This window comes from Meriones unguiculatus (genome assembly GCF_030254825.1).
Source record: "Meriones unguiculatus strain TT.TT164.6M chromosome 9 unlocalized genomic scaffold, Bangor_MerUng_6.1 Chr9_unordered_Scaffold_131, whole genome shotgun sequence".
In the NCBI taxonomy this organism is placed as follows: domain Eukaryota; kingdom Metazoa; phylum Chordata; class Mammalia; order Rodentia; family Muridae; genus Meriones; species Meriones unguiculatus.
In genome coordinates this window covers 21,681-85,798 of record NW_026843577.1, presented here as the reverse complement: position 1 = coordinate 85,798, position 64,118 = coordinate 21,681, and the positions used below count along the sequence as shown (strand labels likewise).

Sequence of the window (64,118 nt, the reverse complement as noted above, 5' to 3'; positions counted from 1 at the left end):
ATTTCTGGCTAGAGACATTTTTTTAAATCTCTCAGTTAGTTTTAGAGTTGTTCCCGTGTAAAGGGATCAGAGCAATTCAAATTACCATTATTATTGAACATAGAGTCATTATCCTGTTGAAATCAAAACAAGGTTGGCTAAGTTAAAATAGCTTTTTGGGCTCTTGCATGCCTGTTGTATTAGGCCAAGTTGCTACCTATTTCCCTGGAAAATCCTCCCATTACAGAGAGAAGCTGGTTGTCTTGATCAATAGAAAACCCATGTTTTAAGTAAACTTTATATAAACTCCTTTTTAATTGAGAATATAAGCATAAATTAAGTGGCTTGTATCTGTTTAGAAGTTTAGCCCCAGATTTTTTTAGATGGTGTAGCTATGTGTCCTTTCCCTTTTTTATACAGAATGGGTAGTTATGCCTTTACAGCCAAACTTTATATAAACTCCCTCTTACCTTAAGCATTTAAGCATACCCTAGGCATCTGGTACCTGGGCTTTACATTGATAATGGCTATTTTGTAGCTTGCCCCTTTTTTATACAGAGTGGACAGCCTTTATAGCCACACTTTATATAAACTCTCACCATTAAGCATATAAACTCTCTTACCCTTAGCATTTTAGTATATCCTAAGCATCTTGTACCTGGGTTTTTACATTGGTTTGGGCTATTCTTTGGCTTCCCATCTTTTTGATATGAGATGGACAGTTTTATTTTTTTAAACATATGAATATAATTTTTCATTTTTTTGACTAAAGTAGGTTGGCATGTACTTTGCCATCTTTAAGCCTCTTGTGTCTTTTTTACATAAGCATGGCCAGTATTTTTTCCCTGTGAAAATATCTCATGTTTAAAAGGATAAGGCAGTTTCCAGAGCAGTGTGACATTATCTCTCTTTACATAAACCTAAAATATATGTGAATCCAACCTTTAGATCAGTAAGTACATAACATCTATTATTAGGAAAAAAGAATTTACATGGTAACCTAGAGGAAAATCTTGTCATTTTGAACCTTAGAGTATCTCTGCAAGTGGCTAAACAGCAGGAGTTGCCATCTTGGCTTTTATTATGTAAATTAGTTTGATCATGAACTCAGAGACTTGCCTGTTTCTTTTTATTTCATGTTGGGAAGAAAGGCATGTGCCTTTACTACCTTATCCAAATCATTATCATTGTAACTCAAAGCCCTTAAATAAAAATCAAACAAAGAGACAAGGAAATTTAAGTTTAGGTTCAGTTGTGCCAATTTATGCTGTAACTAACAAAGCTCAGTTGGTTATTTTAGTTGAAGTTTTAGTGAATTGATGGACCCTTACCTAAAAGAGCTGACAAGTATCTTGCAGCCAGAGAGCTTTGAATTTTAGCTTTTATTAATCTAATTATTAGGAAGAGTGCCCTTTTTCTTGTCTGTAACTTAGTATTCCAATCCTTGTTTTTTTGTTTGTTTTTTTTTCCCATTTTTCTCCTTGAACTTTCTTGGAGAAGGCAGGAGAAGAACCATCACAATTAAACATATTGTAACTAGGTCCATGACTATGACAGCCAAAATGAAGCCAAAAGCAGGTAAAACACCCTCTGCCATGACATTTTTAAAAATTTAAGATGCAGTTCAGGCCAAACTCTGTCTAGAAGTTTTTCTGCCTCCAATGCCTCTACTTCCCACCATGGCTGCTGAGCTGAGCTGAGCTGAGCCAGCCACAACATAAGGAAGCCATGCATGTTTACCCCTCAGTTAAACTGCTGCAGCAGTCAGTTTTGTTATGGAAGTCTCAGGTCTGCCCACAGGAGGCTATTCTTTGCTCCTTGGCTGGTTTAAGAGTATCTCTTAAAGAGACAGTAATTGACCTGGGACTTTTTAGGTTTTAAGTTTGGGTTTTATCACTGGGAGCTTATTACAACCACCAAGTTATGAGAAAGTGTGATTTAAAGGGTGTGGATACTTAGATTAGTTGGGCATCATTTGTTGCAAGTTGCTGTTAAAATGTACTATTAATTATCTTTTAGTCAGGCTGGCTGTTAATCTTAAACTGCTGTGCAAGAAAATCACCACACAGACACGGGGATTTCTTTAGTTAACCTAGAACACAGTGCTGGGCAATATTTACTCCATCCTAAACCTCCATGCCTTCATAGTTTCTTAACATTTAGATTTACCACATTATACTTGCTTTTAGTGATAACTTAGGTCCATTACATCTCCACATAGTTTCAAAATCTCTCCCCTAGCTCTCTCCTCCCTTAGCTCTCCTCTCACACTTTCTCCTCCCACTCATTTACTGTCCTCTAGCTCCTCCCCACTTTCCTGCCCTCTGACTCCTCCCATTGCTCAACATTGTGTCTAGTTGCTTTATTTTGGCCTGTTTACACAAAGTTGAGACAGGATGCTTAGAATAAATATCACAATGCAATATCCAAATTGAAGCCAGAGAGTTGGGGGAGGGGAGAAGAGAAATCAGCATTGGAATGAACAAGGGTAAGGTGTATATATTTCAAAGGAACATTAAAAAAGAGAACACACTAGCAGTCCATGTGACTGGGTCTGTGTCCATCCCTAGGATGATGTATGTGTTAAGGGTATGGAAGTGACCCTAGTCTGTGTGTATATATCACTAAGATGAATGGGTAGGGTTGGTCTATGGGGCATGGGATTCAGCATCATCTTTTGGGAAGTCTGAATGTTCATTTCTTCAGGAAGTTGGTATCTAGATGGGTCAAGATCAGCAACAGTATGTGATCCCATCAGAAGACTGTAAGTGATGTGTTTGGTGGTGTCCTTGACCAGAAGTGGTGCCAGGGAGCAGGTTGAGCTGATGTCTGTGGATTCAGTTGGTAATTTTCACACTGACGAGGCAAGGCACTAGTTTCTGGAAAAGGAAAGAGTACAAGGCTCTGATCTTTGGTGTCCTTGGAGATGGTGATGGTGCAGGCCAGACACAGAAGACAGGAGGTTAATTGAGGGGGTTAGGTGGAAGAAAATGCAAGGGATTTTGTGTCATACTTTGTGTCCCTGTCACTCAGACTCATTTGGGCTTGGCCATCCTATGGGAAGCACCATGATCCAGGTGCTTCCACTGTTTGCCTGGTCTGGGTGACCAGTGAACTGTGGCTTCAATGTTGGGAACTCATCCCCAGGAACCCCAATACTGCTTTCAGGGGACCAGGAGGGATCCAATGTCTGGGTGCTGGAGAGGAAAGTGCCTGGACCTGGTGATCTCCATTCACTGGCATATCTGTCAAGTGCTGGGGGTCCAGGTTTCCTGACTGTCAGACCAGGGAAACAGCTGTAGGGGTACCAGATCTATTGATACCCAAATGTCCCAAGAATCCTGAAGATGCCTGAAGGGGAGCAGGAGGTATCATATATGTGGCTGCAAGAATGGAGGTTCCCTAAGCCTGGGGGTCCACAGTCACTGGCATAAGCCTAAAGTTTAGGGCCCCCATGGTTTATTACTCTCAGACCTGGGAGACAGTCATGGAGGGGCCTGGATGCAATTGACCATAACTGTCCCAGGAATACTAAAGCTCCCTTGAGGGGAGCATGGACCATCTGATGTCTGGTTGCTGGAGTGGAGGTTCCTTGACCTGGGGCTCCTCACTGGCTGGATATGCAGAAAGTGCAGGAGCTCCAATGTTTGTTCCTTTCAAACTAAGGAGATGGCCCTGGAGGCCTGCGTCCAATTTGCCTCAACCAAATGCTATGCCCCATCTAATACAGTGCAGATTGGTCACCACCATCTTGGAATCCCCCCTGCACAGATCACACTTAGAACAATTTCAGTAGAAATTGAAGACTGCAAGTCTAGCTCCAAAAGCAGGTGGAGATATACTGAGCAAAAGTACCTTTAAGTTCATCATGTATGATATAAACGGTACATTAACAAGATTCATCAAAGCCACAATTCTCTCACATACCAAGGGGAGAGATCACAAATACAGAAATCAGGGTAATGACACCTAACACCACTTCTTAGATGGACAGCTATGCAGAGGTAGTCTAACCTCGGAATAAGGCTGCCTTTGCCTTTAGGTAGATTGACTCAATAAAGGAAAAGGAGTTCATTGCAGCTACCCAAGTCTGCTTTCTTTCTCAGAACTGTGACATCAATATAGAAAATTCCCTTTCAAATTCCTTTTATTTCATGTGCATTGATGTATTGTGATAGTGATGGACCCTGGAGTTCTAGACAGCTGTAAGATGCCATGTGGTTGTTGGGATAAAACCCAGGTCATCTGGAAGACCAATCACTGCTTCAAACCACTGAGCACTCTGACCCTAAGAAAGCCACTTTGTTAAGCTTTAAATGTCTTTCAGATATACGGATGATTTGTGTTCATGTGTAGATGTACCCTACTTGAAATGGCCAAAGTGGGCACCAGATCCATGGAAACACATTTAGAGGATATTTGCTGGCTAGGAAGTGATATCTGAAATGGAACTTGTCTTCTGTAACAACACCCAGTTCTGATATCTTCCATGCTATCTCCAGCCACCATTTATTTAAAACTTTTCCTACAGATGTTAATTAAAATATATTACACCATTTCCCCTTCCTTCTCTTTTCTCCATGCCTTTCTGAATTCTCTCCTTCCAATGTCTTAAAAAAGAATGTGTGAATAAGTGTGGACCTGCAAATATATATATATTACTACATTAGTAGTAATATATATATTACTAATTATATATATATATAACTAATTCTATTCCTATTGGTTGTGAGGATAAGGTCTAAGGTTTCTGTGCTGAACCCTTTATGTAGGATATATAATTATGGAGTGTATCCCTGCTAATCCCACAACTTGGATGGAGTTCTAGTCTCCAATGTCCACAGGAGTCTAACCCTGAATTGAGGTAAGCTATCTTGGACAGGAAACATTAGAAAGCACAGGGTGACAAATTCCTTAGATAACACATGGTGCTGGAATGGCCCTGATGTTCTGGAGCTGTGGGGAAGACTATGGACATTGGTCTTAGCCAATCAGTCCCCTTTGTTCTGTGGACCTCCCATTATACCATTGACCTGGGATATTTCCATCGATTACTTTGTCATCTTGAACTTTCTGCATTCTCTTTCTAAACACCATGACTACAGGACTGTGTTACCATGCCTGGCTTGGATGGTTTTAACCTCAGTGATTTGCTAGAATGTTGGGGCAAGTGTAATGTGTTGTTACACTTAACTATATTGAGAATCTCCTTATGTCTGTGAGGCTACTTTTCACTATCTGTTGAATTAAGAACAGAACTCCAATCTACTTTGATGTGTCATAAAATCGCAATGTTAAAGAAAAAAACAATAATTTTCTTTATACTTAAAGGAGAGGATTTTAAGCCAAACAACTGCATCTGAACAATGCTTTTTTTCCATTACTGGACTTAGGAACAGAGTCTGTGTGCTGCCTACCATGACCATTTGAAGCCAACAATTTACTCTCAATAAGCCCACAGAAAAAACTGAATTATTGAGGTAGACCATGCCCAACTATCCTGCAGGTACTAGGGAGGCAAGGTAAGCAGATCTATTATGTACACTAAGTTCAAGGTCAGCCTAGAATTTATAGTGAGACTATTATTTCAAATAAAAAAGAGAGAAAACAATGTTTGAAAATGAAAATACATTTAATTAAGCTATTTGTTTATTACAGTTTATTTTCTTTGTATCAGGGCTGTATCCACTTACAATTCTGACCATTTCCAGCCAGCCTCCCAATCTCCCCCATGCACCTTCCCTAGTCCTCATATAGGGGGCTAGGGAAAAATAAAAAACAATGGTTAAAACACAAATTATTAATAAAAACTGGAAACATATTCACATATTTATTCAGTGTGACAAATTTTGACCAGTGATGATTATATAATGTTATGCTGTTTCTTTCTTCCCACAGGTAATATTTGCTAATTGAAGACATGGTAAATATTTACTTGCAAGCTTATGCAAACAGTTCTCAGAGGGTTCCCAGTTCCCAAGGAATAAGGCCATGGAAGTTACCATGGAGGAATCCTAAATGTGGGCAAAGAGAAGGGTGGAGAGAGAGAGAGAGAGAAAGAGAGAGAGAGAGAGAGAGAGAGAGAGAGAGAGAGAGAGAGAGAGAGAGAACAAACAGAAAACAGAGAAAGAGAAGAAAAGCATATAGAAGAAAATAAAATATCTGGGTACCTCTGGGAGAGGGCAGACCGATTCTACTGGACTGAAAATTTAAGGGTGGAGGTGGGGAACAACAATCTTACCCTTTAGAAGGTAGGGACTGAAGGATCCTGGGAGAACCTGGAAGCCAGAAAACCTTCTGTCAAAAAGGCACCTCAGCAGCTTGTCTTATGTGTGAAGTACAACATATGGTTAAACGTTCATCCTTTAGATTTAATAGATTTAGAGAGCAGAGATACACAACTAAGTAATCTCTCCAAGCCATACATTAAAATCTTCCTGCCTATAAGTTGATCCCTCATTCTCAGCTTATTTCTCTCCTGCAAGGTATTCAAAGAATGACATAATGCTATTGAGCAGAAAATATCTCATCTAGGGGAATAGGTCTTTTCATCAATGACAGTCCAGACCAGATTAGAAATTCAAAGAGTCCATTGATTTATTACATGTTCACCTAAGGGAGATATAGGAATGTTCATTCAGAATATCCCTATTCCTGCCACGCAGAGAGGTTGCAGTGATGACAGATGGGGGAAAGAGATTTAAAATCAATTTGAGACCACCAACTGGTAGCCTATATGGTATTCTGACTGACATACATATACATTATCTGAGAAGACAAGGAAAGAGTGAAAGAACTGGAAAGTTGACCCACCATAGCTGAGTAGATACAGAGACTACAGTAGGAGGCAGCTTGTGCTCAGGTACAGACCTAGAATTAATTGCTCTCTGGGAATTTTATCCTTTCTTTAACATCCAAATCTACTTCCCTTTCTTTAACACCCAAATCTCCTTCTCCATGTCTCTTAGGTCTCTGTAAATGCCTGATTTCTCTAGCCTTCTATGGACATCTGTTTGAATCTCAGGCTCCCCTGACAACAACCTTCACAGCACCTGCAGTCTTCAGCACTCAGGGCTCCTAAGAGAATGTTTGTGTGCATCAGGGAAGCAGAATACAATCCACTTCAGAAAAGTTGGTCTTCATGCCTTCAAATTCTTCTTCACTTTTTACACTAGGTATCATCTCAAGCAGGTGTCCTTGTGGGCTCTCATTGCTGCCTATTTACGACGTATGGGATAAACTCAGTCTGGTGGTTTTGGTCAAGTGGTCATGCACTTTTTAAACACTTGTAGTCTCAGTCTCTATCCTGATAATTTTGGATACTTCCATATTTTTGTGAAGATATTGGATTAGAAACTTCTTTCAGCACCAAGCCTAAGTTACTTTTTATGCTCTCAATTTTCTCTTTCTTCTGGGTCATCAGGGATGAGTTAAAGATGAAGTTAGGATTAACCTTTCACTCCTCAAAAGGCTATTCATGACACGTTTATGGGGCCAAATACATGGCTCAGCACCTAGGAGAACTGGCTGCACACTATCATTTTCAAACAAATTTTATCCTTCAAATTGCCCTGAATCCCTCAATTATTACATGACAGTATGTTTACAATGTAAAAAGAAGACAGTATTTTATTGATGTAATATCTCAACTAATCTAATTTGAGCATCAGGGAAACAGAGCTGTAGGAAAGGCTTTTGGTGTCCAAAGCTGGCAATCAGTCCTCAATCATCATATTAAGAAGGCCAAAGGAGTTCCAACAAACTTGTCTCCCACTCTGTACATATCAGTCATGGCCTAAAACCCATAATAACCTTACACACACACTAGAAATGTTTCTTTTTAAGTAAATATCCTTTCTGTTACTTTATCTATAACCTTTATATTACATATTTCCTATAGAATGCAGTACTTTAAGATGAAATGACATATGGATAATTCGGAAGAACATATGGATTCACAGAATCCAATCTTATGTATACATTCATATCACATCAAGCTATGTAGTGAGATGCAGTTGATGGATGATTAGACCACTTTATTACATCTCCAGGATAGTTCAAAACACAAAGCTTTGAGTTAACAAAATGGACACATTCTTACAGTTTCTCTTCAGTATGTTTCATTCATGAAAGTGAAGCCTATAGAAATTTACAAAGGCTTCATCACAGTAAATATATTCATAAGGATTTCTCTTGAGTATGATTTCTTTTATGGCTTTGAAAATTTGTGCCATGCAAAGGCTTTACTAGTTATAGTCATATGGTTTATTTCTAGTATGAAATCTTTCATGCCTTCAGATATCATATCAATGTGCAGAGGCTTTACCATACTGATTACATTCTTAGAGGTTCTCTCCAGTATGTGTTCTTTTATTTACTTGAAGACTACTGAATTGTGAAAAGGCTTTACCACCTTGATTACATTGAAAATGTTTCTCTCCAGTATGAATCCTTTCATGCCTCTGGAGGTAGCAGCAAAATGGAAAGGCTTTCCCTCATTGATTACATTCATACGTTTTCTCCTCAGTAGGTGTTCTTTTATGCTTTTTGAGATTTCCGTGTTGTGAAAAGGCTTTCTCACACTGATTACATTCGTAGGGTTTGGCTCCAGTATGAATTCTTTCATGTCTGTAAAGGTTGCACCAATGTTCCAAGGCTTTACCACATAGATTACATTCATGGGGTTTCTCTCAAGGATGTATTCTTTTATGCCTTTGGAGTTGTCCGTGTTGTGAAGTCTTTCCCACACTGATTACTTTTGTAGGGTTTCACTCTAGTATGTATTATTTTATGCACTTGGAGATTTCCTTTTTTTGAAAAGGCTTTACCACACTGATTACATTCGTAGGGTTTCTCTCCACTATGTGTTCTTTTATGTAGTTTGAGAGTACTGTTATCTGAAAAGGCTTTCCAACACTGATTACATTCGTAGGGTTTCTCTCCAGTATGTGTTCTTTTATGTCTTTGGAGACTTCTACAATATGCAAAGGCTTTACCACATTGATTACATTTGTAGGGTTTCTCTCCAGTATGTGTTCTTTTATGTACTTGGAGATGTCCGTGTCGTGAAAAGGCTTTACCACACTGACTACATTTGTAGGGTTTCTCTCCAGTATGTGTTCTTTTATGTAGTTTGAGATTACCGATTTCTGAAAAGGCTTTACCACACTGATTACATTCGTAGGATTTCTCTCCAGTATGTGTTCTTTTATGTCTTTGGAGACTTCTACAATATGCAAATGCTTTACCACATTGATTACATTTGTAGGGTTTCTCTCCAGTATGTGTTCTTTTATGTACTTGGAGATGTCCATGTCGTGAAAAGGCTTTACCACACTGATTACATTCGTAGGGTTTCTCTCCAGTATGTGTTCTTTTATGCACATGGAGAGTACTGGGGTGTGAAAAGGCTTTCCCACACTGATTACATTTGTAAGGTTTCTCTCCAGTATGTGTTCTTTTATGTACTTGGAGATGTCCGTTTCGTGAAAAGGCTTTTCCACACTGATTACATTTGTAGGGTTTCTCTCCACTATGTGTTCTTTTATGCAGTTGGAGACTACTAGGTTGGGAAAAGGCTTTCCCACACTGTTTACATTCATAGGGTTTGTCATAAATATGTATTATTTTCTTTCTGCAAAGATAATTCAGATATGTGTAAGCTTTACCATATTCTTTACCCTCATGAATCTTTTTTTAAAGATTTATTTACTTAATATTTATACTGTGTTCTGACTGCATGCTAGATGAGGACACCAGATCGTAGTATAGAGGGTTACAAACCACTATGTGGTTGGCTGGAAAATGAATTCAGGACTTTTGGATTAACAGCCAGTGCTCTTAACCTCTGAGCCATCTCTCCAGCCACTGATGAATCTTTATGTCCGTATAAACTATGTTTGCAATTTGGTTTAATAATAAACTGAAATTACATCTTAACCTCTTATCACTTTCTTTACATTCATAGTTTCCCCCTTGATTGTGGGTTTCTGTACCTTACAAGATACCTTTGATGGTAAGAAACTTCATTACATGGCTCACTGACAGCATCACATTTCTATGAGTGATTTTTCATATTTAAAAAGAACTAGAAGGAGCCAGCTTTAACACAGGGACTGCATTCATAAATTTTCCTATAGTTGTAATCACACTGCATTCATAAAGGGAACCAAAATAAACACAACAATTTCCACAGGGCTAGTAATCATATGGATTTTTGTAATGTGATTTCTTTGGCTATATTTTCATTGAGCTTGGAAATCTAATTAAGTCTATTAGTTTAATTTTTAACAGTCCTCTCTTTTGAGCAGACTTTCCGAAGGTGATAGGAGTTCATAATTCATTCGTTATTAATCATGAATGGATGAATGAACACATGAACAAATATAAATTTATAGTGTTGTCACTATCATGCTTTCTACTGTACACATGTACAGGATAGTTTAGAATGCAATAGTCTATGATAATGTGCATCTGGAAAAACTCAACCAGGAAAAGTGGGCATTGCTGGATCCTTCCCAAAGGCATCTCTACACAGAGGTAATGATGGAGATCTACACGATCATCACTTCTATTGAGGAGACAATAAATACTCTTTAACAATTCTCTGCAGAGTGGAGGGAATTTTATGAATGAAGGGGAAGATAGCAAGGGGAGGACAGGAGCTCCACAGGGAGAACAACTGAATCAATATATTTAGGCACAGGGGTCTTTTCTAAGACTAATACTCCAACCAAGAATAATTCACAAATATAACCTAGAACCCCTGTTCAGATATAGCCCATGACACCTCAGTGTCCAAGTGAAATTCCCTAGTAATAGGAACAGGAACTGTCTCTGATATGAACTCAGTCACTAGCTCTTTGACTAACCGTTGCTGCAGGCACAACAACCTTGGCAGGCCACAAAGGAGGACTATGTAGCCTGTCCTGATGAAACCTGGCAAGCTAAGGTCAAACTGAAGAGGAGGAGGGACTCAAATATCAGTGAACTTGAGGAGGGGATTGAGAGGATATGAAGAAGGGAGGGAGAATTTGGAGGTAATGGGGTACAGCTGGGATACAATGTGAATAAACAGTAATTAATATTAAAATATAAATAAAAACGGAAGAACAACAAATGAAACATTTCCACATACACACAATTTTGCTTTTTGTTCTTCAAAGACATGGTTATTATGGTTCCTCCACAACAGTATTCTTGACCCTCATAATTTCCATCTGATTAAACTTCACAACTTTGCTTCAGGTATTTGAGTAACATAACCTTTGTTATGGAATATTTGCTCATCAGTAGGTTTTGTACAGAAAATTATCACCTATTTTATGAGTATGCTGTTTACAATATGAGTGGCGAGAGAGGATCAACAGATAGGGATTTCTACAGAGTATCTCAACATGGATATGATTAATGATTTATCATTTACAGAGGAATTTTAATTTAGAACATGGCTGCTCTGTCAAAAGACCCCATTCAAATACCTTCTATGTCAATGTGATCTGGCTAGAATACAAACACGCCTTTAATCCAGGAGACAGAGGAAAGCAGATCTGACTTCAATGCCAGCCTGGTATAGAGCAATGTCCAGTAAAGAAAAGCTTGGATTCAGGCATGGTGGTACATGCTTTTAATCCCAAACTATGGGTGTAAAAACAGCTGGTAGAAGGAAGCACCCATATTTGAAAATGCTGTCTCATTCAGTTTCAGGAAAGGTGACAAATTCAGAAAAATAATTGACTGCATAAGATACATGTATCTCTCATGAGAAGAGAGAGGAAATGAATCACCCAAAAGTGGCTGGCGCTACCAGGAAAGAGAAGGGAGTTTTACTGTGCAGTAATAGGCAGGTTGGAGAGAGAAAACTAAGGTGAAGATCAAATGAAGCAGAGAATAAAAAAGAGCTAAAGATTAGAAAAGACTGATGGAGTTAGTTTGAGACTAAACAAAGCAATTTAGAGGTCAGGACAAAAGCCAGATTGAGCAGGAATTCTCAAGGACAGAAAATCTTCTAGGCCAAAGAAAGAGTGTATGGAACCTAGAAGCTGCCCTGCCCAGGCCTAGGGTGGCAGACAGAGGGGCAGTCATTTTCAGAGATCATAATTTCTAGATTGAGTAAATGTCATTTGTACAGCAGTATCTATTCAGCAAGGGTTTCACTGTCTTCTTTTGCATTGAAATGCCTGGCAAACATAAATAATATAATATACCTTACGGTGAGGAACATGAGTTTGGGAGAATTTAATGTTCCTTACTACTCTTAAAATGGTGTTTGATTTTCCACAGTTGCTTTTCTTTAAAATTTCTGGGACATATTAAATTTTTTTTCTCAGCGCTGGGGAGCTGGCTCAGAGGTTAAGAGCACTGGCTGTTCCTACAGAGGTCCTGAGTTCAATTCCCTGAAACCACATGGTGGCTCACAAGCATCTACAATGAAATCCCATGCCCTCTTCTGGTGGGCAGGCACATGTGCAGGCAGAATAATATATAAATAATGAATAAATAAATCATCTTTAAAAATTTTTCATAGGCATATTTATATAAGCTTCCATGAGTAATTACCTTCCATATCTAGTAGATAGTCGATAATGTTCTTCAGTATTATGCTCTTCCCAATTGTAGCCTGAAATATGGACCAAAAAGTCAATGAGAGAGGATTAAAAATTAGGCAAAATTTAAGTTTCTATATTCAGTGAACCTTAGAAACATGCCTGATTTTTTCTTCCTCATTCCAAGTGAACTTATATAAGAACATCAATAAGAAAAGTCAACAGTAACAACAGTTGTCCCATTTACCTGAATAGAGAAAGAAAACTCACTGTCTTACCTATAGCTGTAAGGTGCTTGAAGGTCTCTATCATCACATCTTTGTAGAGACACTTCTGGGAAGGATTCAGCAAGGCCCATTCTTCCCGAGTGAAGTTCACATTCACATCAGCATAGGTAATTGAATTCTAAATGATCCCATACATGAGTAGAACAGAAAGCACAATGGTGACAACAGTGTAAATGTATACTTCATTGACAATATATTCATATAATTCTGGTGCTTCCCTGACATCTACTGACACAGAAGTTTCGATGTACTCACCAAGTCATTTTAAAAGGAAATTAAATGAGGAGGTTCACCTCATTTGGGCAACCTTTGAATAGAATTCAGCCTTTCAAGAGAAATGAAAATTAACAGACATAAAGAAAGCAAGACATGCAAATAGATGAAAACTACGGAACACAGATCACAGACATTGCATGCAAAATTACTACCTAAAAACAGGGGCAAACAGGAAGTACTGGTTCATAACTTTAATTCCAGCATTCAAGAGGCAGAGGTATGTGTATCTCATTGAGTCAAAGGCCAGCCTAGTCTCTGAAACAAGTTTCATGACATGCAGAGGTACATTTAAGACCTGAATCCACCACAAAAAATCATTCAAATAAAAAAAAATACTGCAAACTCTGTGATATATCTGAAGTTCCCACAAAGAATTATTTATTCAATATATTTCTGTATCTATCTTCCATAAACCTGAAGTGTCCGAGGTTAAACTGTAATATTAATGAGAGCTTACTAAAAGGGAATGCTTGTTCAAACAGGTACAAATGGATGGATGAAAACATTAGTCCTGGAATAGTTGGTCATAAATGAGTAACATAAGGCAGTTGAGGTGGATCAGCAATGAAAAGCTCTTGTTTGTCTTACCAACAACTGGGCTCAATTGCCAGTGCTTATATGGAGGCTCACAACTACCCATTATTCCAAATTTTGAAATTCTGAGGCCAGCTGCTGACTATTCTTAGGATCATGTACATATGAGGTGCCTAGTAACACATACAGACAAAATACTACTCATATTCACTCAGTTAAAACAAAACAAATACATGAGACAGGAAGAACGAGACACACCTGCAATCCAATGACTCACAAATCTCAGTCAGTATTAATGTTATGAATACAAGACATCCTGAGAAACAGAATATACTCTATGCCAAATATAAGAATTCAGTGGACTCAGAAGGGGGAAGGGAGAAGTTGAGGGAGGGAGGGGAGGATTGGGAGGGAAAGAGGGAGTGGGATGCAGCTGGGATACAAGTGAATGTATAAAATTATTAAAAAATAAAAAAATATTAATAAAAACTAAATAAATAAAATAAAAATAAAAATAAAGAATTCAAGAGTGGATATGGATGAAGATCAATCAGGATGGTATCATATGCTTGACATGTACAAAAAGCTGCATACCACATCAGCCAACATAGCAAAAGAAAAACTGCCAGGCATATTGGGCCACATTGAATCATAGCCCTCTGGAGCCAATATGAGGTGGACTTCTAAGTTTGAGGCTGGGATAGATTGCATTCCTACATCTAGGACAGCCAAATCAACACAAAAAAAACTTGGTCTTCAAAAACAATAAAATTAAAAATGTAAAAACCTCACGATACCAAAATAGGTTAGCAATGAATAGCAATTTCTTTGACTCTTTCTTGTGATTTAGAGTAAGACTGGATAACAATGAAGACCATGTGAGCACTGAAGGAAACAGAATGATCAGTTTCAATCATAAGACAGTAGACAGAAACAAAAGGAATTGGTTTGAGATCATAGACACTCAAATCTAATCTCCAGTAAGGAATCTAGACAATTTCCTCCTAGAAAACCTTTTATACCTTCCTCCAAAGAAGCACACAAAGAAGAAATAAATGTTCAATGATATTCTCCTACTTGATTCTGTGGACCTTTTCCACTCTCTGTTACTGAAGACTCAATTCTCAATGCCCCTAGCACTCCAAAAGAACAGCAGTGGCAGCTCCCCTTTCCTGTGTCCTAGTCTCCCGTGGATTACACACTCTCACTCTCTGTTCTGCTTCCGGGATCCCACTCCCAAGTCTTCAGGTAAACCATAGGCCATGCTTGCATAGAGACCAAGGCAGTGTACCAGGGATCTTCTCCACTACCTTTGTTACATCACTCTCAATTCTCAGGATCTTCCCGAGTGTTCCAACAGAACACATATGGCACCATCCACTCCATACCATCCCAGCAAGCCTAACACCATGAATACACTAGTCAAGCACGTCATTAAAAAAGTAACACTCTGCCAACACACTTTCTGAAATTTGAGATAACTAACAGAAAACTAAGAACAAAATCCCCACAAAAGAAAATAGCACTTGCACCTATAATCAATAAAGTAGAAGGAGAAGATGAAGAAACAATGAAACAAAGGGTTGGTTCTTTGCGAAAAACAAACAAGATAAACCCTTACCTAAACTAAATAAAAGACAGAGAGGAAATATCCAAATTAATAGCATCAGCAATTGTATTAAATATTTTTGTTTCTTTAAAATCCCACTCATGTTATGTGAATTTTTTTTTCTATTATCCCCAGGTGTGGAGCAAGAAGCTGCTTCAGTTTGCCCACAGCTGTTACTTATGATTGTCTCGTGCTCTAGCAGGGCTGTGGTTTTGCCACCTGCACATAGTTTAGTTTTGAGTCTTCTGGAGAGGGTACACATGCAGAGCCATGAGAGGACACTGGGTCTTGGAAGAATAAAGAAGCTGCTGCTCTTCCTGATGCTGTTCACCCACACTGCTACTCTGTTTGTCATTGCTGGTTTATAGGCTGCTGGATATCCTGGTGACTAAGAGGTATTGCCCCAAAGATCCTGACCACCCTAATCCACAGGAAGTAGTTAAAGAGACCTCTGTTTCTTTCCCCTCTAGCATTCTCTCCCCTTTACCAATTGGGGGTTTTGGAAGGAATAAGGGTTGTAAGGGGGGTATAGGTTTAAGAATCCAAATAAAGGGCTGAAGAGATGTCTTAGGTTAGGAGCACTGGCTGCTCTTCCAAAAAAACCCAAATCAATGAGATTTAAACAAACAGTGCCATTTGTTGTTTGCTGTTTCAGTGGGGTTCTGGAATCCACACAAGTAAGACAGTTATTGCACTAAAGAACCCAATGAACCCTAATCAGCATTAAGTAGATGGAAATCTGCATTCCTTGTCTGTACTAACTGTTTTCTCTCCTAACAAGGGGTGGTGAGTGAAAGGGAGGTAGAGGTATTTAAGAACCAAGTATAAAGTAGGTATTTGAAAAAGGAAAGCTTACAGTTTTGCTCTCAGTAATATCAAATATAATTCCTAGTTGAAAAAAAACTGTCACATTTCGTGTTCTTTCCATTGCTTAAATTGTGGCATTCCTGCACATTTCATTCCAAAGCAATACTTTTGCTACCAAAAAAAATCCCATGCCTCAACCTTCAGGTCACCTGTGCCTGTGCCCTTACATTGAAATACCCACTACTGTGAGGCTACATCTGAAAGCCAAAACCCATTTGGGTTCTCCTGGACATATTTCATCAGATGTAAGACTGTTCCAAAGTCTGGAGATGAACTACTGGAGGTATCTCCATACCTGACTTCAAGATATACTAAGAGTAATAGTAATACAAACTGCATGGTACTGGCATAGAAATAGGCTGGGTGATCAATGGAAACAAATCAAAGACCCAGAAATAAACCCACACACCTATGCATAATTGCTTTTGGACAAAGCAGCCAAAACCATACAATGGAAAAACACAGCGTCTTCGACAAATAGTGCTGCTCCAAATACATGTCCACATGTAGAAAAATGCAAAGAGATCCATACTCCTCACCCTGCACAAAAGTCAGGACCAAGTGGATCAACAACTTAAACATAAAGCTAGATTCCCAAAATCTGCCAGAGGAGAAAGTGGGTAACACCCTTGAACTTACTGGTCCAAGAAACAACTTCCTAACAGAACACCTGCAGTGCAGACTCTAAGATCTACAAGTAATAAATGGAACATCTTGAATCTCAAAAGCTTTTGTAAAGCAATGGGCACTATTATTACCAGGAGATGGCCATCTACAGATTGAGAAAAGGTCTTGACCAATCCTCCGTCTGACAAAGGGCTAATTTCCAGAATCATATTAAAGATTTCAAGAAATTAAACACCAACAAACCAAATAATCCTATTAATAATGGGACACAGGGATAGAAAACTCTCAGCAGAGAATTTGTGAATGGTGCATAAGCACTTAAAGAAATGCTCAACATCCTTACTCATCAGGGAAATGCAAATCAAAATTAGCTTTGAGACTCCATCTTACACCTGTCAGAATAACTAAGATCAAAACCTGAAGTGACAAAACATGCTGGCAAGGATGTGCAGAAAGGGGAACAGTCCTCCATTGCTGGCAGGGGAGCAAACTTTTACAACGACTTTGGAAATCCATCTGGCACTTTCTCAGAAAACTGGGAAAAGACATACCTAAAGATCCAGCTATACCACTCCAGGGGATACATATGAAAGATGTTCCAACATACAACAAGGACATTTCCTCAACGATGTTAATAGCAGCTTCATTTCTAGTAACCAGAAACTGGAAATAACCTATATGCCTCTCAACCGAAGAATGGGAAAGAAACTGATATATTTACACAGAAGAATATTACCCAGCCATTGAAAATCATGAAATCTGCAGGCAAATGGGTGCAACAAGATCTTCCTGAGTGAAATAACACAGACCCAGAAAGACACACAGAAGACAGTACTAAGCCTCAAGGACAACAAAAACAGGACAATGAAAGTCCCTTTTAGAGGCCAGAGCTGCAGAGTCTCCTCCTCTCCAGGGAATCCACACTCAGAAAGACTGACAGGGCAAGGACCTCTGCCCAGGTCACAACATCCAGTCTGGCTCAAAGTCCATCCCACCTCTAACACATGGGACTCTCCTAGCTCAGCAGACCAGCTTTTCCGGGACTGGCAACAACGAACCCCATGATATCCATGGCATAGCTGCTGGTCCTGCATATTCATCACTACAGAAGAACCAGAGATGAATCTTGGAAAGACTCTGCAAGGTAATTTATACTGTTCCTCCTTCCAGGTTGTGAAGTTTTCCCAGAGTCCATCATTAGCTTAGACCAGGCATTTGGGCCTCAGGACTCTGGCAGATCCTCTACTGGAGGATGAGAGATCAGGTGTCTCACACAGCACAAACAATCTCAGCTCTGCCCTTCCATCCTAGGGGCAGACAGAGCCTTAGCCTGGTAAAGTAGTAGTTTAATAAATGTTTCCACTCTCCCAGGGTACATGTTTATTTTACACGTCACAGGGTCCTGCATGTACACATTTAATTACCCTCTCACTGTCCAATGCAGTCATCTCTACCTCACAGCTGAGAATTCCTGCAGCACCCCTCAATCCAACACAAACAGTAACAACAACTGAAGCCTAAAGGACCTATGGATTTGAAAGAAAGGAGTGGAATATGGAAGGTGAATAAAAAAATTTAAATTAAGTGACATGACTCTTCCTAGATATGGTGGGGAGAAAGTTTATTATAGAGAGAAAGGCACCTGTGAGCCATGTGAGGAGAGAGAGGAGAGGAGCACGCCAAACCATGAGACTATGACAGTAAATAATAGATGAAATAGAGCAGGTAACCAAATTGGATAGATAACAGAAAGAAGGGCAGGTGGGTTAAGGGTCCGAGCCTTTGGCTACAGCACAAGGTATGCCTGCCATGTCCTGTAACCAGGTAGGGACTCGGGGATTCTGGGCAAAATGGTAGCTAATTCTGCTCTGAACTGTTAAATAGGCCCCTCAGCCATTTGTCCCCGGATTTGAGTCTTAACAGTGCCCAGGTCGCCACATGCAGTCTGGTCACAGTCCATCCCACTTGTAACATGTGGGACTAAGACAGCTCAGCATTCCTAAGGCCAGGACAAAGGACCTCACAAGCAGCTGATGGCTGCAGAATTCCATCCAGCCCAGGAAGGAAAAACCACACCAGCTTCTGCTGCTCAGCCTCCTACTCCACCACCATGTTGGGGGCAGCGGTCACACACTCACCATGTCGCCTCTTTGGAAGTCGCCTGAAATCCCCTCACAGGACCCAGCAGCTGAGCTCAGACTACAGCACGCCCAACATTCCAGCCAGCTCAGCTTCCTAAAAAAACCTGAAACCTGGCACCCGGAAGAACCTTCCTCTTCCTCTGATTACAGGCCTGGTCTGGAAGTTCTGATTGGCCAGTGAGTCTAGAGTGACCTGGGCACCTCCCCTAGGCTCACAGTGTACTGAAGAGACAAAGCATAGTGCTTCCTGGCCCAGGAGGAATGAATGCATGTTTGCTAATTACAAAGAGCAACTAGGGCCTGGCTTAGGGAGGAAGCTATGCTCACGGCAGGGACCTTGGTTCCATGACTTGAACTTTGGGTACATATGTGGAGAATAAGGGCCACACCATTTCCAGATCTGCGGAGATTTCTTTGTCAGTAGAATTGTGCCTGTTGTCTAATAGCCTACCCTTCTGTCTTCCAGCACTGAGCAGGGACTTCTCCTCCTCCTGAAATCAAGTGGGATAGCTTGAACAGCCCAGTATTCAACTTGCAGTGCAGTTAACCATCTGTCCACAGGAGGAAGCCTGCCAAAAATGCTGACAATTAAAGAGAAATTTTAGGAAAACAAATGAAATTGTTATTGTGTGACTTCACAGTGGGGTCAGTGAAACTGCAGCTACTTTTCACCTGGTAGTTATCAAACAACTCTGGGAGAAAAGCAAAAACAAACAAACAAACAACCAAAACAACAACAACAAAAAACCCAGGTGATACACAATTTAGAGCAGTCATGTCTTCCTCTTCAGAAGGTTATTTTTTTATTCTGATTCTTGAATGCCTGTGCTCTAGAACACACAAATGTCTAATCAGGACATTTACTGATCATCTATGATTGACTACCTCACTTCATATTGTTAATGTCAACTACTGTCAAAGCATGAAAGCTTCCTCCCTCTTCTTGCCCATCCTTTTCAGTGCTGTGAATACAAAAACTCCAATACTGATAAGTTATCTCACTTCTTACACAGTTTCTTCTTCATTTGTAAGTCTCCAATAAAGGCCAGAATGTTTGGAAGTCTCATTCACTGGCCTAATTTATCTTCGCATTGACCAGTAAGGCCCAGCCTGGAAGGAGTTTCAGGACTGTCTTCTCAGCACTAGGAGGCAGACACCGGTCTTGGTATTCAAGACTATTTGTAATTACATTGCAGGAGAAAAGCCTGGGCTATAGGAGACAATGTTCTCTATGGAAGTAAATAATACAGAGCACTTGAGAAAATAAAAAATACCTTTGTAATTACTAAGAAACACTAGGGACTAAATAATAATAAGAGAGTAGATCTATGATGCATTTAAAGAAAATGCAATTTAAAGAGAGAAACCAAGAGTTGCCTTTTTGAAAAGATGAATAAGGCTGAAAAATGCATAGCTATAGTGACCTTGAGAAAGTTCAGGCCATTCCCTGGCAGAAAGAATTTCATTAATAAGACATCTCTAAGACATGTGTATGTGTCTATATAAACATACACATAGTTTGTAAAAAAGTTATGACACATGGGCCGCCAATGCTCCCCACAGAGGACATAGACTACTATGTAATAAAAGCACCAGTGCTATGCATGGAAAAAATTCTCTTTCAGATGAACAGTGTCCAAAGCATGTGAAAAACCATTAGGTTGCTGCTGTGACCTTTGATTCTATTCCAGAGTTTGAAGGCAAGCCCCCACTTTTTGAAGCCAACATGAACTTCAGAAACAGGCCTCAGAGAATCCATCTTGGATTTGACCTGAAAGCCTCCTGCATGCAGACTAGATTTCACAGGACTGGATGTTTTTATGTGGGCTTATGATGTCAGCAAGCAACCAACAGTGTTACACAGCTGTACCTATAAACTACAGCAGTGATTACCATGGCAAGATATCCCTATGGTTTCCATAGCGGCACTCATAGTTTGGTGGTAACTAACATCTGTTCAATGGAACTTAAAACTCAACCAAGAAAATGGAAAACATGTCTGGTATTAGAAACCCAGCCAAGTACTCCAGGAGAGTGAAGTCATGGACTTTAGAAAAAGAACCTAACTTGTTCAACTTAATAAGCCACCATAATTATTGACTGCATTCTGATTTCTACATTTCTACAAACTTTGTATCTGTTGCCTTCCTCATAGAAGACCGATGAAACATGACAATTATTAAAATGCAGTAACAACTTATTACACAATAACCAGGCACTCTCTCTCTCTCTGTCTCTCTTGCTTTCTCTCTCTCTCTCTCTCTCTCTATATATATATATATATATATATATACATGTATATATATATAATACATATATGTCTTATATAATTTTGAAAGGTAAAATTCTATACCATGGAAGAAATAAAATTTAACTCTAATGTTAGGATCAAGGACCTTGAATATCATGATGAGTTTCAAAGAGATTGTCATTAAAGCAGAATTCAAAACAATTTAATTGGTATAATCTTGAAAATTAAGTGTATGTTTAGAAAGCATTCTATAATACTATCCAGAACTATTTTAAAAGTATTAAAACCTTGGTGAACAAACTAGCTGTTTAACAGTGTATGAACTGAGTAAAGTAATTATTATCTGCAGTATACATGAAAATATAAAAAGAGTTATATGAAGCTCACAGGTTTCTTATCTATGTTTTTCCTAGGCATAAGGTTATTGTGTAATTCAAGTGCTGATTTCTGTATTACATATATATGGTTGCAAACCTAGTTCTGATCATCTTTCTGAATGTTTTATAATCTTGAGGTTTAGATCCAGGATACAGAGGACTCCCAGAATAAAGATCTGTGCTAGGGCTAGGTGAACCACAGTGTAATCATAGGTTTACAATTAACAGAAAGTTCTCAGATTAAAGGTGTGTATTATGGCTCAAACAATAGTAAACAGGGTTTTACAATTCTCAATTTTGGGATTCTCAAGGGGATTAAATACCCTGAAAAAAAAAAAAACAGACTCATAGACTTTGGTGAAATAGAATCAATAAAAGATCTTCTGGAGCTATCTCCATCCCTGTTTTTGAGCTGTACTATGGAGCAACAGCAATAAAAAAGGCTTGGTACTGGCATAGAAACATACTGCTGGATCTGTGGACTCGAGAAGAACACCCAGAAATAAACACATATGCCTACAGGTTCTTGATTTTTGACAAAGAAAACACCACCATACAATGGAAAAATGATAGCATCTTCAAGAATTGGTGCTGGTCTAGCTGGATGTCTACATGTAGAAGAATGCAAATACATCTGTACTTTTCACCCTACAGAAAACTATAGTCCACCTGGATAAAAGAACTCAACATAAAACTAGACACACAGGATGTGAGGCTAAGCACTGCACTCAGGGTCAGCCGCTTTGGACCCAGAGAAGAGCATGTCTGATTGCATGCGGGTTGATGCCCCAGGTCCCGCCTCTGAGAAAAAGGTATCGGACGGGTCTGATGCTCTTTGGGTGGATGACACCTAAATGAACATCTGTACAAAGTCCCAATTTATTTCTAATATCAGAGATCAGACCTCTACTCTTGCCTGATGTGTCTAAAACAAAAAGGGGGAACTGTAGAGAGCTGCGGAATGCTATGCCTTAAAGATGGAGCTGGTTTCCGCCTTCCACCTTCCCGATGGTGAGTGCTCTCTGTCACGAACAACTCCACATTTGGCTAAGGCCGAGGATCTGGCTTGCTTCCATGTATGTGGACCTATCTGCATTGCCCCCGTGGCACGCCTGGGTTGGCTACCCAGAGGCTATTTAAGCTGTGGGCTGGCTTTCCCCGGGGCCGAGGATTGTTCAATGTTCCTGAATAAACTGCATTGAAAAAAAAATGCTGCTGGAGATGAAATAAGCTTTGATGAGAATACGAATATTATGGAAATGTATGATATACAAAACTTTATTGCATATAGTTTTCGAAATGTATTACTACTTAAAGTGGGAGAGTTTGTCTTCAAGAGTGCACAAGATCAAGGCTTTTTCATCAATGAAGTTCTGATTCAATGGCCAAGCAACTTCAAACAGGTCTGAAAATTTTTCAATATTTAATATGAAGAGAATTATTTAGAAAGAATTATAAAAATTGTTTGTGGTATGATTCTTTGAACTTTTAAAATAATTGTGAATTTTTAATTCCTTAGCTCTATTGTGACTGTGAGCTTGTGTGTGGGTGTTCATGCACATAAGCACATGTGCTTCTTAAGTCCCAGTCAACTGTGGTTCTCTTCTTCAGTTGTCAACTTTATTTTTATCTCTATGAAACCTTTACTTTCTGATTTTGCTGAAATCAGTGGACAGGATTACATACCTTCTCTCTGTCTTCATGATCATAAAGTTTGGATTACAGGCCTATTTTTCTGCACCCAACATTTCTTCCATCATTTTATCATGATCAAATTCACATTTCCCTGCTTATGTGGCAAGCATGTTAAATACTAAAACATGTCTTTAGTTATGTTTGATGATTTTAAATCAGAAATGAAACAATACTTTAGAATTACATATATGTATATGTACATATACATATAAATGTACATACAAATGTACACATAATGTCAGATAATTCTTTAGCTAGAATTAGATGAATTGAATTTGGATGTTTGTGTTCATTCATAATGCAGTGATTGAATGACTGAGTGCTCATCGTTAGAGGCATGTATGTGTGTTTTTATATGTAAACACACACATGCATGCAAACTTATGTAAATTTCCACATGTTAATTATAAAGGGTAGCTGATTGATGCTCAAGCATCCTTCCATTTACAAAACTCATACTCAAGCGTATCAATAATTTTACAAGGTTGTGAGCTAGCATAAATAATTAATAAATTACGGATTTGGACACAAGACATTTCTGTAAACAATGTATATGAGCTTCCCAATATGTGTGTCAGGAAATGAACTCATATTTCAGTGCAAGAGCTGTATGCACTCTTAACAGCTGATCCAGTTATCCAGAAACATATTCCTGTTAATATGTACATATTCGGGCTCGCTTCAGCAGGACATATACTAAAATTGGAACGATACAGAGAAGATTAGCATGGCCCCTGCACAAGGATGACACACAAATTCGTGAAGCGTTCCATATTTTTAAAAACCATCTTCCTGCCAAAGGGATTCTCTCCACTACAACAGTCCAGGAACAACCAGAAACTAAATTCAAACAACTAAGATAGCCCATAGAGGACAGCGTAAAAGTTCAACCAACAAAAGCCAGAGCATTATGGCATCCCCAGAACCCAGTTATCCAGGGGCAAATAGACACCCCAGCATAAATGAAGTTCAAGGAGACGACCTAACTTCTATGCTCAAGAAGATGATAACAGAGGAAACAAATAAAATATGAAAAGAAATAGAGGAAGCTGCAGCCAAACAGTATGTGGCCTTTAGAGAGGAAATGCTTAAATTACTGAACGAAATAAAAGAAACAGTGGATTGTTCAAACAAACAGCTGAAGGAATTGACGGAAAAACATGAAAATACAGTCAGACAGGGGAAGGAAACCAACAAAATAGCTCAAGACCTGAAGATAGAATTGGAAAAATTAAAAAAAAAAAAATGGAAGAAAGTGTGGTGAGAAAGAACTTAGGGAAGAAAGCAGGAACTACAGAGGTTAGCATAACCAATACGCTACAAGAAATGGAAGAAAGAATCTCAGGTGTAGAAGATACAATGGAAGAAATAGATGTATCTGTCAAAGAAAATGTGAAATCTAAAAAATTCCTGACACAGACCGTCCAAGAAATTCAAGACAACATAAAAAGACAAAACCTAAGAATAATAAGAATAGAGGAAAAAGAAGATTCCCTGCACCAAGACCCAGAAAATATTTTTAACAAAATCACTGAAGAAAATTTCCCCAACTTAAAGGAGAGGCCAATAAGAATACAAGAGGCCTATAGAACACCCAATAAATTAGACCAGAAAAGAAAATCCTTCCGCCACATAATAATCAAAACCGTAAGTATACAGAACAAAGAAAAAATACTAAAAGCTGCAAGAGAAAAAGGCCAAGTAACATATAATGGCAAACCCATTAGAATCACACCTGACTTTTCAACAGAGACTATGAAAGCCAGAAGGGCCTGGACAGATATCATGCAGACCCTAAGAGAACACAGATGTCAGCCCAGGCTACTATACCCTGCAAAACTCTCAATCCTCATAGACGGAGAAAACAAGATATTCAATGACAAAAACAAATTTCAACAATACCTACAAACAAATCCAGCATTACAGAAGACACTGGAAGGGAAAATACAACCCAAGAAAGCTAGCTACATTCAAGAAAACACAGGAAATAAATAACTCCACTACAGTAAAACAAAAAGCAACCAAGGACACAACCGTATGACCACAGCCAACATCAAATTCAAAGGATCTAACAGCCACTGGTCATTACTCTCTCTCAATATCAATGGACTTAATTCTCCAATAAAAAGATACAGACTAACAGAATGGATGCGTAAACAAAACCCAGCAATCTGTTGTATACAAGAAACATACCTAAGTCACAAATATAGACATTACCTGAGGGTAAAGGGATGGAAGACGGCTTTTCAAGCAAATGGACGCAAGAAGCAAGCAGGAATAGCCATTCTAATATCTGATAAAATAGTCTTTCAACCAAAATTAATCAAAAAAGATGGGGAAGGACACTTCATACTCATCAAGTGAAAATTCCACCAAGAAGACATCACAATCCTGAGCATCTATGCCCCAAATACAAGGGCACCCACATTTGTGAAAGAAACATTGATAAAATTTAAAGCACATATAGATCCCCACACATTAATAGTGGGAGACTTCAACACCCCACTCTCAACAAAGGACAGGTCAACAAAACAGAAATTAAACAAAGAAACAATGTCTCTGACAGAGGTCATGAATCAAATGGACCTAACAGACATTTACAGAACTTTACACCCAAACACAAAAGAATTTACCTTCTTCTCAGCACCTCATGGAACCTTCTCCAAAATAGACCATATAGTGAGTCACAAAGCAAGCCTCAACAGATACAAGAAGATTGAAATAATCCCATGTATCTTGTTTGATCACCATGGAATAAAGCTGGACCTCAACAATAACAGAAATAACAAAAAGCCTACACACACATGGAAACTGAACAACTTGTTACTAAATGACAGCTGGGTCAGGGAAGAAATAAAGAAAGAAATTAAAGTCTTTCTAGAAATCAATGAAAATGAAAACACAATATACCCGAACCTGTGGGACACAATGAAAGCAGTGCTAAGAGGAAAGTTCATAGCACTAAGTGCCTTCAAGAAGAAATTCGAGACAGCTCATTCAAGCACCCTAATGGCTCACTTAAAAACCCTAGAAAAAGAAGAAGCAGACACACCAAGAAGGAGTAGACGGCTGGAAATAATCAAACTCAGGGCTGAAATCAATCAATTTGAAACAAGTAAAACAATTCAAAGAATCAATGAAACCAAGAGCGGGTTCTTTGAGAAAATCAACGAGATAGACAAACCCTTAGCCAAGCTAACTAAAAGGCAGCGAGACACCATCCAAATCAACAAAATCAGAAATGAAAAGGGGGACATAACTACAGACACTGTGGAAATCCAAACAATCATTAGGACTTACTTCAAAAGTCTATATGCCACAAAATTTGAAAATCTAAATGAAATGGACAATTTTCTTGATCGATTTGACTTACCAAAGCTGAATCAGGACCAGGTAAATCAACTAAATAGTCCTATAGCCCCCAAAGATATAGAAGCGGTCATCAAAAGTCTCCCATCCAAAAAAAAAAGCCCAGGACCAGATGGCTTCAGTGCAGAATTCTACCAGACCTTCAAAGAAGAGCTAACACCAATTCTCTTCAAACTATTCCACAAAATAGAAACAGAAGGAATATTACCAAATTCATTCTATGAAGCCACAGTCACCTTGGTACCTAAACCTCACAAAGACTCAACAAAGAAAGAGAATTTCTGACAATCTCCCTTATGAACATTGATGCAAAAATACTTAATAAAATACTTGCAAACCGAATCCAAGAACACATCAAAGATATTATCCACTATGACCAAGTAGGCTTCATCCCAGGTATGCAGGGGTGGTTCAATATATGGAAATCCATCAATGTGATCCACCATATTAACAAACTGAAAGAAAAAAACCACATGATAATCTCCCTAGATGCTGAAAAAGCCTTTGACAAAATCCATTCATGTTCAAAGTATTGGAGAGATCAGGGATACAAGGCACATATCTAAACATAGTAAAGGCGATATACAGCAAGCCTATAGCCAACATCAAACTGAACGGAGAGAAACTTAAAGCAATCCCACTGAAATCAGGGACAAGACAAGGCTGCCCACTCTCTCCATATCTCTTCAACATAGTGCTGGAAGTCCTTGCTAGAGCAATAAGACAGTTGAAGGAGATCAAGGGGATACAAATTGGAAAGGAAGAAGTCAAATTATCACTATTTGCAGATGATATGATAGTATACATGAGTGACCCCAAAAACTCTACCAGGGAACTCCTACAGCTGATAAACACCTTCAGCAAAGTGGCAGGATACAAAATTAACTCAAAAAAATCAGTAGCCCTCCTGTATACAAAAGACAAAAGGGCTGAGAAAGAAATTAAGGAAACAACACCCTTCACAATAGTCACAAATGACATAAGGTTCCTCGGAGTAACCCTAACCAAGGAAGTCAAAGACTTGTATGAAAAAAATTTCAAATCTCTGAAGAAAGAATTAGAAGAAGATATGAGAAGATGGAAAGATCTCCCATGCTCATGGCTTGGTAGGATTAACATAGTAAAAATGGCCATCTTACCAAAAGCAATCTACAGATTCAATGCAATGCCCATCAAATTACCAACACAATTCTTTACAGACCTGGAAAGGAAAATTCTCAACTTCATATGGAAGAACAAGAAACCCAGAATTGCTAAAACAATCCTCTACAATAAAAGATCTTCTGGAGGTATCTCCATCCCTGATCTTAAGTTGTACTATAGAGCAACAGTTTTAAAAACTGCATGATACTGGCATAGAAACAGAATGGTGGATCAATGGAACCAAACAGAGGATCCAGAAATAAACCCACACACTTATGGACACCTGATCTTTGACAAAGACGCCAAAACCATACAATGGAAAAAAGATAGCATCTTCAACAAATGGTGCTGGTCTAACTGGATGTCTACATGTAGAAAAATGAAAATAGATCCATACTTGTCACCCTGCACAAAACTGAAGTCCAAGTGGACCAAAGACCTCAACATAAAACCAGACACATTAAATCGGCTTGAAAAAAAGTGAGGAATACCCTAGAACTCATTGGTACAGGGGGAAACTTCCTGAACAGAACACCAACAGCACAGGCTCTAAGAGCAACAACCAATAAATGGGACCTCATGAAACTGAAAAGCTTCTGTAAAGCAAAGGACACCGTCATCAAAACAAAGCGACCACCTACAGATTGGGAAAGAATCTTCACCAACCCTTTATCTGACAGAGGACTCATATCCAGTATATATAAAGAACTAAAGAAGCTGAAAAGCAGCAAACCAAGTAATCCACTTAAAAAATGGGGAACAGAGCTAAACAGAGAATTCTCTGTAGAGGAATACTGAATGGCAGAGAAGCACTTAAAGAAATGCTCAACCTCATTATCCATTAGGGAAATGCAAATCAAAACAACCCTGAGATTTCACCTTACACCCATGAGAATGGCCAAGATCAAAAACTCAAGTGACAACACATGCTGGAGAGGTTGTGGAGAAAGGGGAACCCTTCTCCACTGCTGGTGGGAATGTAAACTTGTACAACCACTCTGGAAATCAATCTGGCACTTTCTCAGACAACTAGGAATAGCGCTTCCTCAAGATCCAGCCATACCACTCCTGGGCATATATCCAAAAGAGGCTCAAGTACACAAAATGGAGATTTGCTCAACCATGTTTGTAGCAGCTTTATTTGTAATAGCCAGAAGCTGGAAACGACCCAGATGCCCCTCAACTGAAGAATGGATGCAGAAATTGTGGTACATCTACACAATGGAATATTACTCAGCAATGAAAAATAAGGAAATCATGAGATTTTCAGGTAAATGGTGGGATCTGGAAAGGATCATCCTGAGTGAGTTGTCCCAGAAGCAAAAAGACACACATGGTATATACTCACTCATATAGATATACAACATAGGACAAACCCACTAAAACCTGTGCATCTAAAGAAACTAAGCAAGAGAGAGGACCCTAACTAAAATGTCCAATCCACATCCGGAAAGGCAAAGAGGATGGACATCAGAAGAAGAAGAAAACAGGAAACAACACAGGAACCTACCACAGAGGGCCTCTGAAAGCCTCTACCCTTCAGACTATCAAAGCAGATGCTGAGCCTAATGGTCAACTGTTGGGCAGGTGAACGGAATTTTAGGTAAGAACTGGGAAATAGTAAGAGCTGGAGAGGACAGGGTCTCCACAAGGAGAGCAACAGAACAAGAAAATTTGAACACAGGGAACTTCCAAGAGACTCATACTCTAACCAAGGACTATTCATGGAGATAACCCAGAACCCCTGCACAGATGTAGCCCAGGGCAGTTCAGAGTCCAATTGGGTTACATAGTAATGTGAAGAGGGACTGCCTCTGACATAATCTGATTGGCCTGCTCTTTGATCACCTCCCTCTGGGGGGGAGCAGCTTTACCAGGCCATAGTAGAGGAAAATGCAGCCACTTTTGATGTGAACTGATGGAATAAGATCAGAAAGGAGAGGAGAACCTCCCCTATCAGTGGACTTGGGGAGTGGCATGCAAGCAGAGGGAGGAGGGAGGGTGGAATTGGGAGGGGAGGAGGGAGGGGCTTATGGGGGGATGCAGAATGAATAAAGTGTAATTGATGAAAAATTTAAGAAAAAAGGGAAAAAATAATTTAAGAACCTTAAATGACTTTCAAAATTGGAGGAAAACATGGAGTTATTCAATTGGCATGGAGCAAGTCTTGCCCCTGGGGGCAATGGTCTCCTGAACCTACTCAGACCTCGGACACCACCACTGCTAGTTCTAGAACTGATGCAGGATGTTCCAACGAGGGGTTAAGGCTTCTCATAATATTTCCTATAAGCCCACACCTATATGTCTATATTCATTATTAGCCAGATAGAGCCAAGTAATTGTGGTAATGATACTTGCTTTTTTGCCCAATGCTGGAATGCTAGTAAATTTAGGTATGCCCTGGTTACTCGCATGCCTCACTGGGTGCCTGTGCCCATTGATGCCCCTCACACTATGACTCTCTTCAGACAGAAAAGGGATCTTGGAACTACAGCCACCATTGTTACTACCATCTCATTGGCGGCTGTTGGAGCTACCACCAGGGCATTAGCCATGAGTCATACTGGGCAGACTGCTCAGACCCTGAATAATCTTTTAGCCAATGTAGCTCATGCCTTAGTTGTACATAAAGGAATTAATGCTCAACTAAAAGGAAGCTTGATGGCGTTCAATCAGAGGATTGACCTCTTGCAGGAGCAAATTGATACCCTATGGCAAATCGCTCAACCTGGCTGTCAATGAAAGTATGCTGGACTTTGTGTCACTAGCATACAACATGAGAATTTTTCCTGTGCTGCAAATCTGTCTAAACAATTGTCGAGCTATATTTTAGGTAATTGGACTGGAGAATTCGATACTACGATGGAGCAGCTGAGAGTGGCCATTGTCACAGTAAATTCTACCGGAGTGGACGCAGGACTAGCCACAGGATTATCAACATGGATTGCTGCAGCCATGAATCATCTGAAGGAATGGGCGGGCATGGGAGCGTTAGCAGGCCTTCTGGTGTTGGTCTCCTTGGTTTGCCTGTGGTATATATGCAAAATTAGAGTCTCACAACAGTGTGATGCAGCCATGATCATTCAGGCCTTTACAGCCACTGAAGCAGGACATTCTCCCCAAGCATGGTTGGATACCATAAAAAGCTAAAATGATACGCTCAGGATGCGAGGATAAGCACTGCACTCAGGGTCAGCCGCTTTTGACCCAGAGAAGAGCATGTCTGATTGCATGCGGGTTGATGCCCCAGGTCCCGCCTCTGAGAAAAAGGTATCGGACGGGTCTGATGCTCTTTGGGTGGATGACACCTAAATGAACATCGGTACAAAGTCCCAATTTATTTTTAATATCAGAGATCAGACCTCTACTCTTGCCTGATGCGTCTAAAACAAAAAGGGGGAACTGTAGAGAGCTGCGGAATGCTATGCCTTAAAGATGGAGCTGGTTTCCACCTTCCACCTTCCCGATGGTGAGTGCTCTCTGTCACGAACAACTCCACATTTGGCTAAGGCCGAGGATCTGGCTTGCTTCCATGTATGTGGACCTATCTGCATTGCCCACGTGGCACGCCTGGGTTGGCTACCCAGAGGCTATTTAAGCTGTGGGCTGGCTTTCCCCAGGGTCCGAGGATTGTTCAAGGTTCCTGAATAAACTGCATTGAAAAAAAAAAAGTTACACCAGGAATCAAGAACAATGCCATATGGACCCATCCCCGGGCAGCCCAGAAAAGTTTGTGTGTGTGTGTTAAATTTCTGAAATCTTACTATTAATTTTAAAGGACAAAAGGATCTTTGAGCCAAGTGTACATCAATTCATTTCTCTCCTGTTTTCTTTTCTTTTTTTAAATTTTTTTTCTTATCAATTACATTTTATTAACCCTGTATCCCAGCTGTATCCTGCTCCCTCATTCCCTCCTACTCCCACCCTCCCTCCCTCATCTACACCCTGCCCCTTTCCAAGTCCACTGAGGCGGGGGAACCTCCTCCCCATTCATCTTCTCCTGTTTTATCAGGTATCTTCAGGACTGGTTGCAAAGTCCTCCACTGTGGCCTAACAGGACTGCTCCTCCCTTGGGTGGTGGGGAAGTCAAAGAGTTCGCCATTGAGTTCCTGTTAGAAACAGTCCTTGTTCCCCTTACTATGGGAAAACAATTGGTTACTGATCTATCACGGGCTACATCCGAGCAGAGGTTCCTGGTTATATCCACACATGGTCCTTGGTTGAATGTCAGTCTCAGAAAAGACCCTGTGCCCATATATATTTGGTCCTTGTGGAGCTCCTATCCTTTCCCCATCATACTAACTCCCCTTCTTTCATATGATTCCCTGTACTCTGCCAAAGGTTTGGTTATGAGTCTAGTCTTTGTATCTGCTTTGAAAACACTGCTAGTTAGAGTCTTTCAGATGCCTTTTCTCTCCCCCTTGTTTGAAAACAAGGGGTTTTCAAACCCCTTGTCTTAGTTACTTTTCAATCACCATGATTGAAAAGTATCATGACCAAGGCTGCTTATAGAAGAAACAGTTGGTTGGGTACCTAGAGTTTCAGAGGGTAAGTCCATGACCATCACAGCAGGGACCATAGTAGCAGACAGGAATGGCAGGCAGAACACCTGAGAAAACAGTGGCTGTGAACCTGCATCCTGATCAACAAGTATGAGGCAAAGAGCTAACTGAGAATGGTGTCGGATTTTAAAACCTCAAAGCCCACCCACAGTGACACACCTCTTCAACAAAATCACACTTCCTAATTTTTCCAAAATAGTTCCTCCAACAGGGGACCAGATTTTCAAAGATATCATTCAGACAGCACACTCCTCAATAGCTTCCTATGTAGCCAGGAATTAAGATAAAAAATTTCAATGTCCCAAAGCATCCCAGACACTCAGCTTCTTGTGCAGTTTTGTTGTTACTGCTGCTGTTTTGCTTCTGAGACAAAGTTTCATATAGTCCAGGTTGACCATGATTCCTGACCTTCCTGATGCTCCATTTACAGGCATGTGTCACCACACTTGCTTTATGATCTTTTTTGTTTGTTTATTTTTGTTTTGTTGTTGTTTTGTTTTGCTTTTCAAGAAAGGGTTTCCCTGTATAGCTTTGCCTGGACTGGACTAGCTCTGTAGACCAGGATGACCTCGAACTCACTGAGATCTGCTGTGAGCTGTCACACCCACTGACCATTTTTTTGAGGGGGGTATTTTTATCTTTTCATAGATGAGTGATAAGAGTATTTTCTTGTATGTATATAAGTGTACCACATGGGTGCTTTATACCCCAGAAGGTTATATGGCATCAATTTCCCTGAAACAGGAACTACAGAAGATTGCCAACCACCATGGACATTCTAAGAACTCTGCAAAAAAAAAAAGAAAAAAGCAGAGAATGATATTTTTTGTTTTAAGATTTATTATGTATACAATACTCTGCCTGCATATATACTTGAACACCAGAAGAGGGCACCAGATTTCGTTATAAATGGTTGTGAGCCACCATATGGTTGTTGGGAATTTAACTCATGACCTCTGGAAGAGCAGCTGAGCCATATCTCCAGCCCCAAAGGAGGTATTTTTCATCACTGAGTCATCTCTTCACCCCTCTGGCTTCCTCTTTAATCTTTTATTGTTATTATTATTATTATTATTATTATTATTATTATTATTCCTTCTTCCCTAGTATATTCCAAACAAATTCAGCTTCTTTCATTTTCCCTACTGAAATAAAATGTTCTCACCTCTCAGCCTTTGAATATGTATGTTCTTTATCCCTCCTGGGGTTTTAGGTCCCTCTTCCTTTCTTTTAGATTTCATAGTGGAATGTATAGTGATGTATACATTTCTATGCATGGTCTATGGTTTTGTTTATGGTGGATTACTCCATAAGACTGTAAGCTTATAGAAAAAGAGTGGTGTTTGCATCAATCATTTTTGTGTGTTCAGGACTTAGCACAGTATTGGGTACCTAATTCACAAATAGGAACTATCTGGGGAAGGACAAATAACATTGTAAACAGTAAATTCCTTTAACAAAGTCTTCAGAATCTGATAGTAATGCAGAATTTCCACCTAGAGGATGGGAGCACATAGGATTTTATTTGTTAATGCCACCCATTGTGCCATCTGTAATAAACTTCTCTTTGAAGTATTTTTATCTTGATCCATTACTGCTGTTAATAGGACAGCCTCCTGTATGCCTGTTGCCTTCTCTGTATTCTCTTTCATTTATCCCATAACAAGTTACTTTCTTTAAGCTTTAGTGATGTTTCACATCTGCTTTATCATATGCAAAGACTTTGTATCTGCCTGTTTTGTACAGAAGCTAAGAACACAGCTCAGAGGTAGAACATTTGCTATATGTGATGTGATGTAAAGAAGAAGAAGGATGAGTTGGAGAAATAAAAAGATCAGGAGAAGCAAAGTATTGCTTTTCTTTATGCAGATGCTCTGCCTTAAATACAGGGGTTAACAGTCTTCCTTTCTGTCTTCCAAATGAGATAGAAATTACAGATACAGCAACAGTTCTACTTATTTGGTATTAGTTTTTAACCTGGTCCCTCTCCTGACATTCACTTTATACCTGCTTTATACATAGTTGGTTTCATGTAAATGTTAATTTTCTAGAAAGAATCTATGTTTTCATTAAGTTTTATGAGAGGTCAGATGCGCTGAAAATGTCCTGGGCTTTGCATCCTGCCATACTTATGCTGACCATATCAGCAAAGCTGATTATGTCCTCTCTGTACATCATTTGATTTTATGACTTCAGGATTCATCTTGAACCTTGTTTTCAAGAGAATGTTGTAAACAATCCCTAAGCTTAACAGGCATTTTTTGCCTCATGAAAAAAACTTTCACAATAAAATGTCCTGTCTGAAAAGAGCATCTGAAATCATTGTACAATGCACTCAGTTACTTTCATTTTATACATTAACATTATTAGTATTATTTATTGTTATTACTTTTTTAGAGATCCAAGCATGATGACCTTGGTGTAAGGGACTGAGTACACACTGTTAATGAAGAAAATAAAACCACACATTCAAAACAAGAGAAACCTCCAAATATTGATAAGGTTTAGATTTGGGCCCAAACATAATTCAGTTGAAATATGAAGAAGACATTGAAACACCACTATTCAGCAAGCTTTTAGTATATTTAGTATATTCTAAATATGGTGAAAGGATGTACAAATAAACACAACTTAAGAATTCTTGAGCATACACACAAAAGGTGGAACTTCATTAAGCAGGATTTTTTCTTTCTGTTTTTTTGTCAGAAAGATTTTGAAAATGTTCCTTCCCTGCCCTCCCTTCCTCTCTCCTCCCCTCCTTTTCCCTTCCCTCCCATTTTCTTCCTTCCTTGCTCAGTGTGAATTTACAATCATTGCACTTGAATGGATGAAATTCTGTGGAAGCATTGCTAAAAGGACCCCTGCTGCCTCACTTCTAGACTTTGAACCCAAAATGCATTCGAGCTATTTTTTTTCTTGCACCAGTGGTTAAGTAAAGCAACTCATTTTCTGGGTGAGGAGGGGTAGATACCCAGACATGGTGAATGCCTCATCTATCCCACCCCCGAATTTAGCACTTTGGGGAGCATATTGACAGAGTTTCTCCACCCATACAAACCACAATCATGCATGTGCTTCCTAAGATTTTCTAACAAAATTCTTCTAGTTGCCAGACTGAGACCTCACCTAAAAAAGATTTGGCTTGGTTCTCAAGCAACAATCTCATAAGTGCAGCCAGGCTAATAAGTCACATGTCAAGGTGCTCAGGTGGGTATTCTTGGCAAAGTGCCAGTATACTGGCACAGACCCAGGAGCTCAGTGGAGCCAAGCCTTCTCTTTTTCAATTCTGTCCACTTCCTTGTTGAAGCCACCTATGGTTCAAAGCAAGAAGTTTGGGGGATTGGGGCGTAGCTCAGTTAATAAGAGTTGGAGCAGAAGGATCAGAATTTCAAGGTCATCTTAGAGCTGTTTAATTTCAGGCCAGGCTGGGCTACAGAGGACTCTAACCAAATAATAATAACTCTAATAACCACAATACGTTTCGGTTAAGAGCATATTTGGTAATCATTGTTCCAAGTCAGAGCTAACCTCGGTTAGGTCAGCTCTCAGTAAAGTTACTGACTTTCCTCAGAGAGGAAGCAAGGAGGTAACGAGGGCCAGGCCAGCAGGATTTTCTGCACACAGACACCTCTCCAACTGAGTCTTCCCAGTCAACCATGTGGAAATGTGTGCTCCCACTGGCAACTAGAGGTTCCCCAGCTTGTAGTGCTGAGAGCATGAGGCAGGCAAAGTCACCATGGAGCATAGCTGTTTGGTCACTGGCCCACTAAGACCATCAAAAGCAAACAAAACCATGAAAGGACAACACAAGAAAAAAATGTACTGGGTACAATGTGCGGAAAGAGAATGGAAGAAGAAAATAACAAAACTCACAACAGTGGCCTGTCTCTCTATGGGCCCTCTATCTTGTTCCATTAGTGGTGGCCTACCCCCAAATTAGGATCCACCCAACTACACCAGAGTTTGGAATGGTGACCTGCATTCAGCCAGACCAGAGAATGGAGCAGCAACATATCTGTTGATCTCTACCAGACCAGAGGCCAAAGCACCAGTCAAACTGCCAGACCAGAGACCACAGCAGCAGCAAACCTCTGCCAGATCAAAGTCCAGAGCAGTTGCCAAGATCTTCCAGACCCAAGGCCAGAGTAGTGAATAAACTCTGCCAGAGGAGAGACAAGAGCACATTGGCAGAGGTGCCAAACCTGGGGCTCCACATACTGTATCAATCCCTTGGCACCTCCTCGCCACTCTCACTGGAGCCTGTGGAGAACAGCTCAAGCCTCCCTGAAATGCAAAAGAATCAAGTCTAAAGGGAATAGAAGGATTCTGTCCCATGGCCTCAGTCAGTCCCAGAGACAAAAAAAAAAAGGCAGTGAGAGTAAAAACAGTTAAACAAGACACAGACAGCTAGATCCCATTGCTTGTGCAGCAGAAAAAATACACAGATCCAGACAGCATATCCCACCACTCCTGCAGTGGAAAAAATGAAAGTAGGATATCAGCGAATCTCTGATGCAACAGCTACCTGCATTGTCATTGTCCAAAGATCCAGAGATCACAGAAAACTGGGTACTCTACCACCCTTTACAGATAGGGGCACATTCATCCTCTCTGAGGTCCAGAGATCACAGAAAACTTGGTGTTTAACTCCCTTTACAGATGTGCCCCTTCTTTCCAGGCTTCCTCTGGCCCACAGCTGTCCAGAGCATCGGCTCTAACCTTTCTGACCACATAAATTACACATTTTGCCTCAAGGTCCAAAAAAAACCTAGAGAAACACAGATACAGACAGAGTGCTCACTTATTGGCTGTTGTTCAGTTCCCTGTACCAGGGGTGTTTGGGAGCCTTGAGGATCCAATATGAGACCCCACATGTTATGGCCAGGAGCTAGAACACATATGCAAGATCAAAGAGTTTTATTTGGGCTTAAGCTGGGTCTCTCCAACATCACCAACACAGTGGATCAGAGAGGAGAGCCCTGAGCAGCTGCATGGCAGGGTTTTGACTGGGGTTTTAGGAAGGACCAGAAAGTTCTGATTTAACAGTTACAGGATTGGGTGACGTTCAGCAAGGGCAAGCTTTTTACAAAGTGATTGGCTAGCTAACATAACTAACATTGAGAGAGCTATCTCTTGGCCTCAGGAATGTTAGGTATTTTCTGTGTCATTGAATGTCCTACTACAAGGTTGGTGGGTTGCTCAGGACAAATGCCCCGCTTTGAGATAAGATACCTTCCCATCCTTGTGGTTATCCTCAGGCTGTTCCTTGGGTAGGGAATCTTATGACCTTGTTTTGGGAAATGGTGACCCATGGCTTTGTTCCTGCTGGCCTTATGGTAGAGTCACTATTCTGTGACTCTTTTTTAGTCCTAGTTCTTGGTGATCTTTGGGGGTGTCAGGTAGGTTCTCTAAGTTCTAAATGATCCATTTGGATTTTGTGGGGGTTGTAAATGATAAGTCCCGTGTCAGAGAGCACCCCAATATCAAGCTGTCATATAGAAGAGTAGAACTGATGATGTAAAGGATTTCCTATTCCTGAGAAACTAGTGGACCAGTTAGAATTTGGCTGAGGGAGGACTGCCTGTAAAACAATCCACTGATAAGTAGTCTGCTAACCAGGCCTGCTAGATAATAGGATCCTGAGATACACATGTTTGCTCACCAGGATTGTCTAGAAATGTGCCAGGGTGATGTCCTTTTAATTTGTAAATTCCCAACATGTATTTATTAATTCATGAATGCAAATGAAAGCAGACCAAATTTGTGGGTGTACAATTTGGGTCAGGTACCTTGATCCAGTAAATATTGAATTTCAAATTAAGGAACTGTCCTATGCTTATATGTACAATCCTCATTGACACAGTACTGTCAGTTCTAATTTGAGACACAGGTTATGGGATAAAGCTGTGTCTGTCAGGTTACAGGTTTCAGCAGCTAATATTCAACACAGGGACAACATCAAACAGTATCTTATTAATGGCTTTCCCTCTGCAAGAAAATGGCCTGTGTTTTTCAAAGTCAGTATGCCTATATATTTTTCAAGAGTTTAAGAGTTTAAGAGCACTGGCTGCTCTTCCAGAGGTCACAAGTTCAATTCCCAGCAACCACATGGGGCACAACCATCTATAATCAGATCTGGTGCCCTCTTCTGGCATGCAGGTGTAGATGCACACAGAACATTATATACATAATAAATAAATAAATAAATAATTTTTTTAAAAAGTCAGTTGTTGGTATTATTAAATTTTATTTTGTTGATGCATCACTGCTCTAGTCCCTTATTAATATTCTCTGATAATCCCCAGTCATTAAGAATTTCATTTCTCTTTCTCTAGTGGTTTGATATTCATTTTTGTTGAAAGCAATGTCTCCTGTAGATCAAACTTTCACATGTTAAGTAACTGAGAATTTCTTGAGCACTGAATGCTGCCCCTACTGCCCAGTGCCTAGAACATTGTCCTGCAGCTTGTTTTAGGTGGACCCTGACTGGTTAGTGTGAAGTAAAACACACCAGTAAATGAATATCCATTGAGCACTCTGATATTTTTTGGAGGTTAGCAATTACAAATAAAGAGGTACCTGTGTAAGAATTGAGTTCACTGACCTACTTTGAAGCTGGTTTTGTCACAACACAGAAAGGGAGGGGGAGGAGGGAAGATAGTAATGAGTCAGGTAATAAATTTTAGACCTTCAATAAAAGTAAAAACTGTACATTTGTGGGGAGTCAGACAAAAAGGGAATCAAGAATATGGATTAGTTGCTGAACTTGTTTCTGGGAAGGAAATTTCTATAGTTACACGAATTCAAACAACACAGAAATTCTGGATAAACTGCTGTGGTAGGGACTAACAGGCATGTTTTCCCTCCCCCCATTTGAAAGTGCACAACCTGAGAAAAAAAGTTGTGAGTAATACTTATTTGAAGTCTTTGAAGAATATTGGACCATAAGGCCATTTTCAACTTTTAAAAATAATTTTAAGGTTATAATTAAATCATTTTAACCTTTTCATTCCTCTCTACTCTTAATGCTGGGATGAATGGTTAAGGTGCCTACATAACAATCAAAGCAGACGTGGCTGTCAGGTTCTCCCAGCATCCCTCAGTCCTTACCGGTAACAAGTTATGGGTGTCATATCCAGGTCTCTAGCCCAGGAGCTGAGCTGCACTCCTCCCAGCTGTCCTTCCTTATGTATTCCAACCATTTTGGTTATCTGGTCTTTTTCATTTATCATTTACCCTCCTGACCTTTTGTTCTGGATCTCCACTTCCCTCTATCCTCTCTTCTCACATGGCCCAAGGTCATGTCAACTCTAGACTGTTCCAGATATTCCTGTGTCTGACTATGTTCTCTCCTCCATCTGTATTAAAATTTCTACTCCAACATACTTAGGACCTGCTACATGCTTTTTGTTTTATTTGTCATTTTCATTTAGCTCCCATTAACTACTTCTTGTTTTCAAATTCATGGTCATTTGTTTCTTTAATGGTTGTTACTGTTTGGCTTTGACTGAAGGTTGGCTGAAGGACTTCACAACTATGAGGTAGAGATGACTGCACTGGACACTGATCATGTAATGGGATGTGCAACATAAATGACCTGTATCTTGGAAGATGAGCAGGTGCCCTGGGAAAGTGGAAGATTGTATTTTAAAACATTTCCAAGATGAGGACATTGCAGGATACTTGATCTCATTGTGATCCCTTAGATTGTGAACTGTAAAACATGTGCTTTGTTTGGTGTGGGTGAGCCCTAACACAATCCTTAATTCCATGAACTTACAATTTATTGTAAACAGGTGATTACAGTTTGGTTCCGTCAACCCTAGAACATACCTTTAATTCAAAAGATCTCTGTGCACAGGATTAAATAATGTTAACCCAGGTCAAGAGGCAAAGCAAGAAACCAGCTGACAGGAATTAAAGGGTAAGTGGAACTTTCAGCTGAAATGTATTTAAGATAGAGTGTAAAAGTGGAAGGAGTTTTAGCGTGGTAGATTTTGGACTTTTTGAGCTTTGAGCTAGAAAGCCTTTGTCCTTGGGTTCCTTTGGACTATTCCCTCTGAGCTGTCATCTGAACTGGTGAGCTTTTGGGGCTTTTTCCTCTTGGAGGTGAGGTGAGTATCAGGGTCAGATGGGTGCTTTCTCTGCCTCTCTGTGCTAGCAGGTTTTAAAATCGAATAATTGGGATTTCCATTCTTTTGTAACAAACAACACTAGGGTTCTGTGTGCCCCTAGGGGTTGGGGCAAAACTAGAATACCTCTGCTATCTTCATCATTTTATCTTCGATCCACTGGTAGAGGAGCTACCACTGATCTGAGACTCAGCTCTATTGTTCAAGCTAATGATGTACTCTGGGCAGGCCTAGCAGTCAGGAGCAACAGTGGGAGGTAGTTTACGGGTTTGTTCTGGGATTTTCCTCTGATGTAGCTCTAAAGCGCTGTGAGAGAGTCCAGAGGCCATGTCATGCTGAGTGTGGGGCCATTTTCTCCAGGCCAGGAAGAGCAGGCTGCTGAGCTAACAGAGCCTCATTTGCTTTGAATGAGATGGACTGTAGTTCAGACTTTGGTTCAGGCTGTTGTTCTGTTGGTCTCCATGTGGTGATCTCAGCAGAGACCCTTGGCCTCCAACCCTTCCTGAGTGTTGATTGTCCAGAGAAGTGAGGATTTTGCAGTCTGGGCAGTAGAAAGTTGTGGTGCTTATAATATCAGTATCTAGTGTGCACACACAGGCATTGGTTTTGCAGTGGACAGATTGGAAAACTGAAGGTCTCATTTCTAGAAATGATGAGTGTTGTATTTCATATACACTCTGTGTACCAAATTTTACAAATTGTTTTGAAACTGGAAGAAAAGAGGTGGTGTTGGTCACCTTTCAGCAATACTTGCTTATGTATTTTTAAGCTTTCAACTACCACCAGTCACAATGTCATGATTTAGAGAAATTCAATTCCAGGGTACAAGAGGAATTTCTGAGATGCAGAATTTTGTCAGGTGTGCCTGGTTTTAAATAAGTGGATAGGGCAGATTCCACATCCTGTGACATAATTCATGCAACAGAAAACAGATACTAAATTATTCTCCAACATTTTTTGTGTGTGAGTGTCGGAAAGGGCTGGGCTGTGCCTGAAACCACAGGGGGACATGAGCAACTGCAAGCTGTAGCTCATCTTTATGATCACCTCCATTTTCCAAGAGACTTCCAGAGCAAAAGAACTCTCTGTAAAGGAGGTTAGTAGTAGCTGGAGGGCCAGAAATATAACAGTTTAGGTGTCACTTAGTGTTTGTCTTGTAGCAGTTGTGACCTCTGTGTTTATTTAATTTGTATCAATTAGAAAATCAAAGGTATCTCTGATCCAGTGCACATTTTTCATGCTAGACTTTCCTTAGGTCTTTTCATTTAAACTTGGTTATATTTTAGACTTATGTTTTTTGGCTTTTTTTTCTCACCCTCTCATTCTTTTATAAACACTGTACACATTCTTGATTATTGAAGTTTGTGGTAAGTACAGAAGTCACATCATGCCAGAAGATTATGAGATTTGTGACAATAGAATCATCCCTTATTTTTCTGTTTTCCTCTGTTTCTTACCAGTTGGCTTTTCTTATATGAGATAGGGATTTTGGATTGTTCTTTAGCAATCACATGAAGACAATTTTCACTTATGTCTGTAGAAGGCAGAAGATGCAACATGAAGGTGAGTAATACCAGTTGGCCAGTTTACTCCTTCTCTTGTGACATTTTCTTTTGGTGGTCTGTCATTTTCTTCAGAACTTTCACCTGTCCAGTGGTCTCCATATTCTCTAGTTGGATGATTTTATTCTCCTGAACAGATTAAATCAAAACCCTGCCCCACATAGAAACAGAATGGTGGATCAATGGAACTGAACAGAGGACCCAGAAATAAACCCACACACTTATGGACACCTGATCTTTGACAGAGACCCCAAAACCATACAATGGAAAAAAGATAGCATCTTCAACAAATGGTGCTGGTCTAACTGGATGTCTACATGTAGAAAAATGAAAATAGATCCATACATGTCACCCTGCACAAAACTGAAGTCCAAGTGGATCAAAGACCTCAACATAAAACCAGACATATTAAATCGGCTTGAAAAAAAGTGGGGAATACCCTAGAACTCATTGGTACAGGGGAAAACTTCCTGAACAGAACACCAACAGCACAGGCTCTAAGAGCAACAATCAATAAATGGGACCTCATGAAACTGAAAAGTTTCTGTAAAGCAAAGGACACCGTCATCAAAACAAAGCGACTGCCTACAGATTGGGAAAGAATCTTCACTAACCCTTTATCTGACAGAGGACTCATATCCAGTATATATAAAGAACTAAAGAAGCTGAAAAGCAGCAAACCAAGTAATCCACTTAAAAAATGGGGAACAGAGCTAAACAGAGAATTCTCTGTAGAGTAATACCGAATGGCAGAGAAGCACTTAAAGAAATGCTCAACTTCACTAGCCATTAGGGAAATGTAAATCAAAACAACCCTGAGATTTCACCTTACACCCATCAGAATGGCCAAGATTAAAAACTCAAGTGACAACACATGCTGCCCTTCTCCACTGCTGGTGGGTATGTAAACTTGTACAACCACTCTGGAAATCAATCTGGTGCTTTCTCAGAAAACTAGGAATAGCGCTTCCTCAAGATCCAGCCATACCACTCCTGGGCATATATCCAAAAGAGGCTCAAGTACACAAAAAGGACATTTGCTCAACCATGTTTGTAGCAGCTTTATTTGTAATAGCCAGAAGCTGGAAACAACCCAGATGCCCCTCAACTGAAGAATGGATGCAGAAATTGTGGTACATCTACACAATGGAATATTACTCAGCAATGAAAAATAAGGAAATCATGAAATTTGCAGGTAAATGGTGGGATCTGGAAAGGATCATCCTGAGTGAGTTGTCCCAGAAGCAAAAAGACACACATGGTATATACTCACTCATATAGACATACAACATAAGACGAACCCACTAAAACCTGTGCATCTAAAGAAACTAAGCAAGAGAGAGGACCCTAACAAAAATGTCCAATCCCCATCCGGAAAGGAAGGCAAAGAGGATGGACATCAGAAGAAGAAGAAAACAGGAAACAACACAGGAACCTACCACAGAGGGCCTCTGAAAGCCTCTGCCCTACAGACTATCAAAGCAGATGCTGAGCCTGATGGGCAACTGTTGGGCAGAGTGAATGGAATTTTAGGTAAGAACTGGGAAATAGTAAGAACTGGGGAGGACAGGGTCTCCACAAGGAGAGCAACAGAACAAGAAAATTTGAACACAGGGAACTTCCCAGAGACTCATACTTTAACCAAGGACTATTCGTGGAGATAACTCAGAACCCCTGCACAGATGTAGCCCAGGGCAGTTCAGAGTCCAATTGGGTTACATAGTAATGTGAAGAGGGACTGCCTCTGACATAATCTGATTGGCCTGCTCTTTGATCACCTCCCCCTGTGGGGGAGCAGCCTTATCAGGCCATAGTAGAGGACAATGCGGTCACTTTTGATGTGAACTGATAGACTAAGATCAGAAAGGAGAAGAGAACCTCCCCTATCAGTGGACTTGGGGAGTGGCATGCAAGCATAGGGAGGAGGGAGGGTGGGATTGGGAGGGGAGGAGGGAGGGGTTTATGGGGGGATGCAGAATGAATAAAGTGTAATTGATGAAAAATTAAAAAAAATTAAAAAAAGGGGGAAAAATAATTTAAGAACCTGAAATGACTTTCAAAAGTGGAGGAAAACATGGAGTTAGTCAATTTACATGGAGCACATCTCACCCCTGGGGGCAATGGTCTCCTGAACCTACTCAGACCTCGGACACCACCACTGCTAGTTCTAGAACTGATGCAGAATGTTCCAACGAGGGGGTTAAGGCTTCTCATAATATTTCCTATAAGCACACACCTGTTTGTTTTTATTCCCCATTTTTATTCATTATTAGCCAGATAGAGCCAAGTAATTGTGGTAATGATACTTGCTTTTTTGCCCAATGCTGGAATACTAGTGAATTTAGGTATGCCCTGGTTACTCGCATACCTCGCTGGGTGCCTGTGCCCATTGATGCTCCTCACACTATGACTCTCCTCAGACAGAAAAGGAATCTTGGAACTACAGTCTCCATTTTTACTGCCATCTCATTGGTGGCTGTTGGAGCTACCACCGCGGCATTAGCCATGAGTCATACTGTGCAGACGGCTCAGACCCTGAATAATCTTTTAGCCAATGTAGCTCATGCCTTAGATGTACAAAAAGGAATTAATGCTCAACTAAAATGAGGCTTGATGGTGTTCAATCAGAGGATTGACCTCGTGCAGGAGCAAATTGATACCCTATGGCAAATCGCTCAACTTGGCCGTCAATGAAAGTATGCTGGACTTTGTGTCACTAGCATACAACATGAGAATTTTTCCTGTGCTGCAAATCTGTCTAAACAATTGTCTAGCTATATTTTAGGTAATTGGACTGGAGAATTTGATACTACGATGGAGCAGCTGAGAGTGGCCATTGTCATGGTAAATTCTACCAGAGTGGACGTAGGACTAGCCACAGGATTATCATCATGGACTGCTGCAGCCATGAATCATCTGAAGGAATGGGCGGGCATGGGAGCTTTAGCAGGCCTTCTGGTATTGGTCTCCTTGGTTTGCCTGTGGTGTATATGCAAGATTAGAGTCTCACAACAGCGTAATGCAGCCATGATCATTCAGGCCTTTACAGCCATTGAAGCAGGACAGTCTCCCCAAGCATGGTTGGCTACCATAAAAAGCTACAATGTTACACTCAGGATGCAAGGCTAAGCACTGCACTCAGGGCCAGCCGCTTTGGACCCAGAGAAGAGCAAATCTGATTGCATGCAAGTTGATGCTCCAGGTCCCGCCTCTGAGAAAAAGGTATCAGACGGGTCTGATGCTCTTTGGGTGGATGACACCTAAATGAACATTGGTACAAAGTCTCAATTTATTTTTAATATCAGAGATCAGACCTCTACTCTTGCCTGATGCGTCTAAAACAAAAAGGGGGAACTGTAGAGAGCTGCGAAATGCTGCGCCCTAAAGATGGAGCTGGTTTCCGCCTTCTACCTTCCCGATGCTGGGTGCTCTCTGTCACAAACAACTCCACATTTGGCTAAGGCTGAGGATCTGGCTTGCTTCCGTGTATGTGGACCTATCCGCATTGTCCACGAGACACGCTGTGGTTGGCTACCCAGAGGCTATTTAAGCTGTGGGCTGGCTTTCCCCAGGGTCAGATGATTGTTCAAGGTTCCTGTATAAACTGCATTGAAAAAAAAAATAAAAATAAAAGGAGAAAAAAATATTCAGAGAAAGGAAAGGCTGTTTGTTTTTAGCCCAGAACCATCCTTTTTTGGTACCCAAGCTTATCTGTAAAACATCAGTCTACTCCAACTGTTTACAGACACTTGTTACCTGCTTTTCCTACAGTGAGAATTTCAGTGTAGTTTATAGATTGTGGTCATGTTAATATATTTAGAACTTGTATATCTGTGTGTAAACTTTAAACAACTCTGATTTAAACTTCAAGGAGTTGAGACTTGATCCACCTATCACATGTCAAACAGAATCTAGATTAAGACCAGTCAATTAACAATTCGGTCTTTTCTGTCTTTTATCTATATCTGAGGATGGGCTCTTTTCTTCCTCCTGTTTTGGGATTCCTTATCTCTGTGGCTGAACTATGAAACCATAGTTGAACTCTATCTTGTGAAAGCATTCCTAAGAGTTCTTTACTTCCAGAATATAATAAGTAAAGACATTCTTTGGCTTTTTTTTTCTATGCAAGTACTCCATAACAATACAAGTAACAGGACCTTAGGCTAGTATGTTTGTTTCCTACTCAGAGAGGAAATATGTATTGAAGTTTCATGAAGGGACTTTTCAGCAAAGGACCATCCTATTCCTAACACTGATGTTCAAATGAACATATGTACCAATTATAGCATCACCTGAAAAACAGGAATATGAAAAGTCCTAATGATTCCTCCACTTATCATAATAACCAACAACCTACCATACAGTTTCTCAGAGATATAAAGTGGCAGATGAATATTTCAGAAAGTAAAAAGATGAACAACAGAAAAGAAGAAAGAACCAAGCAATGAATTCAACGGGGTATCGAGACAAGGATCAGGAGTCTCCATGAGAACTCAGAAGAAGGAAAGAATAAACAGCTGTACACATGAAAGACTGAGTAGAATAAAAGACAAACAATAAGACAAAACTGAGATTGTGAGGGAGGACAAAGACAGATAGAAATGTTGCAAATTAAAATCATAAAACCTCCAATTAAATCAGAGAACATTGGGTTTCCAGCAGAGCTAACTAAGCAGAGAACAGAATATGGGCATAAATGACATGAATTTCAGAACACTACATTACAAAATCAGTGATAAATAAATAAGTTATAAGTATGACCACAGTGTCTAAACTCTGAGATACTTTAAAGATACTAAAGACAGAACACATGAAACTGGAGATTCTAAGAATTGTACTGAGCACATAGGGATACTCAAGTTCACTTTAGCAGAAACTCTCCAAGTCTCTGGAAAGAAACAGATATTCAAGCATAAGACATTTAGATGGCCAAATAGACCTGAGAAGAATGGAAACTTTTCTTGACATATTAGAGTCAGTGTGTTAAAAATATGTAAGTCTCACCATGAAATCGCACCATGGATTGACACAAAAGTTGTTCTCTTTTTCTATCCCTGATTTCTTTCTGACTGGAAACATAACAAAGAAAAGTGGAAATGTTTGCAGAGGCACAATGAAGCAGAAAAAATGTGTAACTGCTTTTCACATTGTTCTGTATCTAGTTCATTATTCTCAATGGAATCACATGTGTTTAGCAGGTCATGTACTAACTTTTAACCAGAACAACCATAGCACATTCAAGCAAGTACTCACAGGTCGAACTTCCATTGTAGACTTGGTTCTCTGTCAAAAAAGATCTTGTCAGTTTGGGATACATCAAGTGGGATGGAAATGGGGATAAATGTAGCGATGTTAACATCTGCCTCCTTGTAGGTGTTTGTCTCCCAGTAATTGTCACAACCAAACAGAGATATCTCAATTGATGTATACACAGGTTGCAGGAGGAGGGTGAGGCAAAGCAAAAGAAGGGACATGTCAGGCTCTTCACTACACAGAGACAGTCCCCTGCATCAAGGCAGATCCAAGGAGATTATTGGCTTAGGTCCTGCAACAGGCTGAGACCTCAACAATGTCAGAGAAGACTTTTAATGCTAAGCTGCTTCCTCCTGTTGCTTCAGGCTCTCAGTCTGTGCACACCCAATGGTTCTCATGATGGGCCAGCACAAAAACTGCAGCAAAGTCCAGACATATGTGGGTCACAGTACTGAGATATTTCTGTCTCTGTAGCCAGACTTGCTCTGAATTTGTTGTCTTTTTATTGTTCTATTTGCCTCTCATCCATGTACTCTTGGAATCCCATAGCCCTGGGTCTTTGCACCTGGTTCCTCTATGTGGGTGAAAAACATGTTTGGTTCTTTCTTTCTTCAAAAACCTGTATGATTTCATCATGGTCCACAGTGACTTTGGAGAGCACCAGAGTCTGAGACAAAATTATAGATCATCAAAAAAACAAAAACAAAAACAAAACAAAACAAAAAACCCAGCTTGTTTGTTTTGGATTGCTGTTGTGAAAAGTAGTTTGAACATTTGATTTCCTCTAGTAAGGGGAGCAGGGGCAGTCACTCTTTGATCACTTTGCTACCTCTTTGATCACTTCCACCAGTCAAAGTGGCTAAATTAAGCAACAGGGAAAATAGATTCAGGCATTTTTGATGAGACCTGATAGGCTACAGTAAGATTGTAGAGGAGGAGGACATCGCTTATCAGTGGACTAGAGGAGGGACATCAGGGTAGGGGCTTCAGAGGGAGAGATTTCAATCTTACTTTGACATGGAGTTTTGACCAAAGTAAACACTGGTGACTCAGCCTTATGCAGGACACCCGGGTTCCGGGTTCTCAACTCAGCTTTTGCATTCAGATTTCCTCCTGGATGTCTGACACCAAATTCAGAATTATACAGGACCAAAAGATGGGTCAACCTGCTTATATACAATTTAAGTCATGACAAAGAACACATTTACAACTTGTATGCTTAGCTTAGATTATCAGCCACTTTCCTCTTTACTTTCTTTCCTGATTAAAAGACAAACATTAATCACCTTAAGAATCAGGATAGGAGTAAGTTTTGGGACCTATGAATATGAACTCAGTTTTGAACCTGGCAGCAGAAGTCTTGAGATGGCTGGACTCAGTCAATTATCTCTTAAAAACAACCAAAAAGAAAAGTACTTCATCTCTATACTTTCTCTACTTTACTGTAATACTGTTTACTACTGATATAATTCATGATATTTTTATTATATATATTATTATAATAAAATATATACAATATAATGCAAATCAAAATTTGATATCTAACTTATGTAAAATCCATTCATGAAAACACAGCCATGAAATTTCAAAACAGCTAACACTGCAAGAGGCTTTGAATGTAGGAAAGTGAAAAAATAATGTACTGTTAATTCTTACATATAAACAAACAAAATAATTAATTGATGCCTCCTATGTATAATCTTGCAAAATTTGGTTACTGGAATTTAAAAATATATATACAGATTACACACACAAATAAATCTATTTGTCTATCTATCTATCTATCTATCTCTATATATATCAATCCAGATATAGATAAATATACCTATATAGTGAAATTTCTATGTAGGCACCAGCTTAATTTATGTTCAGTGAGTTGTGTAAATGCTGTAGTCAGTGATAGAAACTTGCAGTGAATTTATGGAGAACAAATTATAATCTTGATAAAAGTGTGCATTGTTTGGGCATTCTAATAAGACTCCTTTGGCCACCACTTCAAGTAGATATAACCGATATTTAATTTGATGACAAGTTACATCCTGTTGTGACTCTCTCGTCTTATTTCATTTGGATCACCTTCAGATATGTATATATTTTAGGCAGCTTTTGCTGTATTAGGTTACTACAGTAACATTCAATTACATTTCATCTTCACTGTTTCTCTTCATATTACTTTGCATAATGTCCTCTTCCCCACTTCCAACCAATTCTTCTTTATGAGCCCATCTTCCATCTATAAATAACTATTTTATTTTATTGTCCTATCCTAGGGAGATCTAGTTACTTGTTCTCAAACACTAGTCCCTTATTCTGTGTGTTTCCTAAATGGTTTTATGTACTGTACATTATCATTCACTTTAAAAGTAATATTAACACGTAAGAAGATACATGCCATATTTGTATTTTTGAACTTGTGTTACTATACTCAGACTGATTTTTTTCTGGTTTGCCTGCAGATATGCATTTTCTTTCAAATTTCATGTTTTACTTTGTAAAATGACTGAGTACTATTTTGTTGTGTAAATGTCCACATTTTCTTTATCTAGTCTTCTGTTGATGGGCATCTGGGTTATATCTAATTTCTGTTGATTAGAGCAATCAAAAACATGTTTGCACAAATCCATGGAAGGATGAAACATTCTTTGGATATATCCCCAAGAGTGATATAGCTGGTTCTTGCAGCAGAACATTCTCCATACTGCTGAGGAAAAAGCCACAAATATGTCCTTAGTGGCTAAACATTATTGTACTCCTACCAGCAATGCCTGAATATTCTTAGCCATTGTGACTCTCTTTAGACCACACCCCAAACTACTTTTTGTTTCCATTTCCCTGGTGACTATCGATTTTGCACATATCTTTAAATGTTTCTCAGCCATTTGAATTATTTCTTTAAGAATTCTCTTGTGATATCTTCTTCCATTTCTTCAGAGACTGAAAGGTTTTTTTTATACAAGTCTTTGACTTGCTTGTTTAGAGTTACACCAAGGTATTTTATGTCCTTTGTGGCTATTGTGAAGGGTGTTGTTTTCCCTAATTTCTTTCTCAGCCTTTTGTCTTTTGTATACAGGAGGGCTATTGATTTTTTTCATTGATTTTGTATCAAGCCACTTAGCTGAAAGGGTTTATCAGCTGTAGGAGTCACCTGGTAGAATTTTTTGGGTCACTCATTTATACTATCATATCATCTGCAAATAGTGACATGATAAGAACTCATGGGCTGGCTCTTTGATCACGTCCACCTAAGGGGGTAGCAGCCTTACCAGTCCACAGAGGAAGACAAAGAAGACAGTCATGATGACACCTGATAGACTAGAGTCAGATGGAAGGGAGGAGGTCCTACCCTATCATTTGACTTGGGGAGGTGCACAGTAGAAGAGAGAGATAGGGTGGGATTTGGAGGAGATGGGAGAGAGGGAGGGGGCTACAGCTGGGATACAATGTGAATAAACTGCAATTAATAAAAATAAAAAATAATTCTTAATTTAGAATTGAATGTGTGTTTTATTTTGATTGTATATTTTCTTGATATCTAATTTTTTCATTTGACTTCTTTGTGAGTTTGAATATTAGCGTTTATTTGGCTGTGTAGTTGGTGAAAGTATTTTAGCTTTCTCTACACTGTTACATTTTCAAAATGATGGTGGTCCTTTGTTATGCAGAAGATTTTCAGTTTTCTGCTGTATTTTTGTAGATTGTTTATCTTTATGCCTGGGGAAAGTCTAGGAAGATCTCCCCTGCTCATTGGTAAGTAAGATTAACAGAGTAAAACTATCCATCCAAAGAAAAACAATCAACATCAACATTCAATGCAATCATCATCAAAATTCCAGACAACTTACCAGATGTTGAAAGGACAATTTTCAGCTTCAAATAGAAGCACAAACAAACCATATCAGCTAAAACAATTCTACATAAGAACTGCTAGAGGGATCACCCATTCAAAGATTAAATTGAACTAAAAACTATAGTAGTAAGTAACAGCATGGTATTGGCAGAGTAACAAACACTTTGGTCAATGATGAGATTGAAGACCCAGGCAGAAATCCAAATACCTATGGGCACTTAATATTTTTAAATAAGAAAACTTGAAATAAACACTGGAAAAAAAGACAGCATTTTCAGCACATAGTTGTGGTCAAACTAAAAGTATGCACATAAAAGAATTCAAATAGAACCCTATTTTTCACTCTGCACAAAACTCCCAAAATATAGTATTGAAGAACTCAGTAAAATCAAGAAACAAAGAATCTAATGAATGAGAAATTAAGGAATAACTTTGAACTCACACACTGAAAAAAAAAGACTTGTTAAACACAGTAGCATTTGCTCTAGTCTTGAGAATGTCTTTTTCATGTTTTGAACTGTGTTGGTGAGGCTTATCACTTGAGTTTTTGTTTGACCTCTTCAGTTTTTTATTTCTAGATTCATCTCAGTTTTTAATTTCATTAACTCCTTTTGTAATACAATGTCTTCAACTATCTTCAGTGTTTTATTTCACTTTTTGTTTGTTTTCACAGACATCAATGAGATTTTATCCATATCTTGTGTAATATCCTGGATTTATTTATGTTTTGAGGTCATTGCGTTGTCCTGAGGCTATACTGAATTTCTCAGGGTCTCCTCTAGGAGGGTTGTTGTGATTTGGTGTCTTGAATGTTAATGATTTTGGTTTCTTACTGGTGTCTAGGTATCTGGGTTTGGAATGATTGTGATTCTAGCTTTTGCTATCTGGACTTGTCTATTTTAGGTTTGTGATGTTGAATTTCTTCACTTCTGTTCCCCTCTCTGGATCTTAGAAAAATGTGTTGGCTGTGTATTGTCTTGTACAGAGTATTTCTGATTGTATGTCTTGATAGGTCACTAGAGACACTAGACAAAGACTGTTTTTAGGTGTTGGTGATTACAATAAAAAATAATGATGAATAAAGATAAAATTTACTTCAGAGTAAAGGGCTGGAAAAAGTTTCCAATCAAACAGACCCAAGAAACAAGATGGAGTGGCCATTATCTATCTCATAAAATAGCCTTTCAACCAAAATTAATCAAAAGAGATGAGAAAAAGGACACTTCATACTCATCAAAGGAAAAATCCACCCCAACAACCACTCAGTTATGAACATCGATGACCCAAATGCAAGGGCAGCCTCATTCATAAAATAAATATTACTATAGCTTAAATCACACATTGAATCCCACACATGAATAGTAGGAGAATTCATCACCCACTTTCTCCAATAGAGAGATCATCAAGACAGAGACTAAATAAGAAAATAAAGAAACTAATGGATATCTTGAATCAAATGGGTATAACAGATATCTACAGAACATTTCTTTGCAACTCATGGATCCATCCTCAAAACTGACCATCTATTCAATCACAAAGCAACCCTCAGCAGATATATGAATATTGAAATAACTCAGTGAATCTTATCAGACAAACATGGATTAAAGCTGAACTTCAACAACAATAGAAACACCACTGGTCCATGGAAGAAACAAAGAAACTAAAGACAAACTAGTTTTCAAAGAAAATGAAGGCATCACATACCCAAACAAATGAGACAAGTGAATGCAGTGCTAAGAGAAAAGCTCACAGCACTTTGAAAACAGAAGTACCTTCATAAAGAAATTAGAGAGATCCTATTCTAATAATTTAGCAAGACACTTGAAAGCTCTCTAACAGAGGGAAGCAAACATACCAACATGGAGCAGATGACAAGTATTATTTAAACTTGGGACTGGAAACAAAGAGATAGATATAAAGAATCGATAAACCAAAACCTGGTTCTTTGAAAAAATCAACAAGATAAACAAACCTTAGGCAAAATAACTGAAAGGCAGAGGGAGATTATCCAGATCAACAACATCAGAAACAAAAAGGGGGACACAACTACAGACAATGAGTTCTTACATCAAAAGCCTGTATTCCACAAAATTAAAAAATCTAAATTAAAAAAAAATATTTTCTGGATAGATTTCACCTACCAAAGAAAAATCAAGATCAGGAAAAATTTTAAACAGTCCAATAACCACTAAGAAAATAGACAGAATCATTAAAAAATCTCCCAACCAAAAAACAGACAAACAAACAACAAAAATACCTCCCCAGTTCCAGATTGTTTTAACTCAGAATTTTGCCACAAATTCAACGAAGAGCTAATATAGATACTCTTCAAGCTGTTCCATAAAATAGAAACAGAAGGAACATTGCCAAATTCATTCTATGAGGCCACATCACCCTCACACCTAAACCACAAAAAGAACCAACAAAGAAAGAGAATTCCAGACCAATTTCATCCATGAACTTTGATATAAAAAACTCAGTAAAATACAAAATGAATCTAAGAACACGTCATACACAGCAACCCAGGGATGCAGGGATGGTTCAACATACAAAACATCCTCAATGTTTTAACAAACGCAAAGAAAAAATCACATGTTCATAGCATTAGATGCAGAAAATATCTTTGACCTATTCCAACATACCATCATGATGAAAGTCTTGGATAAATCAAGAATACAAGGTCGATATTTAAACATAATAAGGGCGATATACAGCAAGCTGATTGCAAGCATCAAACTAAATGTAGAAAAACTCAAAGCAATTCCAACAAAATCAGGGACAGTTGTAGAATGCCCAGTCTCTCCGTATCCCTTCAATATAGTATTTAAATTCTAGCTAGAGCAATAAGACAACTATGGGAGATCAAGGGCATACATATCAGCAAGGAAGAAGTCAAAATATTGCTATTTGCAGATGAGGTGGTAGTGTATGTAAGCGACCCCAAACATTCGACCAGGGAACTCCTACAGCTCATAAACAGCTTCAGGAAAGTAGCTGGATGTAGGATTAATTTTAAAAATCAGTAGCCCTCCTGTACATAAGGGACATATGTGCTGAGAAAGAAATTAGGGAAACTATACCATTCATAATAGCCATAAATACTATAATGAATCTTGATGTGGCTCTATCCAAATAAGTGAAAGGCCTGTATGAAAAGAACTTCAAGTGTCTGAAGAAACTGAAGAAGATGTCAAAAAATGGAAATATCTCCCAATCTCCTGGATTCATAGGATTAACAGTAAAAATGGCCATCTAACCAAAGGCAATCTACAGATTCTATGCAATCACCATCAAAATACCAACAGTTCTTTTCAGAACTTGAAAGAACAATTCTAAGCTTCATATGGAAGAACAAAAAACCAAGAAGAGGTTAAACAATCCTATACAATAAAAGAACTTCTGGAGTTATCTCTACCCCTGACTTCAAGCTATACCACACAGCAATAGTAATTAAAAACTGCATGGTACTGGAATAGAGATAGACTGGTTGGTTGATCAATGGAATTGAATCAAAGACCCACAAATAAACATACATGTCTTTAGTCAATTGATTTTTGACAAAGAAGCCAAAACCATACAATGGGAAAATGAGAGCATCTTCAATAAATGGTGCTGGTCTAACTGTATCTCTGCATGTAAAAAAAAGTACAGATAGATACATATTCATCTCCCTGCAAAACAAAACAAAATCCTCAAATCCAAGTGGGTCAGAGACCTCAATATAACCACAGATACACTAAATCTGTTAGAAGAGAAAGTTGGGAAGAGCCTTGAACTCATTGGTACAGGAGACAACTTCCCGAGCAGAACACCAACAGATCTATAAGGAGTAAACACTATCAATGAAACTAAATGTCAGTCTACACATTAGGAAAAGAACACATCAATCCTATTTTTAACAAAGTGCTAATATCCAAGCTATACAATGGACTCAAGAAATCAAACTCCAATTAAAAATGACCCAATTAAATAATTGGCACAGAACTAAACAAAGAATATTCAACAGTGAAGTCTTGAATGGCTTAGAAGCACTTACAGAAATGCTCACCTTCCCTCATCATCAGAGAAATGAAAATCAAAATGACTCTGAGATTCCATCTCATACCAGTCTGAATGATTAAGATCAAAAATCTCAAATTGTAGCACATCCTGGTGAGGATGAGGACAAAGTGGAACATGCTTTCCTTACTGGTATGAGTATAAACTTTTACAAGCACTTTGGAAAACGATCTGGCGCTTTCTCAGACAATTGGGAAGACCTAGCTATACCACTACTGGATATATACCCAAAAGAGGCTCTACAAAAGGACACCTAATCAACTACGAGATTCATAGCAGTTTTATTTGTAGTAGCCAGAATCTGGAAACCACCTAGATGTCCCACAACTGAAGAATGGATAAAGAAACCGTGGCACATTTACACAAAAGATAATACTCAGCCATTAAAAACAAAGCAATCAACTTCCACTGCTTTCCCCAGCCAGCGGTGAAATTTTTTTTTTTTTTTTGAATTCTCTGTTTCTTATCAGGCAAAGAAATCTTGCATTGAGCATGCACAGACACACCTTACCCACTCCACCCCATTCCCTCCCCCAATATCAGCATCAGCTGCATATGACAACAGTAGCCTCTGCGGGGCGTGAGGTGGGGTGGGGGAGCTTGGACATCCCAGTCTAATGAATGTACTGGGAAAGGCGACAGGAGCCTTGCACATTTCTAGGAACATTGTTTCAGAATGTATGTGCCAGCGTTCCAGAATGAAATGCTGCTTCTTAAATAAAAGACAGCCAGCCAAACACTGCAGGTGCTCTCTCTCACTTAGCTTTCACATGATTTGATTGTTCTCTTTATTCTTCAGAATATTCTTATAAGGAACAGTTTGGCAGATACACTGCTGTTTATACTTTAATGGACTTGCACACCAGGAGTATACAGGGTTCACGCAGGCTTATTTTCTTATTTTTATTTCTTTGTGTTGTTATTTATAGATAAACGGGATGTAATAACAAGGTTACTGTAGAGCTGAGAAAGCTCTTTTATTTCAGGATAATTCCAGTTTTATACTTGCAAAGAATTTTAGCCACCAGCCCTGCAGCCCCTTGTCTCTGGAGGTGCTTAGGTTGTGTTTTGCTGATTGTTAGTCTTTGGAATCAGTTTTGTTTTTAATTTTGTTCAGTTTTTTATTTACACTTTTCTTCCCCCTACAACAATTTTATTTAGTTTAGTTTAGTTTTTGTTTGTTTGTTTTGTTTTTGAGACAAATTCTCTCTATAGAGCCCTGGCTGTCCTGGGATTCCCTATGTAGATGAGGCTGGCTTTGAACCTAGAGAGATCTCCCTTCCTTTGCCTCCCAAGTGCGGGGGTTAAAGACCATGCCCAGCTTCCCCCACAACAATTTTGAAACAATAACAAACTTGAAAAAAGTTCCAAGTATGGTACACAGTTAATTGCTGTTTTACTTTGGACATTTTGAGAGGAAGCTGCTGACCTTATGCCCTGTCACTCTGAGTGGTTTAGTGTCAGTTTTATACAAACAAGAACGTTGTCCTACATAATGACAGTGCAGTTATCAAAATAGGAAATTTACACTGACATAGTATTCCATTTAATGTGGGTTTTATTGACTATGTTATTACTCACACAAATGTTGAAAAAAGCTGGTACATTTAAGTGTTGCATTGTTTCTTTATCTCCTAAGTCTCTTTCGGTATGGAACAGTTCCCTCATCTTTTTCATGATCTTGTCAGTTTTGATAACTAAGTGTCAGATATATATTTTTAATTAAAATTTTATTTTAATATTAATTATAGTTTATTCACTTTGTATCCCAGTTGTATCCCCCTCCCTCGTCCCCTCCCAACCTCACCCTCCTTCTCTCATCTCCTCCTATGCCTCTGTCCAAGTCCATGAATAGGGGTGGTCCTCCTTCCCTTCCATGTGACCCTAGCATATCCGGTCTCATCTGAACTGGCTGCATTCTTTATTAATTTATTTATTTGTTCATTTTACATCCCACTCACAACCCCATTCCCTCCTCTCCTCCCAGTGCCACCCTCCAACCCACTTGCCCTATAACACCTCACCCCTAAACAACCTAACCTAGCACATCAAGTTACATCCGGATTAAGTGAGGCAAGACAAGACAGCCCTGCTAGGAAAATGGGACCCAGAGGGAGGTGATAGAGTCCAAGTTAGAGACAGCCTCTGTTCTAGTTGTTAGGGGACCCACTCGAGGAAAAGCAGCCCATCAGTTTCACATGTGTAGAATGGAAGGACTGGTCCAGGAATGTTCTTTTGTTGGTGGTTCAGTTTTTGTGAGGCCCCATGGTCCCAGGTGAGCCAGGTGAGCTGGCTATGTAGGTCTTCTTGTGGTATCCTACCCCTCCATCTCCCTCAATCCTTTCTCTAACTATTCCACAAGACTCCCTGAGTTCTGCCTAATGTTAGTTTGGCTGGTGGTCTCTGCAACCTTTTCCATTATCTGCTCGATGAAGCCTCTCAGATGACAGTTATGTTGGTCCCCTGTATACAAGCATAGCATAGTATCATTAATAGTATCAGAAGTTGGGTCTCTCCCATGGGTTGGGTCTCAAGTTGTGCCAGTCATTGATTGGCCATTTCTTCAATCTCTGTGCAATATTTTATCCCTGCATATCTTGTAGGTGGTCAAATTTGAGTGAGAGTTTTATGAGTTGGTTGGTGTCCCCCTCCCTCCTCTAGCTACAGGATGTGTCTACTTAAGTCTCAATATCTCTGCTGCTAGGAGTTTCATCCAGGGTCACCCCCATATCTTCCCAGGCACCTCCAAAATTCCAGGTATTCATCTTGTCTCAGAGATGCCTCAACACCAATTTCCCTTCTCTCTAGCCCTCACCTTTATCCCCACATTTGAAACCCCTCCTGCTCCTCTCTTCACCCCCTCTTTTATCCACTTCCTTTCCTCCTCCTCTTCCCATGTCTGTGATGTCTATTTTATTTCCCATCTTTTGAACCCTCCATGTTACTTAGTTTAGTTGGGTCTATAGGTTGTAGCATGCTTATCCTGTACAAAATGGCTAATATCCCAGGTTAGTTATTTTTGTAAATTGTCTCTCAGCTCTCTTTGCTCTCATGAAACAATACATATACTTAGGCAAGGGTATCACAACAGTGCACACATTGTCTTGTCAGGTGGTACATAATTTTACTTTGATTATTTGTAATCAGTATCTGCAAGGCTTTTCTGCTACAGAGTTAATACCCTACACCCCTATGAGTACCTTGACACTCTATGTGTTGGTTCTCATCAGAATGTTAATGCATTTGCCACACTTACATCAGTATGGATTCATGATTCATGTGTCTTCTGTAGTAGACTGTATTGTTTGTTTCAGTCTGCTGGGGCTACTGTGACAAATGATTTATAAACAAAGGCTTTAGTTTTCACAGTTGTCAACTCTGAAAAGTCTAAAGTTAAAATATGAGGTCTAGTTGGGGGCACGCTTTTCTACAGTCCTGTTCTCGCTTTAATCTCAGTGGCCTAAAGGACCACATGATTTTATAGGATCTCTTTAATAAGGTTATGAACCTATTTATAAGGACTTCACCTTTAAGACCTGAGTACCTTCCAAAGATCTCATGCAGTTCTGTTACTTTAGGTCTTAGAACTTCAATATAGAAATTTTGGGAGGACATAAACATTCAGACCATTCATTTCGATATTTAAATTGTTTTGTCATAGGACCAAAGAGAGCTCATACATCCGGCTCCAGTGTCTTTTTTTAAGATTTTTTTATTATTTATACAATGTTCTGCCTGCATGTATGCCTGTAGGCCAGAAGAGGGTAGCAGATATAGATGGTTGTGAGCCACCATGTGGTTGCTGGGAATTGAACTCAGGTTGAACTCATTGAACTCATTCTTTGAGAATCATTACTTTTTGACCTATGGTATTTCTGGCATATATGCACACCCATTTCTTCTCCTTTGTGGTGTTAAGCCTCTGACATGGGGCTGCTTACACAATAGGCCAAGTGTGGCCCTGTAATCAACTATTCCTCTAGGGATCCCTGCTTTCTCCCAGTAGAGGCTAATTTCTCATTGCTAGCATCATTATCACTGTTGGGTTATAAGTATTCCCAGATTCTCTTCATGTAGAGGTAGAGGATATATTTATTCATATTTTCACATATATGTATATTTCTGTCTCTGTACATTGAAAATTGTGAACTAATTCAGTACTTCTGATTTCAGCCCAGAAATCTAGCATTTGCATTTTTCATGTCTTCTCAAACAGTGAGAAATCAGGCTTTGCACACACATACCTTGTTTATTTATTTATTTATTTTTGCTGTTGTTTATAACGATTCGTTTTCTCTCCCTACTCAGGCTATTTCTTCATTTCTTATCCTCCTTCCTCACTTCCATCCCTGTTGGATCTAAGAACCCATGTTAGGAAGCCACCACACAGGGTCTACAAAACTTGCTTCTGCTCTGATGGTGCTTTTATTTATGATGGTTTCTGTGGACACTCTTCTCATTCTGCTCATGCTCTGACCTCGCATTTAGGCATCTTCACCCTCACTCCCTTTCCATCTTAATGCTCAAGGCCAGTTTGTTCCTTCAACTTTGACCCACAGTTTCTGATACAATGTGTTTGGCTTTGGCCATTCTCTGACCACATGAACAAAGGGAAGATTTCTTTCTTTCCTTTTGTTTTTTAAATGGAACTCAGACTGTTGCATACATTCTAATCTGAAGTGTGAAGTGTATACTTTTTACTGTTATATTTTTGTATGATTTTTTTTGTGGTTTATTCAAGCATAAACTTTGTGTGAAAAATAGGGCCAACAGTTCAGTGGTTTTAAGCAATTATATAACTAGTATAATCACCACCACAACCAAGATATTGTACATTTCCTTCCCTATAAAAAGTACTCTTATAAAGCAGGCCATGGTGGTGCATGCCTGTAATCCCAACACTCAGGGAGGTATCTACAGTCAAATCTTTGTGAGTTCGAGGCCAGACTGGTCTACAAAGAGATCCCAGGATATCCAAGTCTAAACAGAGAGGTTCTGTCTTGAAAAGCAAAACAAATGCCCTATAATGCTCTTTTGCAGTGTGTTTTGACCTTGTTTTCTCCTGCTTACAGATCTTCTTTCTGTATGTATGATTTTGTTGTTTGTAGAGTGGCATATAAATAGAATCAGACATTTAAAAATGTTTGGCTTATTTTCCACTTTGATTCATACCCTGAGATTAACCCATGTTGTATAATTTTATCCTTGCACTGCTCCCCTTTCCCTTCAGTGTTGATGATTGAACTCAGTGCCTCACCCATGCTAAGCATGTACACTACCACAGAGCTAAAATCATTGTTCTTTTTATTCCCATTCTGTTCCTTCCTTTCCTTTCCCTTAACTTCCTTTCTTTCCCTTTCCCTTCCCACCAGTCCCCTCCCTTCCCTTACCCTTCACTTCCCTTTCTTATCCCTTTCCCTTCCCTTTGCTTTTCCGTCTCATCCATTCTCCAATCCCTTCCCTTTCTTTCTTTTCTCTTCTTTTTCTTTTCCCTTCCTTTTCCTTTCCCCTCTGATCCCTTCCCTTTCCATTTCCCTTCCCTTCCCTTTCTCTTTTCTTCACGTCCCTTCCCTGTGTTCCCTTCCCCTTTTTTCCCTTTCCTTCCATTTCCCTTCTCTTCCCTTCTATTCCCTTTTCTTCTTCTTTCCCCTCCCTTTCCCATTTCTTACCTTTCCCTTCTTTTCCCTTCTCCTTTTTTTTCCTTTCCTTCCCTTTCCCTTCCTATTCCTTTTCCTTTCTATTCTTTTCCCTTTCCCATCCCTTCCATTCCCTCCCCTCCCCTTCTCTTTCCCTTCCCTTTTCTCCCTATACCATCCCTTCCCTTTCCCTTCTCATTCCCATTTACTAGGTATGGTGTATGATTTCCACGTAGGACAGCAGGAGGTGAGCAATCAAAATTGTCAATCCAGAATTTATGTAAGAATCCCCTAGGTACTGGGAGAGTGTCTGTGCCTCGAGAAAATGCTTTAAGAGAGGGATGGTTCTTGTTCTTGAATATGAGAAGCTTCCTCTGAAAAGGTTCATCAAATCATTTTTATTTGATACAGTGTGTAAATATAATGTATTGCTTTGCCATGTTCCACAACTTCCTTCTGGCTGAAAATATTTTATTCACCATGCAGAAAAACATTAATTCCTTTTATCACTACAGAATACCTGAACATTTTCCTGTGTACGTTGGTTCAAGTTCAACAAATAAACACCAAATAGTACCATGTTTCAATCAGCTGGCTGATTTTCTGTAACAAAACAACACAAACACATACATCTTTCTTTCTTTTCTTCCTTCCTCCACCTCTTACTTTTTCTCTTTGCCCATGTGTGTACGCATCCAGGACAGCAGCTGTGGCTAGAGCCTTATGAACTAAGTCCCCAGCACCATAACCACTAAGTACAGAGCACCTTATTTACTCAGGCCCAGCACTCTAAGCACTATCTGTTCATTGCTCAGCATGAATATATGCTTTCAGGCCAGCAGAGGTGGCAGGATCCTTGTGTACTAAGCCCCCAACAACCGAACTGCTAATGAAAGAGCACCTTACCTACTCAGCACCCAGCACCCTACGAATTATTTATAGTGTTCTGCCTGCTTGTGTATCCACAAACCAGGAGAGGGGGCCAGAACACCCTATACAAGGTAGTGCACAACAAGACCCCCGAGGGTTAGGGGTGAGGTCTGAGTGCACCAATCTCCCGCAGGGTGCTTGCAGGCTTGGTGGAAGCTCCTCTCTCCCGCCATCCCCCTGCCTGCGGTTCTGCCTCAGGCAGGAGTTGCTCCAGAACTCTTAGCAGACAGACAAATGGACAGCAGGCGGTGGGTAGGAGGAGGGAGTTGGGGAACCCTGCAGCCACCCCGCGTGTGAGTGTGATGTGTAACTCTGTCAAACAGCTTGGGATAAGAAGGATGCCGACCTGGGAAAAACGGTCTGGATATTGGCTCACCATCACTGAAGTCCGCCACTTATGGCTTTGATTCCTCACCGCCCTGCGAGAGCAGACTTGAGGGTGTGGAGGCTCCGGGGTCACCCTCCTTCCTCACATCTCCACGTTCCGCCATCTCCCTGACCCCCACCACGGGGATGTAAACACAAAGCCTCTAGTCACAGATGGACCTTTATCCCTTCCTTTCCCACTTTGGAGCGCTCCTGGCTCAGGGAAGTACCAACAGTCCCAAGATGCATTGCGGCAGAGGCTCACCAGCCTGAGAACTACATACATACACAGAGAAATTTATTCTATCAGTTCTTTTCATGTAGAGAGCCTTCACTAATACAGCTTTCTGTTTTCTTCATCTTCCTATCGAGGAAGACGTTTTACATGATGTTGGAACTCCAAAATGCTATATTTTTCCTCCTTTTTTTTTTTCTCTCCAGGGTTGTCTCTTATCTTCCAGGAGAAAAAGTGGCTGCAGTTTACCTGACCCCAGCATGATGTTGCAGAACAAAAATCTCCTTGCATTTTCTAAAATCTCCCTTTAATTCTTAAAATTCTTGGCACCCTTCCACCTGTAGGACAGACAGTTAACTCTGCTACAGGTTGAGTAATGGTTGTGCAGCTATCGACCTTGATTCTGGAAGGAAGAGGGAAATTGCATCCTGAGTGCTGGAGGACAGAGAGTAGGCTAGGGGAGGACATGCACAAATGATGAAATGCAAATCTTTGCAGATCTGAAAAAGGTTTGTTACTAAAAGGGAAGCGTGGGTTAGGAATCACTAAGCCTTGTCCCTTCAGTACACTCTAACCCTAAAGGAGGTGCTCATGTCACTCAAGACTCACTTGCCAATCAGATGCTTCCATCTCTCTAGTCAGAGGAAGAGGTGGGTTCTCCCTGGTGCCATGCTGCAAGTTTGCTCTGTAGCTGAGTGTGGTAGAGTTGTTGGTGTGCTTTTGTATGAACGCTGCTGCTGTGTGATTTGAGGGGATTTCAGACAACTTCCAAAGTCGCAAATGGTGACTGTGTAGCCTCTGCCCCCAACTTGGTGGATCAGGAGGCTGAACAGCAGGAACAGCTGTGTAGAATCCTTTCTGAGGCTGTGTATGAGCGGGCAGTCAGAATCAGCCACAGGAAAGGTCCCTTTTCCTAGCCCTGAACACAGCGGGGCATCTGATATATCGACTATATTGGATTCGGATTGGGGACAGAGAAAATTCTTTTCTGGAACAGAAGGTTAAAATGAGAGCTTTATTTTTCTGAGCTCAGGGAGGCTGCCAGTTCAGGATCTGAACAGTGCCCAGGGGTAAGCTTTATTGTATATTTAAAGGGCTAAATCCACAAGGAGAGGGACCCTTGGTGATTGCTGGGGTCATCCAATCAGATTTGAACGTTGTGAGGCAAAGCAGTTTCTGTTGGAGGCTGTGCTGATCCAGGCCACTGGGCTCAAGGCCTTTATGTGTTTTCCAGGACATTCAGTCTGGAATCCAAGGCCCTTAATTTATATCTCTCGATATGTGGTCCGGAGCTCAAGTGACAAAGCAACAAAGAAGCGTGTCCTCTGTCCATAGTAATGCAGGGCTTTGTAAGCGATATACTTTTTACAATTTAGTCACCTCGGTTAAGGTAACAGCAAGTTTTACCAGTTAACTGATAATTAGGAAAATGTTTCAAGGGGTTGGGTGGGAGATGGCGCTGCAAGCTTGGGAATGTGAAGTTAGTTTAATCTTGCTAGTAAAATGGATGAACTGCTTGGAGAAGATTGGGGCTCTAGAGGCTGCCTCCATACACACTATGGGTCTGCATCTTCACAAAGTATTTGCAGTAGGGGCTTGAATGTAGAAATGTCCTTGGTAGGATGCAAACTCAGAGAGGCCAAGTTTCTAATATCTTTTCCAAGTTCTGACTTTGGCATTTAACATTTAGGTATACGATTCATTTGGGGTTATTTTCATGTAGGTTGTAAATAACATATGTCTCAAGTGTACATGGTGTAATATAGATAGATGGGTCAGATTTCACATCTTGTGCTGTAATAGGTGTGGCAGGAAAGAGACATAAAATTACTATTT

The 64,118-nt window shown here is 39.7% G+C and overlaps 1 long non-coding RNA gene and 1 other non-coding gene across 2 annotated transcripts; one reads left to right on the top strand and one right to left on the bottom strand.

Moving 5' to 3' along the window:
* Positions 1-5,776: 5,776 nt before the first annotated feature.
* Positions 5,777-21,001, bottom strand: LOC132650322 (uncharacterized). Its single transcript, XR_009588685.1, has 5 exons — positions 19,317-21,001; positions 12,803-12,929; positions 12,538-12,598; positions 6,221-6,257; positions 5,777-5,993 (listed from the first exon to the last, which is right to left on the bottom strand). It is a non-coding gene; the product is annotated as an uncharacterized LOC132650322 (long non-coding RNA).
* Positions 21,002-23,862: 2,861 nt separating this feature from the next.
* On the top strand, positions 23,863-23,967 carry LOC132650323 (U6 spliceosomal RNA). The gene has a single exon (XR_009588686.1). It is a non-coding gene; the product is annotated as a U6 spliceosomal RNA (small nuclear RNA).
* The last annotated feature ends 40,151 nt before the right edge of the window (positions 23,968-64,118 follow it).